The 69,009-nt window shown below is 34.1% G+C and overlaps 2 protein-coding genes across 5 annotated transcripts; both read right to left on the bottom strand.

Annotated features, from left to right (window-relative positions):
- Positions 1 to 18,890: 18,890 nt before the first annotated feature.
- LOC126750175 (major royal jelly protein 1-like) lies at positions 18,891 to 46,873 on the bottom strand. 2 transcript variants are annotated; one of them, XM_050459702.1, is made up of 8 exons: positions 46,808 to 46,873; positions 46,561 to 46,755; positions 46,088 to 46,281; positions 40,792 to 40,887; positions 40,506 to 40,743; positions 40,269 to 40,453; positions 22,151 to 22,336; positions 18,891 to 19,052 (listed from the first exon to the last, which is right to left on the bottom strand). In XM_050459702.1, the coding sequence occupies exons 1-8, from the start codon at positions 46,809 to 46,811 to the stop codon at positions 18,930 to 18,932; spliced, it is 1,221 nt and encodes a 406-aa protein (XP_050315659.1). In that variant the 5' UTR covers positions 46,812 to 46,873; the 3' UTR covers positions 18,891 to 18,929. The 2 variants fall into 2 exon arrangements, with proteins under 2 accessions (XP_050315659.1, XP_050315658.1); XM_050459701.1 differs by lacking the exons at positions 40,269 to 40,453; positions 40,506 to 40,743; positions 40,792 to 40,887; ... (1 more) ...; positions 46,561 to 46,755; positions 46,808 to 46,873 and adding exons at positions 24,203 to 24,387; positions 24,440 to 24,680; positions 24,728 to 24,823; ... (1 more) ...; positions 26,663 to 26,857; positions 26,910 to 27,027.
- On the bottom strand, positions 33,024 to 64,176 carry LOC126750176 (major royal jelly protein 1-like). 3 transcript variants are annotated; one of them, XM_050459706.1, is made up of 8 exons: positions 64,088 to 64,176; positions 63,841 to 64,035; positions 63,570 to 63,763; positions 53,606 to 53,701; positions 53,314 to 53,551; positions 53,077 to 53,261; positions 38,138 to 38,323; positions 33,024 to 33,200 (listed from the first exon to the last, which is right to left on the bottom strand). In XM_050459706.1, the coding sequence occupies exons 1-8, from the start codon at positions 64,089 to 64,091 to the stop codon at positions 33,081 to 33,083; spliced, it is 1,218 nt and encodes a 405-aa protein (XP_050315663.1). In that variant the 5' UTR covers positions 64,092 to 64,176; the 3' UTR covers positions 33,024 to 33,080. The 3 variants fall into 3 exon arrangements, with proteins under 3 accessions (XP_050315663.1, XP_050315662.1, XP_050315661.1); XM_050459705.1 differs by lacking the exon at positions 38,138 to 38,323 and adding an exon at positions 52,833 to 53,018 and having other exon boundaries at positions 64,088 to 64,175; XM_050459704.1 differs by lacking the exons at positions 33,024 to 33,200; positions 38,138 to 38,323 and adding exons at positions 51,182 to 51,345; positions 52,833 to 53,018 and having other exon boundaries at positions 64,088 to 64,175.
- Between the last annotated feature and the right edge of the window lie 4,833 nt (positions 64,177 to 69,009).

The raw sequence follows: 69,009 nt of genomic DNA, 5'->3' as shown, positions 1-69,009 counted from the left end.
GTGGAGAGAATTAAAGAAAATAAACATGTTAAGTAATAAATCTAATAATATACCTAATTTAAAAAACCTTTACATGGCTTTTAAAAATCTTTGCAATGCCTAATCATAAAATAGTGAGTTTTTATCTTAATAAAATAATTATTTGTATGACAGTATATTTTAATTTATTACTGTTACTAACGAGCAGTTTTCCAATTTTATTCTTAAAATATTTAATTATAATCTAAACCTTTTGGAATTGATCACCTTAATATAACCTTGGTAACCCTCTGTAATCCTATTTTCCCACATCGTGGAAAATTGCAAATATGCCTTTGCCGAAAATAAATCATCCCACCGATTATAGTCATTTACTCTCACTATCTATTTTGCCTATTCTTTCAAAAATTATTAGAAAAAATTATGGAATATCAGGAATTAAAAACTGGGTATTCGATTTTCTATTTTTTAAAACAATTTATTAGGCATACAGCCAACATGTAAGTTTACGTATATATAAAAAATACAAAAGCTTAAGCGAAGTTTATCTTAACTCTTGCTAACTGCTTAAATGAAAACAATAATTAAGGTATAAGGCAAAGCAAAACTGATTACAAAGCTAAAATAAAGTGCATGGTTATCAATATATATAGGGTGAAGGGTGTATAACTCAGGTCAACTTACTTTTGAGGGAAAATTATATTCTTTCAACCAAACAATCTGGGTTTAGATCTGGATACAGCGGCAATATGGCCCTACACTAAAGCATTTGATATGATTAATCATTGCTTGCAATCTTACTTCATCATACTAATCATATTAACTTTATTTCATCCTTTTTAATAATAGGATACCAAGGGAAATGATAGATGTACAAGATTTCAGACTTACAAAAGGTTGGAGTTCCTCAGGACTCAGTATTGGGTCCTTTACTTATAGCATATTTAGATACAGAATTAATAAATAATTAAAAAATATTTTTTATTACAAGAAAAACCAGTGGCGTACCTTTTTCTTAAAAAAAATTCAGTTCAAGGCCCGCATGAACGCCAATGGCGAATATAAAAAATTGTGTATAGGAAAAACTCCGTGGATCCTTAAAAACTCCTTACCAATTTTCAATATCTACAGGAGTCTCAAATTTATCGAAAAAAGTAAGTTTTTTTCTTTCAACTTTACCACTCTGTAGTGTAAAATCTAACACGTTTAGGACATATGTTTATAGGAACTTTTTTGCTTGATTTCGTCCAAGGAACACGCCGCTGAATTTTGTCACAATTTTAAAAAAACACCCTGTACAGAACAGACAAATATTTTGTGAATTGGTGATTTTCTTTAAATGTAGGCTTCAATAGTCCTTCTTTATGGAAAGAAAGGAAGCTGAAATTGCTTTTTACTCTTTCATTATATTTCTTATATAGAGTACGAGTCTGTAACTTGGAATAAATTCGATAATAAATAAATGGTAGCGTGTTCGGAAACACGTTCGGACACGTCAATTGAGATACGCATTTTTTACAATAAATTTTTTTTATACAGGGCGTGCCTTGTAGGCTGGGCTAATACCAACTTTCTTATTTTAAGTGTGTTACCCAATATGTTATTATATTTTTGGATTCTGCACAAAATTCCAAATATTTTGATCACATGCCATACCTTTATTAACCTGTTTTTAAGTTTTGAGTTTTTATTTTAAAAATGTTTTAAATCCAAAAAATATGCGTTTCAGTAGGGGAGATACTTATAATATAATAGTATTTTATTCAGTAAACTTTGTCATAGGGGGCAAGTGCGTTTCTAGAAATATGTCGAGCAACCGGCATCATAGCACGACAATGATCAGTGTATCTGTACATGTCTATTAGCTCGTATTGTGTCCTTAAGCATTTATTACATTGTCCTTAAGTATTTATTACAGCTAAAAATTACTAAAATTAAGGTAAATATTAACGGATTTTCCCCAATTTAAAGGCATTTTCTTAATATTGTATGAAGTGCATACCATAACCTTATATTTGCTTAATACCGCGTTATGCTTAGAATGTTGCCACATTTATCTGTCTTTTCTTTTTCAAGATTTAAATTTTTATATTTTAAGAACGATTGGGTAGTATAACACTGTAGTATAAAAAGTTCTTATAAATATATTTTATATATTGCAGAGGAAAAATGGTGCGTAACTACGTGCGCAAAACCCAAAAAGGATCATCCTCAGAAGATGCCATTCGTGGTGCCTTAGAAGCGATTCAAAATAAAGAGATGTCAATTAAAAAAGCTAGTGTGGTTTTTAGTATTCCGAGAACCACCTTACAATCACGATTAAAGCGTCGACAGCTCACTCCACTTGTAAACCACGGCAGGTTCAAACCCGTATTCACTGAAAAAATGGAAAAGGAATTATGTGAACACATAATTTTGTTGGAAAAACTGTTTTATGGACTTTCGACCACAGATCTTCGAAGGATTGCGTTTCAATTTGCTGAAGCCAATCAAATAAATCATCCTTTTAATAAAGATCGAAAACTTGCAGGAAAAGACTGGGTAAGCTCATTTTTAAATCGTCAGAAAATCCTCTCCATTCGAAGACCTAAAGCAACCAGCATTGCAAGAGTAACAGGATTTTCCAAATCTAGGGTTAGTGATTTTTTTCAAAACTTAAAAAAGACCTTGAGTGACCGTGATGAGACGGTTTTTTGAGCGGTTCATTTCCTGGAGCAGTAGGATCTCCTGCTCCATCAGGCTGAATGGATGCTGACCCATTTATCAAATTTTTAAATTATTTTATAGGCTGCACCAAAACAACAATACTTCCAAGTCTACTGATACTAGATGGACATTCAAGTCACAAGTCCATTAATTTAGTAAACCTGGCTAGAAAATCAGAAGTTTCTATTATAACCTTACCCCCTCACACATCAAATAAGTTGCAACCGCTGGACGTAAGTGTCTTTGGACCATTTAAAACCTATCTGGCAGGAGAAATGGATCACTGGCTTACAAATCATCTAGGCTCTAGGATCACAGAATATGATATGGCTCCTATTATTAAAAATGCGCTTATTAAGGCTTTTACACCAATAAATATTAAGGGTTTTGAAAAAACAGGAATCTACCCATATAATCCAGATGTGTTTCAAGGCAGTGACTTTGCGCCAGCCGAGAACATTCTTCAAAAGGAATGTAGGACAGAAAACATTAATCCCGTCGAGGGTCTCGTAATAAGTGATGAAGTCTTGTTGAGAAAAGATGATATCCAGAGTACTTCTAAAGAATTAGTAAACAATTTTGAACAAGAGCAACCATCATGTAGTTATGTTTCAGTTTCAACTTTAAGCCCAGTTCCAAAACCCTCTCAAAAGAAAGAACATGCCAAATCCAAATCTAGGCAAATAGAAGGATCTAAAATAATAACCAGTTCTCCTTACAAAGATCAATTGTAAGAAAAATTAAAACCAGTGAAAGCTAAGCAAGTAAAAAAGAAACTAGACGACAAAGCAGGGACAAGTACTAGTAATGGAAAAAAATTAAAAGAAGGAATTTCTAAGCAAAAGAAGCAAAGTGCCACGTCAAGAGAAACAAGACAACATAAAAACAATGCCGGCCGAAGAGAAAAACACATTATGCATTTACTGTCATGAGACCTACGAAGACACTTGTTATGAAGAATGGATAATGTGCATGCAATGTGGTGCCTGGTTACATGAGGATTGTTCCGATAATGAGCCAGGTACTAATAATTATGTTTGTGACAATTGTCGTTGATTAATTAGGACTCGGACTCACTTGCCCCATGTGGGTGACTTATTTACCCCTATAACTTGGGGCAAGAGAGTCATTTTTCTTTTTTTGTTTTAAGTTTGATATTTTTCCAAAGAGTTAATGTTTAGTTTATTTTTAGGGTTATGTTAGTTTGAAACCAATTAAACTCGTGTTACAAACGATAAAAGTTTATGCTACAAGACGTGCCGTGCCTTTGCTGTCGGATAATCAGATTTAAGTTTCTTTTAATTTTTTTACGAAATGGGATATTTAAGTGAAAAAAAGCACAAGATTGAAATCTTAATGATGATTGGGTACGGAGATAGAACAAGAACCCAAAATGAAGTTTTGCATTTATTCAGACAGAAGAATCCTGATTTACCACCCATATCTCAAAGTACTATAAGCAAGATTGAAAAACAGTTTCGGGAAAATGGTCACGTAAGAACAATAACTAGTTCTCGGCGATCTGCGCTTAATGAAGACACCAAAATTAATGTTTTATTAGCCATTGAAGAAAATCCTAGTAGCGCGCGAATTGGAAGTGAGCCAGTCTTCAGTAGTAAGGGTTCTTGAAGCAGAAAAATTTCATCCCTATAAACAACAATTCTCCAGGAACTCAATGAGGAGGATGCAGGTAGAAGAATTGTATTTTGAGAAACAATTTATGGAATTAATGCAGAATAATAATCTTATTACAAAAAACATTCTCTTTTCCGATGAGTCGACATTCATGCTGAATGGAGAAGTAAATCGTCAAAATTACCATTATTGGGCACAAGAAAATCCATGTTGGATGAGGCAAGGCCACACTCAACACCCAGAAAAAGTAAATGTTTGGGCAGAATTTCTAGGTCAGCAAGTTATACGCCCAATTTTTTTCAAAGAAAATTTAAATGGAGCAAGGTACGTACAGTTTTTATAAGAAGAACTAATTCCAAATCTAGCTGTTCTATTCCCTGATCCAATAGAAGTTGCCTAATAAAAACATCTGGTTTCAGCAAGATGGTGCGCCTCCCCATTTTGCAAGACCTGTTCGAAACTATCTGGATACTATTTTTCCAGGATGGATTGGCAGGAGAGGACCTTTTGAATGGCCACCAAGATCGCCCGATTTGACTCCGCTGGATTTTTTCTTATGGGGATATTTGAAATCCAAAGTTTATGTAACCAAGCCGGCAAATATTGAGGAGTTGAAAACTAGAATAAGGCAAGAGTGTCGAAACATTTCTCCAGAATGCATAAAAGATGTTTAAAATGAATTTGTAGTATGTTTAGGGCATTGCGAAATAGTAAATGGTTTACATTTTGGACAATTATTAAAGAAAAAGATTTAAAAGAACCCTCTTTAAGTTGATGAAATTTGTTTTCTTTAACCCCCGTTACTTAAGAACAATCGAATAAAGATATGGCATATGATACATCAAAATGTTTGGAATTTTGTGGAGAATCCAAAAATACAATAACATATAGGGTGTCCTATTTAAAATAAGAAAGTTGGTATTAGCCTTGCCTACAAAGCACACCCTGTATAAAAACTTTTTATTGTAAAAAATGTGCAAATTACAATCTTAATTGACGTGTCCGAGGGTTTTCCGAAAACGCCTCCATTTATTCCAAGTTACAGGCTCGCACCGTATATTATTATTATAGTAAACTGTTTTTTTTTTTGGATTATTCGGAGTAATAAATGCATTATTATTATTATTATTATTATTATTATTTTCAGAAGGATTGAAGCTCTGATGGAGTCCTTTTCATGTTATCGGACTCTTATTTTTTCCTTTATTTACAAATAATACACCTAAACTAAAATTACATATGTTTCTTAAACTAGTTGACGTTATCTGCGTTTCCGGTGAAGTTTCTGACGATTCGACATGTGGATAATCGAGCGCAGACTTCTGCATTAGCTTATAGATGCTTTCCGTAAAACTGAGCAGTTTTATGTTTTCGACATAGAGAAATGAATATTAAATACATACTTTTAATTACTCTATGGTTTTCGATCAGGCTTTTTGGTATTTGTCCCCACTACTCTCATTTCCCATTGTCTTGGTGTCTGGTGTTCTAAATCCCTGTACTTAATAATCTTTTCATTATGTTTCGCTCTTATGTTGTTATTATTGGGAATAGTTACATCAATAAGGGTTGTCTTCCTAGAAATTTTATCGATTAGTATTAGGTCAGGCTTATTGTTACTTACTCGTTGGTCCGGAGATTACAGTGCGATCCCAAGAGATCGCCAAAATTCCATAGTGAATTCTAAAAAGGAAATTATGTGGTTATCTATTTTGGACAATTTAAGTAGGTATATTGATAAGCCATTTATGTGGAACGCTGCAAAAGCTTTTCGGTGGTCGATGTATGCGGCGAAAAGATTTCTCTTGTTGTTAAATTCCTGGTTGCAAACTACGGAGACGATAACTAGCTGCTCTTTACACCCCATGGCACCTCTGGTACATCCTGTCTGTTGACCTATGATGATCTATGATGCTATTCTGGTCACAATGTCTATAAATACCTACGTTCCACCTATGCAAGATGTAATTAGTTTAGCTACTGACCACTATAGTCACCTTCGCTCTTATCGTGCGGGTTCAAAGGTCACCACGTAATATGAATCAAATTGAAAAATCAGTGGCTGCCAAAATGTTATTTCCTTGAGAGTTTGACAATACATTGAACGCCGTCATGTGACATATTAAAGCCACGTATACACCTTAGATCATAATTATTAACTGACGTGATGCCTTTAACGCCGTAAAAATGTTTGCGGAATACTACGTATCCGAGATTCGACATGTAAAACATACGTTGGTTATTTCCTCTCATGACGTGAAAAAGCCCATAAGGATAAAGCTCGTTGGGTATACGCCTCATCGGTATATGCCTAGAATCCCCGATATTCTGCTAAGTTGCCAGACATAATATTTACTTTTCTTTTTTGAAAAATTGTCCGAAATAGACGGAATTCTCAATAACAATTTTTCTTTACGCAATAATGTTTAAATCTAAGCATTTTATATTTTTTTATGAGAGCAAAAATGCCTCCCTAGCCTTTCATTAAAATTGTACATATTTCATTTAAAAATGTTTGTTACCTAAATTTTTGAGAAATTAGTATACGATTTAGCATGACCCTATGTATGTGCATAACATACTAATTTGTCTTTTATAAAAGGTAAAAAACACGAAATCTACAGCATCACAAATACATTTAATAAAATAACGAAGGTTACATGTTTCGCTCGACTAGAGCATCATCAGACCTAAACAATAATTAAAATTATGTAACCCGAAAAAAGGAGAATTCAACAAAAACTTACCATAACATACACAAAACACCTAATATTTAAGTAAACAAAGATTACAATAAAGTGGCACTATCTATGTACAAAGAACTCAACTAAACAATCAAATCCTTTATACATTTCAGAAATCTAACCATCATTTAGGAGTCTGGAACTACTTGAGGTTATTAAAAACTAGGTGGCCATCAAAATCAAACCTTTCATTAACACAGGACAGATCTGGGCTTTTAAAAGCTTTACTAATCTCCATTGTCTCAAACAAGTCTAGTTTTTTACTTTTGTTGCATTGATGCAGTATTTTTATATTTTGGCTGTCAGGGAAATCATGTTTGGAGTCGAGAAGGTGATTAGCAAAAGCTGATCTGGTCACTGTGATTTCGGTATTTTTAAATTTATTGTATTGGGCCTTGTGTTCACTAATCCTAGCAGAAATCTTCCTACCAGACTGGCCGACGTACACTGCAGGGCACTCTTTACACCTAATCTCATAAACTCCTGGAGAAGATAGCGGGGGTAGTTTATCTTTAGTTTTAATTAGATGTCTATTTAAGGTATTATTGGTTTTAAAAGCTGGGGTTATGCCAAAGGGAGAAAAAAAGCGGGATAATTGTGACGAAATTGGTCCAAAATAAGTAAACGACCTAAAAGTTTTGATATTGTTTGTTTGTTGTCTGATAAAATTAAATGATAATTTATACTTGTTCACATACTGAAAATACATTTTATATATAGGTTTAAGAGGGAAAAAGTTACTGACTGCTAGTTGTTTAATGGTAAGGAATTCTTTTTTAAAAGCTTCACGAGAAAGTGGGATGTTAAAAAGTCTGTAAAATAAAGAATGGAAAGCAGCAAATTTATGTGAGGACGGTGATGTTGAATTATATTGTATAATATTATCTGTTGTTGCTTGTTTACGAAATATTTCAAAGGATATCTTATTTCTTTCCCTCTTAAGTAATAAATCTAAGAATGGTAAGGTGTTGTTCTATTCCCGTTCGATTGTGAACTCAATTTTAGAGTGAAGAGAGTTGACATAATTATGGAAATTTGTAAGCTCTACCTCAGTTCCATTCCAAATCAAACATATATCATCCACATACCGTTTATAAAAGATGATGTTATTTTTAAAATTACTGCTCATTATTTTTGTTTCTAAGTTGCTAAGAAATACTTCACTAAGAAATGGCGATAAACAAGAGCCCATTGCTAGACCTTCTTTTTGTTTGAAAAAACGGTTGTTAAATTGGAAAAAATTTTGATTTAACACAGTAGAAAGAAGCAAAAGTAGATTTTCCACCAAAAGTGAATCAAGTTTCCCCCTGAGAAGATCTTTGACTAAGACCAGACAATCAGCGGGTGGAATGCTTGGAAATAAGTTTTTCACGTCTAGCGTTATAAGCTGGGCTGTATCTGGAACGTGAACATTCTGAATGCTTTTGGCAAAATTCACTGAATTTGTTACAGAATATGGTGCTTTGAAGTTTGAGACATTTCTAAGAACGTTGTTAAGCCAAGATGATAACTGGTAACAAGGGGAACCACAGGTCTAATTGGCATGCTAGTTTTATGGACTTTTGGCAACCCATATAATAGAGGTGTTTTAGGGTTCATGGGATATACTTTTTGTTTTGTGGAATTAAAATATTCTAAGGTTACCAAGGTCATGTCTAAGACTTTTTTTAATTTATTAAAGAATGGACCTGTCGGATCTCTGTCGACCTTTTCAAAGTCTTCTGTGTTTAGAAAATCCATTACTTTATTTATGTAATCGTCTCTTTTTAAGGCAAGTAAGCATGATCCCTTATCGGCTTTTGTGAAAACTATATCGTTGTCCCTCATTTTCTTTTTTATAGATCTTAATATTTTGTTGTTGTTTTGATTTATTCTCTGTTTATTGTTAAGGAAACAATTTTGATTTAAAAAGGAAATTATTCTTGCTCTTAAAAAGCATTCAGAATGTTCACGTTCCAGATACAGCCCAGCTTATATCGCTAGACGTGAAAAACTTATTTCCAAGCATTCCACCCGCTGATTGTCTGGTCTTAGTCAAAGATCTTCTCAGGGGGAAACTTGATTCACTTTTGGTGGAAAATCTACTTTTGCTTCTTTCTACTGTGTTAGATCAACATTTTTTCCAATTTAACAACCGTTTTTTCAAACAAAAAGAAGGTCTAGCAATGGGCTCTTGTTTATCGCCATTTCTTAGTGAAGTATTTCTTAGCAACTTAGAAACAAAAATAATGAGCAGTAATTTTAAAAATAACATCATCTTTTATAAACGGTATGTGGATGATATATGTTTGATTTGGAATGGAAGTGAGGTAGAGCTTACAAATTTCCATAATTATGTCAACTCTCTTCACTCTAAAATTGAGTTCACAATCGAACGGGAACAGAACAACACCTTACCATTCTTAGATTTATTACTTAAGAGGGAAAGAAATAAGATATCCTTTGAAATATTTCGTAAACAAGCAACAACAGATAATATTATACAATATAATTCAACATCACCGTCCTCACATAAATTTGCTGCTTTCCATTCTTTATTTTACAGACTTTTTAACATCCCACTTTCTCGTGAAGCTTTTAAAAAAGAATTCCTTACCATTAAACAACTAGCAGTCAGTAACTTTTTCCCTCTTAAACCTATATATAAAATGTATTTTCAGTATGTGAACAAGTATAAATTATCATTTAATTTTATCAGACAACAAACAAACAATATCAAAACTTTTAGGTCGTTTACTTATTTTGGACCAATTACGTCACAATTATCCCGCTTTTTTTCTCCCTTTGGCATAACCCCAGCTTTTAAAACCAATAATACCTTAAATAGACATCTAATTAAAACTAAAGATAAACTACCCCCGCTATCTTCTCCAGGAGTTTATGAGATTAGGTGTAAAGAGTGCCCTGCAGTGTACGTCGGCCAGTCTGGTAGGAAGATTTCTACTAGGATTAGTGAACACAAGGCCCAATACAATAAATTTAAAAATACCGAAATCACAGTGACCAGATCAGCTTTTGCTAATCACCTTCTCGACTCCAAACATGATTTTCCTGACAGCCAAAATATAAAAATACTGCATCAATGCAACAAAAGTAAAAAACTAGACTTGTTGGAGTCAATGGAGATTAGTAAAGCTTTTAAAAGCCCAGATCTGTCCTGTGTTAATGAAAGGTTTGATCGTTGATTGAATATTTGGGAAGATACGCAACCTTATGGGCTAAAGCGTGACCGCAAATATGCGTGAAAAATAGATGGCGATTCTCTCCAGTATGCGCGAAAATAATTTCGTCCGTCGCTTCTCATTAGTAATCGGCCGATCATCCGAGTCGTGTGGGAGAGTTTTTGCACAGGTTCGTGTTTGCCGTATTGCAATTTGGTAGTTTTTTAGTATTTTTTCTTGGATATCATAATCACAAATAGATAGATATATGTAAATGTGTTTAGTTTGTGAGACGATGGCTCCTTTAGGCAAAATTAATCAGTATGCGTATATTAATTAAGACTTTGATTTATAAGAACCTAATATGGGAATCTCAAAATCTTATTAGAAAATCTTTAAAAAAATCTAATTATAAACCTCACAGAAAATTATCTATTTTATCTACAAAAATCAATCCGAACTCTTAAAAATACTGTCTCTTCATGTCTATGAGAGCCATTTTCTCTTTTTCTTTTTTTTACTTTAAGAAAATTTTAAATCAATATATTATGTTTATGGTCTTTAGTGTTTTAAGTATTTTCAATAATTGTTTTCATGATGAAATTCATTCATGAAAAAGATAAAAATAAAGCCTAAAAAGCCTTTAAAGTTATTGAGAAACTGGTTATAGTACGAATGGTAGCTTTCCTAATAAAAAAAATAACATATTAAATGAATGTCGAGTAATGTTTTCATTCCTGGAGAGATTATATTTGAGCTTGAAGAAGGTCACTTTGCTGCAGCGGTATTCTGCGACTTCTCTAAAGACTTTGACTGTGTCAACCATGGAAATTGCTCGATAAGCTTTCTAGATATGGGTTTAGGGGAGTTGCTCTAGAATGGTTAAAATTTTGTTTTGTTAGACAGAAAAAAGTTTGTTTGGCCAAATGGCAGTTTGTCTGAACTTTGTGTAGTAAGCAGGGTTCGTTTCTCGGTCCTATTTTATTTCTATTGTATATAAATGACCTGGCGTTTCTCCAGATAAGAGGATTCTTCACTATTTTTGCAGATGACACCACTATCTTATGGGCAGACAATAATAAAAGCACATTAACAAAAACAATTTCTAAAGATTTATTAATGATTAAACAGTGATTTGATGCTAATTTGTTGTCTTTAAACATAGATAAGACTAAATTGTTAAGTTTTTATGTTCAGAGCAGTTCATGATTCACAAGAAAGAATTGGAAGTGAATAATTTTAACAGATTTCTTCGAATTGTTATCGATCATAAACGTAAGTTTTATGGAGATATGTCAGGAGGCAAAAACTGGCTAGACGATGTTATGCTGTTAGAGTGGTTTTAAATGAACTGAGATTGATATCTGCAAAAACGGTCTATTTTTTTTTGTCGAAAGTTGGAACTTACTTTCATACAAAAATACCTACAGTATAGAATAACATTTTGGAGTTGCATTAGTAAACGGCTTTTTGACTCGATGTTTGTTTTTAAAAAACGAGCCATTAAATATATGTGTCATAAATCTCCACAGGACATGCAGACCCCTATTTAAAGATACTTTCCTTGTGTTGCTTGTTTATTGTTGAGTCTGCTTGCCTAATATATAAAAAATATAAATTGTATCTTCAAAATAATGGCTCCTTAAAACGTTATAATATCAGAAAAGAATACAATATTCCAATGCCCATCCCGAAAAGTGAACTAAGAATTCTCTTATTTACTTGAGCATAAAAATTTTTAATCATTTTCCAAATGTCATAAAAGTCTCTAGAAGTTCTCCTCGCTTTAAAAAGTTCTTAACGAAACTTCTTAAAAGCAAGTATTTTTATAGCATTAGAATTTTTTTAAGATAGTTAGGAACAGGCCAATCGTATATAATTAGTTTTTAGTAAAGATGTAAAGGTTAGAATTTGTGATGTTACTCTAAAAAATTTTTAAGTCGTCTTGCTTTGAAATTGAAAATACATTTTGTGTTTATACTAGTATGTTGAACCCACTATTGTGTATTGTTTTTAAATTATGTGTTAGTAATATGTCGATTAATGTGCCTATTTTATATCATAGAAGTACCATGTCAAAAAGTAGGTACCATGTATTTATGAATAAAGTATGTTTTGAATTTTTTGAAATTCGAAATTGTATTTAAAAGAGAGAGAGGTATATAATATTTAATAGGGATGATTCCAACTACTCACTAGAAATTACCTCGTTGAAAAAGTAATTCTTGTTGTAAAAGGGTTATTCAAAACTGCAAGTGGCCAACATGGAGTCGACAAGAAGAAAAAAAGTTGATTATGACTCTCTAAAGAAGGATTTAAGAGTTATTAAACGTCGTATTTAAAAGTTAAAGATGTTAACTTGTAAATGAGAGAAAGCGTTTACAACAATGTATAAATGATTTTGTTTTATATTTTCAAATAACGCCAGAAAAAAATAAAAAAACCATTTTGCCAAATTTCACCTTTTTCCTGAATATTAGGAAGTATTTGGCATTTTTCCAATTTTTAGATTGCATTTATTCAATCATTGCATTTATATTGCGCAACTTTCGCCTAATTAAACCATTTATTGCTCATCCTTATTTTGGACATCCTGTATAACCGCGATGAGACCCTTCATACTGTTAAACAAAATATTTGTTTTTTTTTCTTATTAACTTTTTCTAGTTTTAAGAATTAGTAATTAAGTGTTTCCCTGTATTGCAAATTAAAGTGTGGCCTATTTTCGATATTTTATAGTGTTGTTACACCCTTATTCAAAACATTTCAACCCTTATTCAAACATTCATACATTACTTAACCACCACATTTATCTATAACTATCTTTATAGTTATTTATGCGAGATCACAGCGCATTTAAATATCGGCAATAACAAAATAAATAAAAGCGCTGTTATCATCATCGCCCTTGTCTTAAAAAAATAACAAAACGGCCGGGCGGCCAAAGATTCCCGCGTCGTTAAACTGCAAATGGTCAATATAGCGCCGACAAAGAAAAACAAAGTTGATGATGGCTCTTTAAAGACAGAACGTCGTATTTTAAATTTTAAAGGTGTCATCGTATAGGCGAGAAAAAGTGGTCACAATAATTTATTCATTTAATAAATACTTTTGTCATATATTTTGAAATAACGCCAGAAAAAAATAAAATGATTTTGCCAAATTTCAGTTTTTTGCAAAATTTAGGAAGTATTTAGATTTTATTATAAAAGGACACTATATTGCTCAACTTTCCTCTAATTATTCCACCTCTATTGACGTCCTGTAGAACCGCGATGCGGGGTCTTTAAACAAAATGTTTTTTTTTTGTTACTAGGTATCTTTTTATAGTTTTAAGTATAGTTGTAACAACTGGTAATTGAGAATTTTCCTGTGTCGCTTAAAACTTAAAATGTGGCCTATTTTCAATTTCTATTAACATCCTCACTCACAACCCCTTACTTTACAGATGTCACTACGCTGCACATTTTTCAGATATGGAATCACATGACAAAATGGGTTACTTTTTACAAAAAATTATTGATCAAGAAGTTATATTATGATCGGTATTAAGTCTTATGAATTATTTCAATTATTCTTTATAATATTTACGTGAAACCTACTTATATCTTAAAATTTGTTCCACATATTTTTTGCATATTAGTTTTTAGTTAATTAAGTGCAACGGGCTTTTTATTTAAAAACTTGACCCTCTTGAACACAAAATGAAGGAAACAATGTTTGTTGGAATTATAACTTGTATTAAACTTTGTTGGTAATTTTGTAAAAATAGCTTTTTATATATATTTTTGTATTAATTTTTGTCTCAAAAACATATTTTGGTAAGTAATTATTTGTTTATAAAATTTAACTTTTAAGAAATTTCAATATGCCTCCACCCTTAAGTATATCACTTATCACTTGACCACCACATAAATGACACCGTGTTGTATGTTCAAAAAAAATAATAAAAACATAATTGGCAGCATCATCCCATATCTTAAAAAAATATCCAACACGGCCGCGTAACCGGAGATTCCAGCGTCGAAAACCTGACTCAAAGAAGCCAAAAGCCAAGTCCACACAGCTAAAATAAATCGTTCCTAGATATGACGCTTCGCGGCAGCACCACACGGTGCACGAAACTGAACGGCAATCCGATAGTCGACCGGGTACACTTTTCAACACAGGATTGCGTATCTTCCCAAATATTCAATCAACGGTTTGATTTTGATGGCCACCTAGTTTTTAATAACCTCAAGTAGTTTCAGACTCCTAAATGATGGTTAGATTTCTGAAATGTATAAAGGATTTGATTGTTTAGTTGAGTTCTTTGTACATAGATAGTGCCACTTTATTGTAATCTTTGTTTACTTAAATATTAGGTGTTTTGTGTATGTTATGGTAAGTTTTTGTTGAATTCTCCTTTTTTCGGGTTACATAATTTTAATTATTGTTTAGGTCTAATGATGCTCTAGTCTATGTAACCTTCGTTATTTTATTAAATGTATTTGTGATGCTGTAGATTTCGTGTTTTTTAACTTTTATAAAAGTGTATGACCAGCATCTTTGGGATAATGGATGAGTTTTTCGAGTTATACTAATCTGTCGATTTCAGGGCACAGCGTCTAATTTTTAACGATTATTTGATCTTGTCTTCTTCTTTGTTTATGTGTAATTGTGTTTTTTTGTAATAATTATTGGAAAACTATACATTTTGGTATAATGACAAACAATTAATTTGTATTGTGTATGATGCAGTGCAGTCAGAGACCAGAAAACTACTTTCTTTGTTTAAAGGCAAGTTCATGTTACAATCTCACTTTTAAAATGACATTTTAATTTTATGATTTATTATTTCTCGGTCGACCCAATCTATACGTTGATGCACAGAAAATTAAAAAAGTTGTGTTATCTTTTCTTTTATATCAGTTAAAAGTCAAAAAAAGATAAAAAAAAACTGGTGAAAGCGGCGGGCATTTCTATTTCCCAGGGCATTCACCAATTTATTTACTTAGCTTTTTTAAGAAGATAAATACGAGGAGAGCTACGACAGTTCTTTAAAATGTTGTTTTCTTATGAATATTTATTTATTTACACATTACAAGGCAAAAAAAGATTGAAACTAACTATTAAAAAAATGGAGAATGCGCCGGGCATATCTATCTCCCAGTGCATTCACCAATTTATTTACTTAGCTTATTTAAAAAAAAAAATTGTACTTTTTAATCATACCTAAATAATAAACGAAATGCAAAAAGAAAACTAATTATTTTAATAACGAAAAAGAAAATAAGAGATTGCTTAGAATGTACAAGAAGAAGTAGCTAAAGCGCTTGGAATTAGTTTAAGAACGGTGCAAAAGGTTGTATATGAAAACAAGAACAATCTTATTTCCAAGCAGGAAACAAAGTGTAAAAGGAAGAAGCCGAAGACTGAAGATTTAAGTGAATGTGTAAAAATGAAGTAACAAATTTGACTAAAAAAAGAAACTAATTATAACTATCATTATCACTAACAGAGTCGGAAAACTCTTCGTCATTTTCCGAATCTTCTTCAAATGGAGCAATGTTCAATGGTTCAACTTGGATATCAAGTACTTTTTCTCTCTTCCACCAGGTTCTAATAATGTTTTCTGTGTGATCCACTGATTTCCGCCAATACTCCCTTGTGATGTGATTCAATGCCTCATTCCAAACAGCTTCAACCTGGTCAGATCTAAGCCCAGCACCCAAATGCTTCTCATAATAAGATTTTGACCCTGCCCATATAAGCTCAATGGCATTAAACTGACAATGGTATGGTGGCAATCTTAAAACTTCATGGCCATATACGAAATACGTACTATTTCGTCAACAGCATATATTTTTGGTCTTTTCAGCGATTTTGCAATTGAAAGAAGTTCGGATTTTAGCATATATGGCAAGGGATTCTGATTTTCTTTTACTAACCATTCATATATTTCGCTTTTTCTCCAACTTCCATTTGGTTGTTTATTCAAAATTCTTGAATGATACGACGCATTGTCTAATACTATTATTGAAGTCTGTTGAATACCCGGCATATAAAATAATAAATCGTTTTCCCTGGCCACATCCTTTTTTTCTTTTCACGCTTTTCACATATTCATCTTGCCAAGATTTTATTCCACTCGCGTTTGAAAATATCCAAGTTTCATCTAAGAATACCACTTTCCTAAACTTTGATTTTTCATTTTGTGTATATTGTCTTAAAAATCCTATTCGTTGGCTCACAATATTTGGTAGTTCACACAAATATCTTCTATTGCAGTCTTTTTTATAGCGAAAACCTATGCTTTTAATTAATTTTGATAAAGCAGAAAGTCCAATTTCCAAAGTGCCGCGTTGCTTTAAAACATCAGAAATGGCAGCGTTATATTTGTTTTTAGCCTATATAGTTCATAAATCCTATCCCTTACTTCCATTTTTACACATTCATTTAATTCTTCAGTCTTCGGCTTCTTCCTTTTACACTTTTTTTCCTTCTTGGGAATAAGATTGTACTTGGTTTCATATACAACCTTTTGCAGTGGTTTAGAATTTACACCGATTTTAATGATTCCACTTTCAATAGCTTCCCCCACCCCTACTATCGTTCGTACGTCAATAATTCATAAACCAAAATTATAGCAAATTATCTAGGCTTACTAAAAATAATATCAAAAGTATAGGTTTTCGGAGAACAAGACGTTTCGTTTATTTCATTTTTAATTGCGTCCTCTTGCGGTAAAATACGGAACTTAAAAATAATATCCAGAATTTTCTCATGGCCACTTTTATAATAATAAAAAAAATTCCATTGTTGCCAGATGTACAGGTCCTGAGATACAACCGCTTACCTCGCTTATTTGGCCACCCTGTACATTCTTAGGCAACCCTTTATTTTCTTTTTCGTTCTCGAAGTAATTAATAACATTAAGTATCATTTTTTTGGCTTGAGGATTTAGAAATCCACAAAATGGCTTTTTCTTTTCCATAATTTGAAATTTAAATTATCTTGTGACAAATAATGTCATCCGTCAATCGAAACGAGACAGGCATGTTTGTTATGAAAGTAATTGTTTTAGAACCACTGACATTTATCATTTTATCTTCTTTTGATACATTAACGCTGCATATATCTGTTTCGTTTATCTGACGCGTTGTAGTTAAAAAACGTTGTTGCGCAAATTGAAATGAAACGTAACTACAAAAGTTTGTCGTTGATAATCCGATATACCCGCACGATAAGAGCGATTTTGACTATAGCTGCTGACCCTGCATTTTATTATAATAAAACTGTTTCATTGTTTATTATCGAATTAGTCAATTGAAGTCACTAAGACAATTGGCATGTAATTTTGAAATAATTAATTTCCAAATAAAATTATATTTTTTAAAAAGGCGTTTTGGTTGTTAAGTTAGTTAAATCATGTTATTGGTCGATATTTAGCCGGATCATGAGTGTTTTGGCAGTACTTGGATAAAAGGTAAGTAGTACCTTCTGTTAAGAAATAGGGGGAAATTCTGAGGATTCATGAGCACGCCGTTTAAAAGGTCGGTCAGTTGTTGATGTGTTGACCACAATTTCTTAATCCAGTAACTTAAACGTGATCTGGGTCTGAAGCTTTCCAGTTATATGTAGCTTTTTTGAAAATTCATCAGACCCTAAATTCATTCAAAAGTTTATTATCGTTAGAAGCTATAGATACCGACTATTGGGATTATGAGATATGATTTTTGAATATTGAGATTTTTCTACAAACTTTTTATTTTTCAGGTTGTATACATTTGGTAAATATTTCATCGAGGATTTAGTGGAAACTTGATTAGGACTTGAAGAATTACAGCGCTTCGAACACTGCAAATTTTGATATATTTTAGACCCCATATTCTGCAAACAAACGTTTTGGATGGTCTTATTAGAATTAGACATCCAAAAATATAGAAAAACTGTCGGAAATATCAAATCATAATCTTTGCAAATCATTTCGGGTAAAAGCTATGTTTGTTTTCTGTAGGTAAAAGTGGTAATAAAGATTGTATACTCTTTTCATAATGCATTGAGTCAATAATAAGAAAGATACTTTCTTAGTAGAAACTCTTTTCTCCACAAAATAAAATGCCCATCTTGTTTTAAGAGTGTTTTATTTCGATGAAATAACTAATCATCTTAAAAATTTAAAAAAGATAATATTTTTAAAACCGATCAATCTTATGGGATTCCCTTGCTACTAGGATCCGCGAAACTGCCGGTAGACCCCAAATTTATAATAACTAAATTCCTATAACTGTATAATTCCTATAAATTATAACTGTCGCGCGTCAATTAAGAATCTGCTCAACAGCAAGATACTCAGGAGACCCACGGAAGCACTTGTCATTTTACAGGCTTAACCGCAACTAGCTGAAGCACGAAATACTAGCCTAAACTAGTGACGGGTCTTTTATTAACTGGACACTAGTACTTTTAGGCACAGAACACAAATATAGGCTTTTAGGCTTGATACTGTCATCTCCACATCGTAGTTATTGCCGTTGGTATTAGAAATAAACTCAGGACCACGTCATTGGCGAGTGCCCAGTACTAGCGCTAGGTTCAAATATGTAGACAATACTATATGAACCGTAACATAAAATCTCTGAGACAAATTATTTTTTTAAGATTTAAATTAACAATAAAACAATTCTTGAAAAATTGCGTTTATTTTTTCTATAGAAAAAAATTAAAAATCTGCTCGGAACAGTCTAAAATTGACTTCTTTTTCGGCCAGCGGCCTTTTGGATCTGTGGAATTCTGTGCAGAATACCCATATCGTCTCCTTGCCATTGACTTTAAATGGTGGGATCTAATAATAAAAAAATATATTTATTGCGTAATTTTAAAATTTGAATGCGCTCAATTTGATCAAGTTGCTTGATTGATCGATGAATATTTGCAATTTTTATGCGTAAAAGAGTCAAAGATGAAGCATAAGAAAGAGATAATATAAATAGTTCCAATAGATAAGGATAATAATAACTCCAAGATTGTAAGTAAATGCTATTTGCTAGCAAAGGCCAAGAACAGGAAGAATCAAGAATTATGTCTTTTGTCATCGCAAATATTAGAGAGACTAAGTGATGCCAACTTATAGCGTGTCCAAAGTCTGGAAAAATGCCTTTTACAGGTAAATGAATTACCTGGTTGACAAACACTGGGACACGTTATTTTTTTGCATGTTTTCAGATTTCTGATAAATATACAGAGATGTCAACTTTATTATTTTAAATAGAATACCCCAATTTATTAATGCATTTTTAGATTCTATGATAAATTCTAAACACATTTCATGTATAACACCCTATATGAATCTTGAACTGTTTTCGAAATATCAACAATTAAAAATCAAAATTTTTAAAAACTTTACCAGGCTTTAAAATCTAAATTATTTAACTCTCGGTACTTTGTTGTGTCACAGGTCGCAGGTAATTGATTGAATAAAAGAAAATAAATGACAATATTAGGAAGAGGTCGCTAATTTATTTAGTGATTTATTTCGAAATCCAATTACTTTATCAACTGCTTAGAAAATAGTAAAGAGTTTCGACGAAACTGGCAGCATTAAAGAAAGGACTAGATCTGGTCGGCTAACATTCTCAACAAATGATGAAAGAAGTTTGGAATGCTTACAATATTTATACTAAATCATCGGTTGACCTAATTTTAAAACAAAATTAATTCCGTCCTTATAAAATTCACTGGGTGTAAGAACTTTTGGAAAATGATTTTGACAGGAGGATCTAATTTGGTGAAACCATCATGGCAAAACTAGAACAAGACCAGATCCTTGATAAATCATATTGTTTTTCGGATGAAGCTACGTTTATGCTTCATGTCATTTTAAACCGCCAAAATTGAAAGTACAGGAAACCGATAAAAATCCACATTGGATGCGGGAAGTGTGTACCCAGTATCCCCAACAAGTTAATGTATGGGTTGCGATATTTGGTGTCCACATAATTAGCCCGTACTTTATTCAGGGAAATCTCTCACTACACATTGGGGCGTAGGTGTAAAAGATTGAAAGAGAACCCCTCGCTCAATATACATACAGGGTGTTCATTTGAAAACTTCCCACCACGGATTTATCGAAAACCACCGTTTAAAAAAAAACGCCGAAATACGTCAAAAGGTTTGTCAAGGGGGACAACTTTATAATTTAAAATTACTTTACATCCTTTCACCCATTACCCACCAGGATCATCCCCTTAAAAATTTTAAATGGCAAGGGGTATCGAGGAATAGCTTGTTTAAAAGATCTTTCGAAGTCTTTTATTTTGACATTTAATTTTTTTAAATCGGTCGATTCGTTTTCGAGAAAATTAGAAAAACTTTGTTTATCTTAATTTGTTCAGATAGAAAACAAAAACATGAAAATATCAGTTTTTATTTCAATGAGTGGTCAAAATGTTGGCCGTTTTTGGCCAAACAATGATATAGGCGATGTTCAAATTCCTGACGGACATTTTCAAAAACATATTCTGGCGGCTGTCCATGATGCGTTGACGAAGTTCATCCAAACTTTCAGGTTGGGGAGTAAACACAATAGATTTCAAATAACCCCATAGAAAAATGTTTAACGGCGTTATATCAGGAGATCTAGCAGGCCATTCTATAGGCCCCCTTCGCCCTATCCATTTATCTGGAAACTCGTCGTCTAGCCATTGCCGAATGGGAAGGACATAGTGAGGAGGTGCGCCGTCTTCCTGGAAATATATTTCAGCCTCATCAAGTATAGGGTTTCCATCATCATCGATCTGGTTTTCAATGGATTCAGTGATAAGCGGATTGATGGTATTTTCCAATATATCAAAATAAATGTCTCCATTTAAATTTCCGTTAATAAATAATGACCCAATCCCTTTATTTCCTAAAATGCCTGCCCATACATTAATTTTTTTAGGGTACTGGGTATGCCCTTTTACAAATGCATGAGGATTTTCATTGCTCCAAAATCTACAGTTATTAACAAATCCATTTTTTCATCCATATTTTGATTTTCAATGGATGAAATTTATGAAGTTTGGTAACTGTGTGAACAGAGCCTAATGAAATACCAGTGGCAGCAACAATTTTGCATAATGAACTATAAGGATTTATTCCAAAATGACCCAAAACTTCAACTTGAGCGGCTTCATCCAAAATTCGTCGGTGATCACGTTAAAATAATATGGCAGGAATAACCCAATAAATACAGGAGGAAGTATTAACCAAAAACTCCCTGTATTCTAGTCAGAAGACGAATTCTTAACTTCATGTGAATAAGAAGTGACAGAATCGAAAATAAAAGCTATATACATCTTTCTAACAGAATCCAAAATAAAAAATTGAACAATTACAAATTGCAATCATGCATAAGTCTCTACTGGAAAGAAATTCTTTCTAGCCTATCTTAACTCAAACTCAAACTCAAAAATGCTTTATTGTCAATATAAACATAGAAGTTGCAGACAAAGCCAATAGACTGTACATTAAAGGAATAAAAACGAGAAACTAATTTAAAATTAAATAAAATTATAAAAAACTTTGAAAAATACTTAAATGCTAATCATTAAAAAATTCACCTAGACTATAGTACGCTTTACTAGCAAGAAATATTTTCGTCCTTGTACGTAAGCTTAATGTATACCATAAGTTAGTTATTATTCCAGAATTGTCTTTAACGATAATGACAAATTTATTTCAAAAGAAACAAATAGAGATCTTTCACATACCAAGAATTAATTATCTTAAAAAAAATTAGATCAGATATTTTTTCATGCCAATCACTCAATTTTAGTTTCGTTGGATAAATGAGAGTTAATGGTCAAACTCAGAAACACCATTTTGATTTGATCAGATTAGAAGATCCACCTGAAGACAAATATTTCGAAATACCATAAAAATTAATAAAAAGTCTCTTACCTTAAGCCCAGTAGGATCCTGCATAGTCTCATTATTATCGGCGATCACATGAAAATTTTCTCTCTTATATGGGGTGTTTGGATCCCATTTCACGATCAGTATGTCAGTTAGTAATGCGAAATAAATCATTCCTTTAGAATCGATTGCATCTACTGAAATCTGCTGATCTCTTGTTGTTGGATAAGTCTAAATTAAAAAAAACAAATATATTAGTTTGTAGTCATAGGGAAGTCAGCCCACTTGTGGTTAAAATTATTCTTTAATGAAAACTAAATTTTATCATTATTTGTTTTGAAATTGAAACATTGATATCGAAACAAGGTTTCCCTCTCATTTTTGTAGAAATAACAATTCACACTTTTCTCTAAATAACGACGTTTATGCGTATAACAGCATAACTTGCAAGCCTGTATACCTGAAGACCATTTCTAACAGGCTGCAAATCATCCTCTAATAAAACTTATCCAGTTCGCATGCCAGCTTGGAAATTGCTAGGCATCTTAAGTCCTCGACTGGCAACTTCTTCTCTAGAGAACACAAAGCATTTCAAACATCCTCATGTATATGACTTCTGATGTGACTCCGTTTTGGAAACCAGGTAGATAAACCTTTCTACCACTCTCTTATCAGTTATCTCGAGTGCTTCCCTAACTGGGGTTAGACCGATACAGCTCTTGAATTTTTCCTGAATTTTTTGCGGAAAGCCTCAGATATTCCACCAGATATTAAGTCCTTAGGCACGTAATGTGCCAGAGTATAGTCAGATGGAGCAGTAAACAAGTCTTGCTGCACATCACGCCGCACCGCCTCTTTCGGCCATTAGATTGATGAGCCACGAATTCATCGAATGTGAAATCCGACTCTGATTGGAGCTCCAGCTCAGCGTCTTCGTGGTTTCCATAATAAGAAGCCAGTCGGTTAAAGTGAATACTTCCAGAACTTTATATGACCCATTCCAAGACGTTTGAAGTTTTTATGGCAGACCCTTTTGTCTCTTAGGGTCGTAAAGCCAAACTACGTCACCGTTGTTGTACCGCTAGTCTTTGGCATTAACATCATATGCGTCGGTCATTCGATCGCTGGCATCTTTAAAGGAAATGCGAAATTGACATCATTCATACCGTTACGCCGTTAACTGACGAGATCCTACCCGTCAACATCAACTCCTGGCGGGCCACCAAACTTCAGATCGCGTGGGAGATGGACTTCTCTTCTCATCACTTCAAGCCGGAGATTGTCCTCTGCATTCATGGATGACCGATCGATAAGTCAGCAAGAACAAATAAAGAAAGCCATAGTTTCTTTGGTGGCTAGAGAGTACTTTGGCCAAATATCGAATAATGGTTTTATTCATGCGTTCCATGCCATCTGATTTCGGATGTAATGCAGAGGTCCTTGTTTTCTTGATTCCAACCGTCTTATAGATGTATTATAAATAGGACACCAAATCGGCATATTCCTTCTTTTACTAAAGCGTCGGTGACTGTAGAGGCTTCCTGGTTTGATGAGTGATATGCGTCAACCCATTTGCTGAATCGGTCCCCTGCTTCTGATCCGGGAGACGGTCCGACAACGTCAAAAGTAATCCTTTTAAAGAAGGTTCCCTTGTTATAGTAACACATCAAAGTATTCCGTTTTCTCTGCGGCCCATTACTTGCCACACATACAATGCATTTCCTACACCAGTCTCTTACGTCTATATTGTTATTGATCCAGTAAAATCACCTACTTTTCCCAGAGTAAAGTGGATTTACGATGGATTCCTCAATTGTCCAGATATTTTATAGCAGATAAAATGTAATGTTCACCATCCAATCACAGTTCTTTTCTTATTAATTTCCACAGAACAACCTATGGCATACACAACCCATTAGATAGGTCCATGGGACTATTAAATAGTTACAATTTTGATAAATTTAATATTACTTTAACCAGTTTTAAAAGATCTCTTGCTTTATAATATATTTCACAAATATGGGCCCCAACAATGTTGTATAACGCATATTTTGATTTGCATTTACATCCCCCTTTTATCATGAATACTCTACTTACATAAAACAACTGAGGGGATCCATACGGTTTCTTAAAATTATCAGGATTTTTCAGATAATTCACATACACAAAAGATTCTTTTATGCTTGCGAATGAATGGTAAAATAATTTTCTTTCTTGTGGAGGATCGCTTTTGGGGCTAAGAATCAACGAGAGTATACCATCAAAGACTTGCACTGTATCACCTGAAAGATTTACATTATATTAATAAAAAATTACCAATCATCTTTCGCTTACCAGCTATTGTAAGATTAAAATATTTAGGATCTGCTTTGAAACTCTCATCCTGAATAGTCCAGGAAACGTTCCGTTCCAAATTGTACACGAGCAGGTTCGGCCCACCAAGAGGGTCCGCCATATACAGCCAAGTTTTTTTACAATTATCCTCCATACTTTCCACTTCGGCCATTGGTATCACATAAACTGAAGTATTTTGGTATTGGTCGGAAGTCAACTCATATTTATACAGCAAGGAATCCTGGATACTTGTATTAAGTTTTTATATTATGAAATATAATTATTTACCGTTTCCAGATCAAAAGCTAATAGTTGAGGTGGACATAGGAAATTATCACCCTGTTTTCCGGTGTCCATTATCCAAAGTCTTCCACATTCGTCAGCCTATAATTTAAAATCTTAAAATAAAAAAAAACTTATCTAAAGAATAATATAATGTTTGCAGCCCATACACTTGCTTTGCACTCCAGTACTAGCTTGGAGCAAACCTTATCAGCCGTAATAGCCTTAATGGTAGCCCTGCTGCCTGAGAGACAAAACATTGGCGTGGTTTCCCAGCCTTCTGCTGTTTATTCTAAAGCCATCTGTATACCAAATATTATAAATAAATACCCCTGCTTAGCAAAGTAGGCCTATTGGCGTGCTTCCACTCCAGTCTGCCTACGATGTGGGTCACAAAACCCTTATTATCCACTGTCTTAGGTGGCATATAGTATGGCATTAGGAGTCACAGCTCATCAGAAGGAGGGGACCGAATTTTTGCTTTCTCCGTACATGGCCACCAAACGATCTCATAATGCCCCGTATGCGAGAAGAGGTTTGACAATAGATAGTTAGATCCAGTAAAGGATCTTAGGGGACTGACTCCATGTGTTACCGAGAGCCCAAAGTGCACAGATGGCCTATGTTGCATCCTTTCTTCCGGTTATGTTAGACGTAAACTTTAGAAAATAAAAGGGTGGAATGTATTTTTTCCAAAACGAATTTTGAAATTTTCAGATTTGTTTTTATGCAGATTTGTTTTTGAGAATATCCTATAAAGCGTTTTTTTTACAGAATGCACTGGAATGTAGGCAGAATTATGGTCTGAATACTCTAGTATCACGAATAGCGCCAGTGCTACGAAGGTGTCTGAGAATATTTTTGTTAAAGTTATAATGTTCGAAAAAGACGAGATTCGGCAGTTTATCCCACAGACTTGCACTTCGCCATAAAAAGCAATACCGATATAACAACGTTCTAGGGCTCTTAAGGTTATTTTACATTGACTAAGTTTTGTGTTCTTTTTTTGAAATTAGTTGTGAAAACTTTAATAACCCACATGAGAAAGTTTACCATTAATCCCAAATGATCAGATATTCGCGTGAAGTAAATCCAATTCGAATGGTTGCTCCTGTGCGATAAGCCTTAACTTATATTACATGAAATGTAATATAATAAAGTTAATGTTTACTCGAAAGAACCTAAATGTCTACTCTCGTAATTTGTTGAGAGAGGATTGCCGCAAGAAAACTATTTAAGCATTTTGCGGCGTGGAGGTAAATTTAATTTGCTGGATGTCAATTTGTGGCAGTAATGACAAAAGTTATCTTTAATGGGAGATGCAGGAAAAATGCCTGAAAGATTCATTTGAATGGTTCCTCTGTTAAATTTCATAAGAAGAAATTCACAGCGGATTCTAGGTTAATACTAAAATTCTTAAGTTAGATAATGGTCAAATTGTAATGGTAAAATAGTTAGTTAATGGAGTACTATTATTATTATGTATTTTTCCATATTTTCACACTTACCCACAACCTGAACGCAGACACAATCCGATAATAGCTACACATTTCCAAATTAAGATGCCAAGACCATGATGGATAGGGATCAATTACCGGACTACCATTGCGTGTTTCGTTAGTAATCACTGTCAAGGAAGCTGGAGTTCCCGTAGGCAATAGACGGGGTATTGAAATAAAAATCTTTTCTTTACCAGATTTTTCTGTCGAGAAAAAAATCGTTAGATTGGAATAGTAGATTATTGAACTAGGAAGGAAAAGAAAAAAATGCTTAAGATAGAATATACAAGATGATTGAATGAGTCGTAATCTGACGATCTTCCAATTGTGAAGAGCCTTGTCATCAATCATCCCAACTTTAAAAAGTTCTCTTTCAAACGAGTTCGAAAGAGTTCGAACAACTCTTGGAGTAGAAATAACTCTTCAATCGTTTCAAACGTACCATTGTAAGTGTACTGCGCATCTATGGGTCGAACTTGATTGATTTTAAAGCTACCATTTTTGATAGATTCAGTTCGCTCTTCTTCATTTGCAAACTTGAATTCTAGAAATCTCCATTGATAAATTAGTTTGAAATCATAATTATGGGAGTAAATAGGTGCAATCCGTAATAATAAGCATATCAGCAATGGCCAGTCTTGAAACGAATTTGTTAAAGCGGAAATTAAGTGGTAATGCATGTTACTTACTCATGGTGTTTAGCTTAGGCAGACGTTATCGTATTAGTTATTATACTTGTTTATTTCCCTAAATAGCTATTTAAATACTACCTTGGCTAACGTATTGCTATCATCGGTAAAATTAATTAAGAATAGGTTAGAACCTAACTTCGAATATACCAAGGTTTTTTACTAAGTTAATTGAATGTGGAGTCAAAAAAACTCAGGCTTTAAATTTGAATATTGCCGACGTTTCGAGCTATATTAAGCTATTCTCAGCGCGCTACAATATATATTAATAGTACTAATTAAAATTAAAAAAAAATTAGTGTTTTTTTTAACTAGCTGGACTAGTAAACGAAATAAAAGCATAGAGGCTCAGATAGATCGGATTCCTACAGAGATCATCGAATGTTGGTGTTATCAAGGGGGAAGGAGGAAAATACAGTGGGAAAGAGACCTCTGGGAAGGCCAAGGACAATATCCGAGAGGATGTAAAAATCTTAGGAGTACGGAACTGGAAGGAGGTTGTGTTGGGCAGTGTTAGGTAGAGACGAGTCGTAGATGCAGCTAAGATCCACGAAGGATTGTGATGCTACGATAAGAAGAAGATAAAGATGATCTTTTAGATGAAGACAATATCTGTATTATTATGTATTATATATTATGGGCGAAGTGCTCCAATAGTGCCTCTTTTCATTGTTGATTCTTGACTTCTGCTTTCACGCAATGATGAGAAGATCCAAGAGGATTTGAGCAGGGCATTTTCAAAGTTGAATCATTTATTTTAACTGCTTGTAGGACTAGTCAAAAGAAGTTGATATACCAAAAATCACCTATATAAAAGTTGCGTAGTAAAAGAGATAGTAAAATATTAAAAATTTGAAAAAAGAAGAATGTTAACAAACATATATTTTGATATTCTTGGCGAGAGCCGTGAAAATTCTTACCGATTTTGTTTACTGCTTTTACCATTTATCAAAATTTGTGTTATTGTATGGTTTTCAATACGAATGCTTGGTTCGATCATTATTTATTAGTGCGTATTTCATTTGTCTGATTATTTTATTCGGAAAAATGGTCCAGGTTTATGAAAACAATGAACTAGTGGACCTAATACTTATAGAGAGTGCCAGCAGCCGAAGCATGCAGGTTGTATGCTTTAAGATATCATCGGACCCACGTATGTTTGTAAATTTAGTAATGTTAGAGGCCACGCTGGAAAAGCCGTCAACCTACAATGTTTCAAAGACATTTTAGAAATGATCGAAGACCAAATAATGAGTATTAAACCAATAGAAGCTCAAGTTGAACTTTTTCATAGTAAAGAGTGGAAGAAAATATGACAAGAACAGTATTATCCTGATCATTATCAATGTGTATAGGCGTTTCAACCTGAAGATCATCCTAAAAAAGTTGTATTTTGGCCAGTGACTTTTACAACAGTTCGGCAGAAATGAAGATTTCACAAAAATTAGTCTTGTGTACAAACGAGGCCACATTTACATAAGATAGAGTGCAAAATTTCCAAAACAATCATGTTTGAGCAGTAGAAAATCCGCATGCTGTAAAAAGATCTAATTTCTAACATAGATCCTACTTCTTTCCACCTCATCACAATCTGCCAAATATATTAGAACATGTTCCTCTAAAAGTGAGACAGAATATGTGGTTCTTATATGATTTTATACGAGAACATCTAAATAATGAGAATATACGTCCGAATATACATCCTATCCATCCACTATAGATGGATAGGATACAATAGAACCATTTCTTGACCTTCTCGGCCCCCAGATTTAATACCTTGCGATTTTCTTCTGTGGGACTATTTGAAAAAGTTGGTGTTTTATGATGGAGCAGTAAATGCTCCGGAAAAATTTTAAAAGTGCATTGAAAATTCTTGTGATTTAGTTCCTGGACACCAGCATTTTATTTTCGAAGCTTCTGAACAGTCGTGAATTCGCCCAGCAAGATTATGTATGAATCGAACACATAATGGAGGCAATTTTTAACAATTTTTGTAAAAACGGTAACCATTTAACTTAATAAAGATTAAAAAAAATAGTTTTTGATAATGTGAAGTAACTCTCTTATTATGGAACATTTATATAAAACTGATTTTTGATATATTAACTGTTTTTAAGGAGTTCTACAAGATTTAAGATTAAATGACTCAACTTTGAAAATACCCTGTATAATGATGAAGTAGATGATAAGATAATCGGTTTTTAGTCGCTTTTGTCTAGGTCCCCCTCTTATAATCATTTCATGGTTAAGATTTCTTATGATCTCTTAGATAATGTCTGATTTAAACATTACCACCGCATTTGTGAGCATGACGATGTTTCAACTAACTTTGTCTAATCAGTGAAGCAACATCTTGATGATGGATTTCCAGAAACCTGGATTAGATGAAGTGTATCGACGCATTGGGACTTCTTCAAGCTCCGAAACTTCTTTCAAATGAATTTTTCAATTTATTAATTCATTTTTTTTTGTTGAGGCAGAATCCTGCTAGAACAAACAGTTATCCGCCAGGGGCCCACATATCTTTAAGTCAAGGTTACACCGTTTTAGTAATTATGTATCAACTTCTTTGGAAGCATGCCTAAAACTGACTTACGAATACAGTGAACTTTGTAGGAAAAGTAATTTACGTTAAGACCTCGTAGCTTTCCGAACATTGATAAATAGTCGTCGCTCGTTTCACCTTAGTACTGTAGATAATAAAGTAAATGTGCAAAAATAATAAATTTCCCTAGTGAAGATAACGTGTCAGTTATTTATTATATTTTTCCAAATGTATTGTTACAGTTCCTATAATCTAAAAACTAATATAATAATATTTCCAAGTAAAATTATTTTTTGCACCTTTGCAAGACTTAAAACCATCTCTGGGTCATCGTGGGTCGGTGAGACTGGCCGGTGACCCATATAGCGGGCAGGCTCTAGGCCTGCCTTATTAAACAGGAGGACTATTTGGTATACAGATGGTTTCAGAATAAACGACAGAGCTAATCATGAGACAGTTTTACCATTAACCAAATTTGGTTAGATTGTGATGTGACTGTCACACCTAAGGTTCCAACCATAGGATGACAGAGCTAATGTAGGCTTCTCTGGTGGCACTCCATATTCACAGCAGTGCCTAGTCGATGGCGGGTCCATGCTACTTAGCATATCTTCAAAGCTGAGTTTTTGCTGCGTTGAAATACGGACATCGCAACGCGTCGAGTCAAATCAATCTTCTCTCGGACAGCACAGCTATTACGGGTAAAAATGTAAGCTTCAATCTTGTATGGGATCTGGGTACTCAGGTCTGACTGAAATGAATGTATGAAACTGCCGATAGATCACTTATAATAGCCAAATTCGTCAAAAAGAGTGTGCTCAGCAGTAAGCCACTCAGGAAATGGACGGAAGCATCTGTCATACAACAGGCTTAACCACAAATAGCTCGCTCATCTGCTATCTCATCAGGTAATTGCTGTGCCAAAATACTAGCCTAAGCTAGTGACGGCTTTTTTCGGTGGACTTCTAGATCTTGTAGTGCCATCTCCACATCGTAGATATTGAGAGGATAAAGAAACTGCAGACCACGTTATTGGAGAGCGCGCTTGGTTCAAATATCTAAGTAATATTTACATGTCATAAGATATCTCAGACTCAAGCGCCTCACTGGCTTAACTAACTCAAAGGATATGGGCCTCTGGTAACTCTCGATGAGGCCTGACGTGTCCATATAAGGAGTGCTTTTTTTTATGGTAAACACAAGCACAAGAGGAAAGTCCTATGTCACTCTTGGAGTGGTGCTTGCGCGATGATATTTGTGGGCATTTATCTTGAATCGCTGTAGGTTGTATGCGTCGGGAAATATGTGAGGTGGAAGCCCGTTCCACAAAGAAGATGTTCTCCAGATGAATGAGTCCCGATACAGCGACGTCCTTGGGGTAGGCAGGTGGACTCGATGTTGATAAGCCGCAACTGCTAGACGCGTCCTTCTTGCCGGAACAGCCCTGGGTGGAATCAGGCCTGCCAGCTCAGAGGAGCACTTACCGTGATAATAACGGTAGAATAAACAGATATCAGCCTTTCTCCTGTGCTCCAGACTATCCAGACTCTTTGTCAGTTCTGGTTTGTTGATAAGACGAATAGCTCTCTTCTGTACAGAATCCAGCAGGTTTAAACTATGCTTGGGTGCAGAGCTCCAGACATGCGAGCAATACTCGAGGGAAGGGCGTATTTGAGCCTTATAAAGAGTCAGCAGCTGTTCTGGTGTATACAGTTTTTTCGTTTTGAAAAGCACTCCGAGTTTTTTGGAAGCCGCCCTGGCGACCTCGGCAACGTGGTTATGCCAGGACACACTGTTGGTGACCTCGACTCCTAGAAGATGTACAGATGATTTCATTGGCAATGTTTTCCCTGCCATAACCAGCTCCGGGCCACCAAGGTTAGTCTTCATCGTAAATACTGCGTTTTTTTAGCGTTAAAATTGACCAAATTGTTATCGCCCCACTCCAAGATTGTTCTAATATCGTTGTTGGTTGAAGCTACTTGTTGCTGCCTAAGATTCTGAGAACTTGCGGCTGTCGTTGGTTTGGCGGACTTAAATGTGGAAATAAGTGTGCTATCGTCCGCAAAGCTGTAGATTGGATTGACAGTAGTTCCTAGCAAATCGTTGATATATATCAAGAAAAGGGTGGGGGATAGAATGCATCCTTGAGGGATTCCAGCGTTAATATTAAATTTGTCGGAGAGGTAACCATCGACGGCTACTTGGATTGTTCGTTGTTCAAGAAAACTTTTGATCCAATTCAATGTCTCAAAATCCCTCTCTCTCCCTCCGATTTTCGATGGAAGGATGTTGACGCCATTTGCGATATGCTGCGTTTTTAGTGTTTACTGCTTTTTTGCAATTCAGGTTGAATTGCTTGTTGTTTGATCTGCATTTAGTAGAAAAAGGGATAAAAGCTTCCATTCCTGCCAAGATCGTCTCTGTAATTTGGTTTGCACATTCTGAGATGTTATTGGTTCTAAAGCAGACTTCTTTCCAAGGGAATGAGCGATAAAATTCCCGAAGATGGTTCCACTCTGCTGATTTATAGTGCCATACCTTCCGCGGCATCGGAGGATCCTGCGTTTTAATCTCCAACTGGCAAGAGACTGTTATCAATTTGTGGTCCGATGTTTCTAGGGGGGCATGTACTGATACAGTGTACGAGTCAGAGTCTGAAGCCAAGATCAGATCTAGGAGACTCGCGAACTCGCCGTCTCGATCGGGGATTCTGGTAGGTTCCTCCACAAGCTGCGTAAGCCCGCATATGGTGGCAAATAGCTCAGCTTCTCGTCCTTCATCGTCGTTCTTGTTGAAGAAGCGCAGCCAGTTGATATTGTGAACGTTAAAATCACCCATGATGATGATTTCTGCGCTTGGCTAGTCAATTTGCAGATGGTTAATGCAATCAACCAGGTTCAAAAAGAGCCGTCTATATTGGGTTTCGCTTGGTGGTCTGTAGATACAGTAGATAAATTTCGTGGCACCACTGGCTATTATTTTGAACCACATGACGTCGAAGTCCGCAGGTTCAAGCGTTTCCTCCCGCTGGCAACTCAAATCGCTCTTGACAAATACTGCCAATCCAAAGTTTAGTCGAAATCGGGTGTGTAGATCTTATCCAGGATAAATGAGGTGAACATTTGTTGTTGAAGGTTTCACCTTTGTTTCCGCCAATGCCAGAATGTGAGGCTTATTTGATTGCAGGTGTTGGTGTACTGCATTAATATTAGTGTTTAGGCCTCTGATGTTGCAGAAATTGATTTTTAGGCTTTTTGATAGGCCTGATGGACCCCCCCGACCAGCCTCCGCCCGAAGATCGGAATGGGAGGCGAGTTTACCTCCGGAAAGTTTGGTCGTGAGTGTGCCATCATGCATTTACTTTTCTTCTCCATTTCCCCTTTGGAAACCGGACACATCGACATGGCGGCGAAACGTGAGTTCGATGGAACCACTTCACGCCGCCTAAGTCCTATGTGGTGGTATTGAACCGGGCGATGCAAGTGGACAACATCTACCACCAAAAAAACCTATCTGCACGACAGCTATCTAGGTGCCCATTGACGCCCAAATTAATTTTTTCAAGGTTTAAATATACATATATTAAAACAATTCTAAAAGATTTTCTTTATTCTACAAAAAAATTAAAATTCGGCTCGGAAAAGCCTGAAATTGACGTCTTTTTCAGCCAGCGGCTTAGATCTTTGAAATCCTGTGGAGAATGCCCATATGGTCTCTCTGCCATTGACTTTAAATGGTGGGATCTAATAATAAAAAAAATTACTGAATAATTTTAAAATATCATCGGGCACACTTAATCCGATCAAGTTGCTTTATTGGATCGAGAATATTTGCAATTCTTACGCGTAAAAGAAGCAAAGATACAGCATAAGAAAGCAGGCTTTGTCATTGCAAATATAGACATTTCATTGCGCAACACCAAGAATGAAGAATTACTTTATTTTTCTAATGTCTTGAAGTTTTTATGTATGTAGTGGAAAGGCCAAGAAGAGTTAGTAAAATAAAGGAATTTGTGAGTGTATCACTTGCAAAGAATTGGTCAAGAATCTAGAAGATGAAGGAGTCAATTTTTTAGTGTTACTTGTCATCGCAAAAATGTCCAAGCGTTTGCTTCCAAAGGTCAAGAATCGAGAAGATAAATAGGTTTGCAATCTGTCATTGTCACTTGTCATTGAAAAAATATCCAAAGCCATATTTTAGCGAGTAAGCGGTTATAAGCGTCTCATTCAGACATCTCATTCGAGCGATCAAGTCATGACGTCATCGTATAAGGCGCTTTAAGCGTTGCGCAACAAACTTGATATGTCAAAGTCAAAGGGAAACTATATAAGCAATAAATATTGATATCAATTTTTTGATCTTTCGTAGAGTTGAGAAGCATTATATTTCTTAGTATTAATTTTAATTTATTTAATATTAATGTATGTATATGAGACAGTTAAGACATCCAAACCAAATAAAAATGCAGAAAAGAATAAATTATTAAAAGAGCGAATAGATTTGCAAAAAAATACAGTGAAGAACGTAAAGGTGAGGTTGCACGGATATTTTTTTGAATTAATTTTTGATTAGTTTGTGTTTATTTCTGTGGAAAAAAAAATGAGTGAGGTTATGTTTACGCCAGTAACTTTTTCGTTTATTGTATTTCCTCTTGGGCAAATGTCTGGCCTTTATAAATGTTTTCAGGGCGAAATTGTATTTTGTTACGATCTAGATCTGATCCTAAAAATGTATGAGATCGGATTTAGACTCAAAACGTTTTAAAAACTTAAAGACAAATGGGTGTTTTCAGATTACGATCACAGATCACGATTTTTCAGATTACGATTACGATTACAGGTTACGATCTAGATCTGATCCTAAAAATGTATGAGATCGGATTTAGACTCAAAACGTTTTAAAAACTTAAAGACAAATGGGTGTTTTCAGGGTTTAGGTCAAAACGAATTCAATATTTCAATACCGATGAAAGGTATAGCTAATATTGTGACAGCTGTTAGACATGACGTCATTCGAGCGCAACCATATGATGACGTAACGCTTAAGATATCATAAGGCAACCGAGTAAGGCGCTTACTCGCTAAAATATGGCTCAAGCATTGGCTTGAAAAGGTCAAAAACCGATTTTAGGCGGATAACCACAATTTATTGGTAGTTACCGAGGTTATCCTTGGTTTTTACACGCCAAACAACTACATTGACGTCACAACTTGTTTTCGTGTAAACGTTTTGGTTCAACCAGTGTTTATTGATTATAAATAGTAAATAATAAACAAAAACAACTTTATTTTGTATACTGCATTCTCATTTCTTACATAATATTCCTTTATAAATAATCATATTTCCTAATCTCTTGTATTTATTTCTTGTGTTTGTAGTTCCTATAATTTCTGATTTCGTTTATTTGGACATTATTTAGGATCTATGTTTTGTTGTTTTGGAAGTATTTTTGGTTACATTAATTTGATTATCCATGATGACCAACTCTATTTGTAATGTTGATATTGCTAATCCAAGAATAAGACTTATGTGCTTACTGGCTGTCAATTTTTTTTATGAAAATTTCATGGTTTGGTTTTAAAATATTTATGGCAGTCACTTTATTCCGAAACGCAAGAAATAATTCCTGCTTTAAATGAGAAATATATCCCTTCTAATGAAGTGCAATATATCCCTTCTAATGAAGTGCATTCAACAGAACTTCGGCTAATGGAGTACAACGTATATAAATTCAGATATTATTTTTTTAAGGATGTTTTGGCATTTCAAATAACCATTTAACCCAAAATGAAAAACTACCGGGCAGTTGGGTATTTACCGCTAATGTTGGTGACAACTTTGACAGTAGATTGATGACGTCACTTTTTAAAAACCAACAGCACCTAAAACCTAAGGTTTGTTCTCACTGCAAATTTCTTACAAGTTTGAAACTGTTTCCAAACCATTCTTGATGCGCATGTGTAAAATATTACAACTTCTGATCGATTTGAAACCGTCTGTGCGAACCTGCGAACATCAAATACGGGTTGAGTGGAGAAGAAAAATAACCTCACTTTTTTATCCCAGTGGGAAATGGGAAAATAAATAAAACATAAACAAAACAAAAATTATACTACAACCTTGAAATAGCTGTATATTATTAATAGAGTTTAAGATTGTGTGATTATTTGCTACTTCAAGACTTACTCTAAAATGCTCGAGAAATTTGATTCTATTAAATTGGGAGACAGTTTCATGAAAATAGTTTTGACTTTTGGGCTTTATCCGTTCTTCAATTAAATCTTCTTTAAAAGTTTATGTCGGAATCAACATAATTCTGATCAGATTCTTCCGACGATTCAAAAGCACTTGTTTCCTTAATGTTTATTTTTAGACTAATCCAAAAATATAAAATACAATTTTCAAAACGAATATCAAGGACTATACAAAACGACAAAATAGAAACCACAATTTAGAGGTTATGTTCATATTCCGAAGATCGGCGTTGACTGGCTACACGAATTCTCTAACACTTTGCTTGAAATAAATCCGAAAACAAGTCTGACTATCAGATGACGATCAGAAATTTGTGTAAGAACATCAAACTTTTGATTTGAAACCGATCAGAAGTTCCTGTGCGAACGCATTTTACTCTATTGCGCATGTGTATTTATCAAAAACTTGTTTCTTACTGCTGTGAGAACAAACCTCTAAACGTTTTGGTAAATACCAATCGGAAATTGAAAACAAAAACGCTTTGGTTATTCGCCTAAAATCGGTTAAAAATCAAGAACATAAAGAAGTTGTCAATTTGTCATTATCACCTGTTATTACAAATATTTACATGTATTTTAATAGAAATACTAAAAGTCTGTGCAAGACCTGCAGATCTTAGGTTGGAGAACCATCCAGTCATGCCGTGGTAAATGCCAGAAACTTATTTAAAAACTTATATATGATGCCCCTAATTGAAGTATTTGATTTAGTGGTTATTCAAATTGACAAGTTCTACAAGTATACAACACTTCTATGTTATGAATTTGAATCCTCTAGCCAAACCCAATACCGTATGTGAAACATTTTTTATCAAAAGAAGGAAAAAATAGATAGCAGAATTGAGGCTCTATTTTACAGCAAATTTACAAAGTTCATGGTTTAAAAATATACGTTCTATTACTAGAAAATAAAATGGTAACTTTCTAGTATGATAGTGAGATCAGGTCATAATATCCTATGCTCCCACCTATTTAAACTGAAATGGTGCCTAACCCCGTATGTTTCTCGAGAGATCGAAGATGTACATGTACTTTGACACATGTCCTTTAACTCCAGAGTAACATCTTTAAAATTTACCATATGATACCATATGATGAAAGGTGTCAGAATCAATAACAAACACTAAAGATATCTTTCTAAAAAAATCCTAAATAAAAATTTACAAATTGCGATCCAGTTTAATGCATGCATTCCCTACAGTAGAGCAAAACTTTCTAACCTATCATCATCAGAATTGTCTTTAGGGACAATAAAAATAAAAAATAAATAAATTTCCTCATGAAAATCGTAGATCCCGTCAGACCTAACAAACAGATAAGAATATTTTAGCCAGTTGGCCGAAGTAGTACTGGCCAAAATAGAGGTCACTCAAACTGAAAGCAAAAAAAATACTAAAAGTTAAGATTAAGGCAGTTTTTTTTAGAGAAGGAACTATTGCAATGGGGCTCAATTAAGAAAAGCCGTTTTATAAAGTCAGCTTCAGGACACTAAACTTTGGCTTTATTTTTATAACTAAAAAAATTAAGTTTAGTGTCTTGCGGACGACTTCATGAGAAAAGTCGAAACGTCGACATTTGGACATTAAAAAAACTTGTTCTTGGCATTTAAATAACATTTTAACAATTCCTCCTTTAAAAGAAGGAAGTTATCAATCGCTGAATGTTACTTTTCTTTACAAACAACGCAAGTATACAATACAGGTATATTTTTAATACAGGTATATTTCAGATACCAGTTTATTTCCAAGTAGTTACTTGTAAGGACTCCTGTACCCTGCTATGGTAAAAGAATGTATTCGCAAAAATGACGATTTTGAGTTATTTACGTAGCCCGATCCTACTTTAAAAGACCTATCAGTAGCTCTTTCTCCCATTGTTGTATCATTTTTCATTCTCGAGTTAGCACGGTGGCCAAACAGTCTATTATCACTATTTATTAAGTTAAACAGTCCTATCCGCTAATCAAACAAAAAATAATTTAAAAAAAGTTGGTTTTAAATTTTCAATTAGTTTTTTTTTAATATTTTTTTTTCTAGAGTTTGATACTTTTTACAGAATGTAAGTTTCAGTCAGATTAAGTGCACCTATTTTAACTAAAAAATAATTTCTACGGGGAAACACCAAATTTCTTTGGAAAAAGTAGGTCAAAACCTTGACGGAATCAAATAGAGGTCTTCTACTTACTGAGAATATTTATGAACGAATTTTAAGTGTAATTTTTAATATTTTACAAAAATATTTTTTTAATTCCCTCAAAAGAACTAGATCAGATCTATTTTCTAATCATTCAATTTTAGTTTAAATGGACCAATAAAAGGAGATGATCAACGCCAGAAACGCGACTTTGATCTTATCAGATCAGACGTTCTATCTGAAGATATTATTTTAAAATAGCGTCAAAAATAATAAAACGTCTATATAGCTACCTTAAGCCCAGTAGGATTCTGCATAGTCTCATTATCATTGGCGATCACATGAAAATTTTCCCTTTTATAAGGGGTGTTTGGATCCCATTTAACGATCAGCACATCAACCAGTAACGCGAAATAAATCATTCCTTCAGAATCCATTGCATCCACTGAAATCTGCTGATCTCTTGTTGTTGGATAAGTCTAAAAAAAACCACCATATATTATATTGGATTCATAGAGAAGTCAGTCTTCTATTTTCTGATTTATTATACACGTATGTGTACACTACTAGAAACATTTATTTATAGTGTATTTATTTTAATTAGAAGTTGCCAATATTCTGAATCGAACTGGCCTTCTACTAGCGAGGGCTCCTTACATATTAGCTACTTCATTGATCCGGAAGATTGCTAACGTTTTACGTGTTTCCAGAGATGAGGTGCGGTATGTCCGCCGCATGCAGAACCACTGATCTATTCGCATCGGTTAAGACCGTTACACTGCCTGATTGAGAATGATTGCAAAGATATTGAACGTCGATCTTGGCAGAAAGTTTCCCTCTGGCAACAGGACCTTTCGTAGAAATAATGATCACTCTTTTCTCCAGAAAACAACGTTTAGGAGTGTAACACCAGAACTTTCATGCCTGTATACCTGAAGACTACTTCTAACATGCTACAAATCATTCTGCAGTCCAAGTTATCGAGTCCGCTTACTAGCTGGGGAATTGCAGGCTTCTCAGGTACTCGGGAAGTCTTAAGCAATTCCTCCTTTGAAGAACACAAAGTGTTACACATATCCTTATACATATGGATTTTAATGTGACGCCTCTTTGGTAACTAGGTAGAAAATCATTCTACCAGTCTATTCGTCGGTTACCTTGAGTGCTTTCCCGACTCTGCGATTAGACCGATGAAGTTTTTGAATGTTTACGAATTTTTTGCGAAAGCTTCATCTATTTCTCCCGGCATGTGGAAATCCTTAACCACATAGTGTGCCAGAGCACTGCTACTCAGCTGAAGCAGTAGATAGTAGGAGTAGTAGGTCATGCTGCACTTTAAAAGGTTACGCCGTATCAATTCGGCCTTTAGAATGATGGGCGATGAATTCATCGAATATCAAATCTGGTTCTGGTTGGATATGCCGTAGCTTAATGTCTTCGTGGTTTCCATAATAAAAAGCCCATCGGTTAAAGTAAATGACACCATCTTTACCTCGCGATGGCATTTGTATTCTGTAAACGACATCGTTGATGACTTCCCGAACTTTGTATCGACCATCCGAAGATGTTTGAAGTTTCGGTGAGAGACTCTTTCAATTACTGCTTACTTGTATTGGCGCATCAAAGCCTTTCTTTGCGGTCTTTGTTACTCCAAGATGTCCTCCTGACACACGAGCATGAGTTTTCTCTAGCAACTCCGAAATCCGACATTTAGGCACAACGATTTGCCTTCTTTGCTCTTTGACGTCGTGGTCAACTATTTTCTGCCATTTCTTAAGAAATTTGAATGACGATTAACAGCTAAAATATTTGCAGCGGCCACAATATTGGTATAATGTTTGGTTAGAATAGTCTTGGAATAATGTTCAGTTGTATCATTGCCTAATTTCCAAAATCATGTTGATACTTTGGAGAGAATCCATTAAAAATCATGATTATTCTGCTATTGAACAACAACTACCCTTACCGACATTTAAATATTGCCGTTTCGTAGGCGGAATCTTTATTTACAGAATCATAAATGGATTTATCTATTGTCCAGATCTTTTGAGGGTAACTTCTTAATTTCATCTTCTTAGCTAAATTTTTTTTTGTAAATAAGAATTTTGTTGTTAATCTCGTTTTAGTTTTATTTTTGATTTTTGGTCGTATTTATGTTTTGATTTTTAGCTTTTTGTAATGAAGGTAATTCAAGCTGTTAATGACGTTATTCCATGTATTAACTAAATAAATAATAAAAATAAACATTAAATAGGCAGCAACGCAAAATATTTTCTGACATCGTTTAATAATACTCTTAGTGAAAAAGGCATATTATAGTTTTCCATTTTTTTATTTCGAGCTCCAGCCATGTTGTATAAAGCATATTTTGATCTGATTTGGTAATTTGATATTATCCCACCATATTCATGAAAATTCACTTACATAAAACAACTGAGGGGATCCATAAGGTTCCTTAAAATTACCAGGATTTTTCAAGTACTTCACATACACAAAAGATTCTTTTATGTTAGAGAATGAATGGTAAAATAATTTTCTTTGTTGGGGAAGGTCTCTTTTGGGACTAAGAACCAACGAAATTATACCATCATGGTTTTGCATTGTTTCACCTGAAAAGTTTACATTTTATTAATAAAAAATTTTCAATCATTGTTTGCTTACCATTTATTGTAAGATTAAAATAATTAGGATCTGCTTCGAAACTCTCATCCTGAATAGTCCAGGAAACATTCTGTTCCAAATTGTAGACGAGCAGTGTCGGTCCAAGAGGGTCAGCCATATACAGCCAAGTTTTTTTACAATTGTTCTCTATGCTTTCCACTTCGGCCATTGCTGTCGCATAAGCTGAAGTATTTTGATATTGGTCGGAAGTCAGCTCGTATTTATACAACAAGGTATCCTGGATATTTGTATTAAGTTTATGTAGTTTGAAATTTCAATTAATTACCGTTTCCAGATCGAAAGCTAATAGTTGAGGTGGACATAGGTTACTATCACCCTGTTTGCCGGTGTCCATTACCCAAAGTCTTCCACATTCGTCAGCCTGTAATTTAAAAACTTAATAGTAAAAAAGACTCATCTAAAGACATAATAAAGTTTTTACAGCCCGATTTTTCGAATAATATAGTGCTCTCGGACATCATCAACCATGTAATCATTTTCATGTCAGACCAAGACGATTGTATATCCACTATTCAGGAATTTTGACGTATTGTATACGTTGTATAACATTTATTAATATTAACAAATTCTACAATGTCTTATGGAACGAAACCCAACGTATCGATAAAAACTAATTTTGAATGACAAATTTTTCTAAAAAGCGATTTTTTATAATAATGAAATAAATACAATAATCCACTAGCAAAAATCCTTACTGGAGTATATTTGTAGGTGTTCAGCTGTAAAGGTCCGGTTTTTAAAACTTTGATGCCGATTTTTATGTGTCTTCTTCGTCCAATGCATATTCACTAATCGATATGATTTTACGATAACATAACGATATTGTTTGGGATAACAGCTTCTCTCTTTCCTGCGGTGTATATCAGCGACTGACATTCTTCTTAATGATTTCAAAGAGTTCGCGTTTGTTGTTGACGTGTCGATAAGAACTTCCTCATTGGTCAGTTTCACCGTCCAGGGTATCTTAGGTATTCTGCGATACATGACATCTCAAGAGCCTCCAGTTCTTGAGAGAAAGGCTAATGTAGCAGGACCGGATTTCGTTTGTCTAAGGCGTTTGACACGGTTGACCATTCTTTACCACTGGACATCCTGGAACGATATGGCATCAGGGGTGCAGCATCTAAATTACTCAGTTCTTATTTAGAGCAAAGAGAACCAATAGTTTGTGTGACACATTCCGGCTCACCAACGTTTTCCCGCTCCCAAATTATAGGAAGAGGTGTGCCTCAGGGTTCAATCTTGGGATCTGTGCTCTTCCTATTATATGTCAATGGTTTGCCTGAGCTGTTCCCTTCTGATATGATTTGTCAATTCTCCGACGACACATCAGTTATAGTTGCCAGGACAGTGGCAGATCTTTCAAGGGGCTGCTCAACAGCAGTGGAGCGCATGAGGACCTGGTATCTGGACAGTAAGTTGTCTTTGAACTCTGATCGGTCTCAGAATCTCTACATGTGTGGTCTGGTTGGCAGTCAATCCCTGTAGCCAACAGTATTAAATTCTTAGGAATACACATTGACCCCAATTTAAATTGGGAGAAACATAAAAACGTTTAAAACAGATTAGCTAGCTTGTGCGAATTTATTAGAAGATTAAGGGATGTAGTGTCTAAGGTTTCTCTTCGCCTATTTTATTTCGGACAGATACAGTCGATCTTACAATATGGTATCTGTCTCTGGAGATCAGCAAGAGGAGCTCTAGATATATTTAGAATGCAAAAGCGTATCATTCGTTGTTTATTGGGCCTGACCTACAGAACCTCCTGTAGACCTTACTTTAGCAAACTAAAAATACTCACACTTTCCTCCTTATACTTTTCTTTCTTGCTGTTATTCGTGAAAAAACATATTTGTTTGTTGAGAATAGGGCAATGTACACTGAGGATGTGACTATGATTACACGACATAGAAGCGATCTTCGCATTCCATTGTATAATTCAGCTTACTATGAAAGGGCTTCTCATTATATCGCCATCAGGGCTTATAGAATGGTACCTGCTGATATTAGAAGCATTGAATCTACTACAGTCCAATTTAAAAAAGCTGTTTACCACTGGTTGCAAATTAAATGTTTTTATAATTTTACTTTTAGATAATAATTGTAACTTATGTTAGATATTTAGAATATTTATTTTAAATTTTGTTATTTTGTTTATATTGCCTCTATGAATTCTAGATAAGAAAAATTAATGTATTCTATGGTAGATCCTCCTTTGTATGATGTTGCTTTGTCGTTCTGTATACGATTTTGTTGGCAAACAAAGGATATTATTATTATTATTATTATTATAGTTTCTTACTTGCACTTTTCAGTGTACATCTTCAATGTCCAACCAAGCGCCGAGGTAGTTAAATTTCTGCACTTAACTATGCGACTGATAACTCTTCCATTTTGAAACTGTGACGAGATTTAGTAAAAAAATAGATCTGCTTTTGACAAAAACTGTTCAAAATGTCTACCATTCACTTCAATACATTTAACAGTTCTTTTGCTGAAAGATCTCCTAATTTAAAAAAATAATTGTTCGTTTCGTAGCTTTTGTGCAGCATATAAAATTCTCTGCCATAGTTCTTCTCTGGAATTCACTATTTCTTTGTAAACGAGCGACTTCATATAGCCCCATACACAAAAATCCAGCGGGTTAAAATCGGGACTTCGCGCCGGCCATGGCCTCTGGCTCCCACGACCTATCCAGCGATTAGGAAAACGGTTGTTCAGGTACTCTCTGACAGCTCTAGAGAAGTGTGCTGGCGCTCCGTCTTGCATGAAATACATATGTTGCCTTATGTCCAGCGGAATATCATCGAGAAAATCTGGTAAATGTGTTTCTAGGAAGTCAAGGTAGAGTTCCCCGTTTAAATTGGGCGGTAGTTCGAAAGGGTTCAATAAATGATTATCGATTATACTACACCATACATTAATTTTGAATTCTTGTTGGAAATGACGTTCGTGTACTGAATGTGGATTTTGTAATGCCCATGTGTGTTTATTTCTAAAATTGAAAATGCCTTTACGTGTAAACGTTGCTTCATCAGTAAATAGTATCTTATTCAGAAACATGGGGTCGGCATTTATTTGGGCACGGCAAAAACGGGCAAATTCTATCCTGGGCGCAAAATCATTTTCTAATAAATTTTGCACACGAGTGAAATGATACGGATAAAGACCCTCTTCGTGAAATATTTTACAAATGGATGACTTGCCTACTCCAGTTGCCGCAGCAGCATGTCTTGCACTTATTTCCGGATTTTCAGCCACGCGGACCAGAATTTCTTCTTCTTGTTCTGGAGTTATAACCTTCGGGCGCCCTGCGGAATTCCGTTTAGGACGAAATGTACCTGTTTCTCCTAATCGATCGTAAAGATTTTTGAAGATCTTGAAATCAGGTTGTCTTCGATTTGGATAAAGTTCTGAATATCGTCTATAGGCTTCGCGTCCATTAAAATTTGTCTGCGCATATACACACATATCCCTCATTTCGGCATTTGAAAAAAGATTGTGCCTCGGTATTGTTTCTCAACTTACGAAAAATTTAAAAATTCAACAAAACAGTAAACTGGATGCAAAATCATAGAAAACACTAATTAAATAGTTTCTGACAACTTTAAACTAATCAACAAACAACAACAACATGGCGGTTTCCTAACAACTGCGTCTCTAAAGTTGATTTGCTTTCTCATAGTTTACTTTAAAAAAGCGAATTATTTCCCGATTATATTAATTATTCAGCCGGGGTCGAGTGCATGGTGCACTAAATAATTTAACTTTTGTTAAAGTTATTGGGGAAAAACAAAAAAAAAGTTTTAAGTTTAACACCCTGTATCTCAGTTAATATCAACTTTTGGATATAGTTGATATTAGATACTAATTATTATTGGATTAGATACAAATAATATAGTTAAATCGTAATATTTTTACATCAGGAGTCTGTGGTTTTTCCATGTACCATTAATTAGCGGACACCCTGTATAAGCTATATAACAGCATGTATAAAGAGATCCAGTCGAGGTATTTGCAGCCATTTTAAGATTGTTCCTGTTATTCGAAGATATTTCTTTTGGATTTTTATGACACTTGTTTTTATTTGTCCTGGTAACCTATTTGCTTTATTTAATTTTCTGAATATATATAGATTTAATATAATAATAAGGGAAATAAATATTCCAAAAAACTGTAGCTACTACGATACTTTTTGTGGTTCACTCATGATATTGGTTCTCAAGGCTTGATACTCGCGATGATACTTAAGGCTGCAGTTTGTCTAAGGAGCTTCTCAGTTACTCTCTGACTAAAGAAAAACTACGTCTTATAACAGGCATCCTCATTAATCACTGTCAATTAAATTAAAACCTTTGCAAAATAAAACAAAGCAGGAGTCAATTACCTAGGGCATGCAACCATGAAGACGAGACAATGAAAAGCATGCTTTGCGATTAGGAGGCTTAAGTGCAGTTTAAGTGCACCACCCTTTGCGTTTATCTGTTGTCGCTTGAAAAAAGTTTATGTTCTTTCAGATGAAGTTCATGAACCTGTTTATGTCACAACCTACGAATAAAAGGAACTCGCCCGAGCAAGTACTATACTCAACGATAAGTAGACCTGACTAAGAAATAAGGAAGTACACTATCTTAATCAGGTAAAATTAGTTGTCAGGAGTCCAAAAGATTAATGCCAAAATGTGCATAAACGGCCAAAAAGCCAGGTTTGGTGTTTGCGCTGGTGTATAACATGAAAGATTTATCTTAGGGTCTTGTCACATTGACAAGGCTCTACGCGATTATTTCAAATTAATTGTTAAAACCTTAATGGTCTGATAAAATAAATCTTATTCGAATATGCTGCCATATTCGAATTCCTGTGGGCATTAGACTTATATTATATGAAATTAGGTAAATAACTTCCGCATTACTTTTTGCTCCGTCAACACGTGGTTGCTATTTGCCCTTTCCTTTAATCCCAGACCCCTCCTCATTCCTGGCTAATCGTTAGTGGAACCTATTTAAGTCGGTAACCAGGCCGCATGATGAAGGATGTATTATGGGAGAAGCAGACTACCGTGCTTCGAAATTCATATTTGAGAAACCCTAAGATACCAAAGAGAAGAAGTCATACCCTCTACTCCCATACATACAGGATACAGAGAGCAAGGTGACCGGCAGAAAGTGGTTAGAATAGGCAAATTTGCTTAGACTAAAACAGCATTACTGAGAACTAGTTTTGTATGCATGAAAGAGAAGCAGAAGAAAAAATTTATTAAAAACCGATTTTACCCGAAAAAATCTAAATGGCGACCATCATAATTTGTTGAGGGAAGATCGGCGCAAGATAACTATTTAATAGCTGGAGTCCACGAAGGAAATTCTAGTTGCCGGATGTCAATATAGTCAGTAATAATAAAAGTTACCTTTGATAGACGGTGAGAGGCAAGATGCCTAAAAGATTAGTTTAGAGTTTCGAAATTTTCGAAGGTGGTGATAATAAGAATTTTACCGCGAATTCTAGGTTAATGGTTATTACTATTACTATTATTATATATTTTATCATATTATCACACTTACCCATAATCTAAACGCCGACACAATCCGATAATAACCACACATCTCCAAATTAAGATGCCAGGACCACGATGGATAAGGATCAATTACCGAACTACCATTGCGTGTTTCATTGGTAATCATCGCCAAAGAAGCTGGGGTTCCCGTAGACAATAGACGCGGTATTGTAATAAAAATCCTTTCTTTTCCAGATTTTTCTGACAAAAAAAAAAGTTAATAAATTATCGAACTAGGAAGAAATTTTTTTTTTTAAGATTACATGTACAAGCTGAGCTACAATACTTATGTGAAGAGTTAAAGGAAGAAATAAAATCCCAATTTTCTAATTGTGAAGATTCTTCTCTTGTTGAATAATTTCTGGAAAGACGGAACAACTCTTCATCCCTTGAATTTTTGAACCCCAATTTTGAAAAGTTATCTGACGAGTTGGAACGACTCTCGGAAGGGCAATAACTCTTCAATCGTTTCAAACATACCAGTGTAAGTATACTGCGCATCTATGGGGCGAAGTTCATTGATTTTAAAACTACCATTTTTAATGGCTTCAGTTCGGTCTTCTTCACTTGCAAACTTGAATTCTAGGAATCTCCATTGGAAAATCACTTTGAAATCATAATTATGGGAAAAGATAGGTGCAATCCGTAATAATATGCATATCAGCCATGGCCAGTCTTGAAACGAATTTGTTAAAGCGGGAATTAAGTGGTAGTGCATGTGACTTACTCATGATGTTTAGCCTAGGCAGACCTTATCGTATTCGTTATTATATTTGTTTATTCCATGGAATACCTATTTAAATATTACGTCGGTAATGTATTGCTATCTTGTTTAAAATTAAGTTGGAATATGTTAGTATGTTAGAACATAAATTCGAATATACCAGGGTTGTTAACCATAGAAAATGTGTAAGACAAACTACCTTTAATCCTTTGGTTAAAGAGTAAATACCTTCGATAAATAATAAAATTAACAGATCATATGATGGTATAGCTTGGGCGAGAATATAAAATCCCAAATTCTGAAAATTCAAGCATGATCAAAAAGACTCTACGAGATTATCCAGTGAAAATCTGGAAGCAACCAAAGAACGTCGACGTATGAAATAATTTCAAAAAAATAGGCTGTTTATGCGCATTCAACTTTAAGGATGGCAGAATATCTTAGTTGAGCTGAATATCTTAGTTAAGCTTTGGACACTGTATGTTAGGCATCAGATAAAGTGTAAATGTTAAAGTTAAATGTTCAAGGCCTTCATGAAATTGGTACAATTGTGCATATCTATTAGACAACATTCCATTATCCATCGTTCAGCTGTGCCGCATGTATTAAAAGCGTTAACTGTAATTTGGAATACCAGTTAGGGTTAATTTCTGGTCATTGGTGGGAATATTAGCAGCCTTTAACTAAAGTTTTGGTTATTATGAGGCTTGTGTTTGAATGTTGCAGGTTCCTACTACAATCATGTCAGTTCTAAGTATCCAAGGCAAACAACTTGAAACCAAGTTCGGATTTGCAACCAAACTTTGCATCAGTATCGCCATTCGACTAACTAAATTCTTACCTGCACGATCGCTTAGATGACCTGTATATTGTTATTGGACGAAGGTCTCCAATAGAGCCTCTTAACTACTGCAGAAGATGTTTTTTAGTATCGAGTTTTGACTGCAGTTAAGAAATAATAAAAAGATTCATAATTGTTTATATAATGATGAACCAGATGATAAGATAATCGATCCATAGCTACTATCTTAAATGTAAATGCCTTACTTATTACCATTTTTTGGATGATATTTCTCCTAATCTCTCAGTCTCATTCCAATTAACATGCTATTTTACGATTTTGCATGATGTTGTTTCAACCGACTTCGCCCAACCAATGAAGCAACATATTGATTAGACGAAGTACACCGATACATTGACCTTTATAAGCAGATTTTTTAAATTAATTGAGATGATTGCTTGACCTTAATCATGAAACAGAACAGGCCAACGGACTTCCTCAAAAATAACTGGAAAATATCTAGTGAAATAATTACCTGTATACCATTATTCTAATGAGTTACTTAATGATGCTCCCAATAATGCTCCAAAAAGGTGAAGTAAATAGTTGAGCCACTTTCGAGCATTAATAATTAATTAGAGTTTCATCCTTACTACATGACAGAAAGTCTTCCATGAGATGAATTGAAAAAATGAAAAAAAAATTGGTTGAGATGGCATCCTAGTAGTATTTCAAAAATTGATCGCCATGGAAATGCCCTCTTTAGGTTCAGGTTATGGCGTTTTAGTAATGATCTCTATTGTTTAAGTAATTATGTATCCAGTAAATTTTTTAGGAAAAGTAATTAACGTTGTAACCTCGTAGCTTTATGAACATTGATTAATAGCCCTTTCAGTTATTATTATTGTAGATATATAAAACAAAGAAAATGTATAAAAATAATAATTTGCTTAGTGAAGATAAAGTGTCATTTATCTATTATATTTTTGCAACAGCGAGAAATATAAATTAATCTATGAATTGGTTAGAAAAGTTTAATTTAAATTCAAAGGGGCTGGAGTTGAGTTTATACAGAATACCGTAACATGTGGAGATTTATTGTAACTCCACCAAACTGGGTTATAGCTCCTTGTCTAGGTCCGTTTTTTTGATTGTACTCTAAAGGCATGACAGTGGCTCCAGCATGTATCTACTTCGTTCTGCGGTGGTCTTCTAAGCTCTTAAACTTAAGCCTATGCAATGCTTTATAGTGACACCACATAGTGACGGCTTTATAGTGACCTTTCTTACTTCTTATCACCCCTGCAAAGATTATTGTCTGTTATTTCTTTTTTTTCCTGTAAGCGGACTGATCATTATCTCTACTATCTTCTGGTTGTGGGTTGAAAGATTTCTACTAAGTTTTGGCGTGTAGATTTTATCACCCTCAGCTTGGCTTTGTTCTGCTGTCTGAAGCCACCAGCTGCGGGCTTGTCTCTTAACCCATTTTTTGGTCTTAGCCGTAAAGCGTTCTTCTGCAATGCCACAAAGTGAAATCTTTTAATTTGTGACTTAGTGAAGGCTTAATCTTTTCCTGGCTAGCTTGTCTGCTTCTTCATTACCATGGTAGCCTTCATGCCCTGGTACCCATGCTAGAGATAGGTTATTGACCAGGACAGTACTATCTAGAACACTTAAACAGTCTGGAGTTGATCTTTTGGGAGCTGATTGCTTTTATGACTACTTGATTGTTCAAGTATATAACTATATATTTATGTTAAGTGTTACATCCCAGGATATTTATCGAACAGCATTGGATGATTTTAATGTCGCTAACTTCTGCCTAGAATGCTGTGTGTAATTCCCAAAGCTGATAACAATATTTCTCTTTCTCACTATAGATGCCGACCCCTAAACTAGATCTGCTTTTATTGGAGGCCTACCCTCCCAGTCTGTAATTTCTACAACAAAATGTCCGTTGAAATAGAACTGAAGAATCATCTTATGTAAAAGTATGTCATAGAATAACTTAACCTCTTGATCTTCTTTTTTTTCTACCTCACAGCTTTTTTTATTGTTTGAGCCTTTATATTTATTTCTATGAAGATATGGATTAGCAGTAGTTTCGGCAGCACCTTCTTTGATGGTATAGGAGTTGTTCGCATGACTCCGGTGATGTACAAGCATGCTAACCTTTGGATACCTACTGCAATTGCCTAAATGCTGTGGTTTGTGTAACCTTCCTTTCCCAGGCGATTAAACCATATAGCAACATAGCTCTTACTACCATTTTCTGCATACAACTGGAAATTAATTTTTGTGCTTAAACCACCACATCTTCTACAGAGTCTCCTGCATCTGCCTAGAGCAGTTTTACTTTTATTGATAGCTTAAAAGATATGTAGGCCACCCATCAATAGGATCAATTTTTAACTAGGTTATTTTATGATCACATAGAATCCTAGCTATTTAACTTCTTGAAGTGGTATTTATGTTTCGTTTAATTTTGGTTCTTTTAGTCCTTCCAGGTCTCTTTTCTTTGTGCAAAGAGTTCTTGTGGTTTTCAAGGGATTTATTAACTGCAGTTTATTAAGTGTTTTCCTGTTAAATCCTGTTTTCTTCCTAAAACATAGTACATGCGTTTGCCTGCCTCTGACTAGTAAGTACAAGTTGTCCACGAAGCTTAGACAATGCATTCTTTGATATTTTATTGTTGTTAGGGGATTGTCTAAGCGAACTAACCAGCATATTAGAGCAAAAATACCTTCTTGGGTAGAGCTTCGGGCCACTGTCGTTATTACTGTATGTTTCCCCAAGTTTGAACTGATTTTTCTTAGGTTAACCTCAAACCAGTTGTAGAAACTGGATGAAATTCTCTTTTAGACAACTGCACTGAGGAGTGTCGTAGCTAAGCCGTTAATAAATCCTCCTTCTATGTTTAGGAATGTTGTCAGTTTTACCTCTTTATTATCAAGTGACTTTGACTATTTGATTCTTTTTAGGATATCCAAAGCTGTTCCTGCAGACTTTCCTGCCTGTTATGCATATTATCAATCAAGGGGATATTATGTTAGTCTTTGTCCCTTATACGCAGTTTTCATTATGAATAATATTAGGCTGATAGGGTTGTATAAGTTTGCCGTTTAGTTTGAGGTTGTACTTATTTTTGGTAAACAAACACAAACTAAGCAATTTACAAACTTTCTGTTATGCAGTAGGGATGAAAGTCCATGGTATAGCATTCATTGCTGCAAAGTGACTCAAGTGGTTTGTGATTTGGCGGCAAATCATTAATTTGATAATGATTTGTATGTGTTATTTCATTAGATATTTTCTAGTTATTTTTGATGCAATCCTGTTTGGTGATTAAGGTCAAACCTGAAAGTGCAAAGTTTAAAAGTTCTTCCAGGCCTTCTGCTGAATTAAAATGTCGTTTCGTTTTCTTTAGATGATCTGGTTTGTTCCGAGACCCTCTATACCAACGATTCTATGTGCTTTAGCACGGACAGAAGTATCTGTGACTTACTTGCAGAACTGCCCATGAGTATTATAAGGAAATGCTTATTTTTTGTTAAATTCCTATAACTAATATAATGTTTAAATAAAAAAATAACGTATAAAGTTTAACATAGCTTCGCATTTATTTTAAAAGTAAAAATTACAATTCAGCTCGGAACAGTCTAAAATTGACATCCTTTTGGTCCAAAGGTTTATCGTATCTTTGAAACTCTGTGGCAAATGCCCATAGAGTCTCTTTGCCGTTGACTTTAAATGGTGGGATCTAGGAAAACAAAAGACAAGCTTTTAATCTAAGATTATTTATATTACAAGAATTCTCTTTACCATTATCTATAAAATTAATACTGAGAACGTCTCATAAGCAGTAGAAGCACATTTTACGACAGAGTGCAATAGCAAATATAATTTAAATTTGGCGTCTATCTCACAGACAGGATATTACAATATCCTAGCGTCTGATCATACCCATCATCCCAAAGGAAAGATTATCGATCATCGTCACCAAATAAAAAATCTCGCAACTACCCAATGCGTTTAGCTCTCATTGGCTACGGCAATCGGCCATACTACGCATTTCTTACTTCTTTGTTGTTGTCTTTGCCATCTGTTATCAAGATGGATTATGTTCTTATTCAAGATTCACGTCTACAATTCCAAGGATATCATCGATCCCTTAAAGTTATAAAGCAATCAATTTCAATTGGGACCTCTTACACCCAACTTAACCCAACCCACAAATATGGAATTGTCTCTTAGCTCTTAGACGCTTTCTCACATACCTTTTTGATGAACTATGTACTTAAAGAGCGCTTTTAAATATACTAAGAAAACAAACGACTAGAAAACTATACGGTCAAAGCTTAGTTGTTACAGTCGATGTTAGTTGCAGCCACAGTCAATTTGGGCCATTGTCGCCGAGATACAATATGTGAGTAAAGTCGCGAGTCGTAGTCCCGGTTCAAGTGAGAAGTTTCTCACTAGTTACCCCTATTCCCCATTACTCCTACTATAGGTCTCTCCCCAGACTCTTGGTAACCTATTGCATGTCCGAGAGTTGGAGTACGCAATCTTGTTGAATCATTATCGGCGTGTGTCACTTGTATGAGTTGAGTCAGGGTCACAGTGAGAAGTTAGTTGTTCACGAAGTTTTGCCTATTATCTTTAATATTCAAGACGAGTTTCTCTTTATTTATCTCTTTATACCTTTAGCCTCCAAGTTTAGGTCCATAGTCCCTACTAATCCAAAAACAGGTCTGACTTAGTGACTTTACTGTATTGTAATTTTTTGCTTCCACAGCAATAGTATGATGTTAGCTATCAGATGCGTGGATGTCTGCGTAACGACCAATGAGACCTGGCGTCTTTTCCGTGAAAAGTGGAAGTAAACAGTTGCACAATTCAAGAATCAAATCAAGTCAATGTCACTTATAGACAAAGAACTATCAATGCCAAGAAATTGTCAATCTGTCAATGCAATTTATCATTTCAAACATTGTCAAATATTTGTCTACAAGGCAAAGAGTCAACAGCAAAAAGAAATTCTCAATCGGTCAATGTCAGTGTTGAAAAATTGTGGGTTACTGCTTGTTGCCGTAAAAATCGTTGGTTGCTTAAATACGTGGGTTGTGCTCCATAAAAGACATTGGTGTTTGTAGATATTAATATTGCCAAAGTATACAGTGCATAAGCGCCGGACTATTCCGCTCACATTTAAGAAAACAGATGAATGATCGTTGACGGCAACTATACCTTAAGTCCTGTAGGATCCTGCATAGTTTTGTAATCATCGGCGATGACATGAAAATTTTCTCTTATATATGGGGTGTTTGGATCCCATTTAACAATAAGCACGTCAGTGAGTAACCCGAAGTAGAGCATTCCTTTACAATCGATTGCATCCACTGAACTTAGCTGATCTCTTGTTGTTGGATAAGTCTAAACGAAAACCAAGATATTGTTATCCTTTCACAATATTTAAACAAACTGTACTCACATAAAATAACTGAGGGGATCCATAAGGTTTCTTAAAATTATCAGGATTTTTTAGATATTTCACATACACAAAAGATTCCTGTATGTTAGTAAATGCATGGTAAAACAATTTTCTTAGTTCGGGAGGGTCACACTTGGGGCTAAGAGCCAACGAGTTTAAGCCATCATTGACTTGAGTTGTGTCACCTAAAATAAAGTTTAAAATAAATAAAATTTTAATAATTATTGCTTTTTTCACCATCTATGGTAAGATTGATAAAGTTTGGATCTGCTTTGAAACTATCGTCTTGAATAACCCAAGAAACGTTCTTTTCCAAACTGTAGACCAACATTGAGGGTCTAACAGTTTCAGTTACATACAACCAGATTTTTCTACAGTTATCCTTCATACTTTCCACTTCTACCATTGGTGTTATATAAATTGAAACATTTTCGTGTTGGTCATAAGGCAGCTCGTATTTATGCAGTAAGGAATCCTGGAAATTTGAAAAAGTTTGGTGATATGGAATAACAAGTTTCAAGTAATTTACCGTTTCCAGATCAAAAACTAAGATTTGAGGTGGACATAAGAATTTACCACCCTGAATGCCGGCATCTATTACCCAAAGCCTTCCACATTCGTCAGCCTAATTTAAAAATTTATATATTACAGTTAGGATCATATTATCGTATTCAAATGACTTGTAGTACAGGCATACGTATTATTTTTGATGTGACGCACTATCTTTTTAGTAACTACTCATGCAATGTATGCAATGTCCATACGTTATATCTACGTTTGATTGAAATTTAAGCTGCATTAAAGGATCTAACTACGGTGCATTTAAACACTCCATCATAAAAAAGAAGTATTGAAGGACATTTCCTTCAATACTTCTTTTTTATGATGTTTGTACGATTATGATATTTCATTAAATAAAATATATTACATACATTGCAAATTTGTTTGAGGACTTTTTTAATTTGTTTTTTATTCAGACTTCTTGTATCACTGTTTATTCTAGACATTGAGAGGTAGGCAATTTTTAGAAAAGTAAAGTGAAAGAAATTTTGATCGCAATTCGTGTGCAGTTCTGGTTGGTGAAGAAGTCCCTTATACTATACCACCTACCAGAGATTAAAACAAATATACGCCAGAAAGAGTTAAGAGGTTGTTTTTAATAAGGAATGGTGTGCAATATTCTCTAAAACCCATCTCCAGCCAAAATATTTATTTCCTAGCTATGATTTATTCATTAAGTTTTTTATTCTTTTCAGAAGATATATGTCGGATGTTGGAATTTACACAATTGGTCAATATGAAATTTCCATTAATTATTCTATCATTCCAGTTAATTAGATCATGATTAGATTATTATTCCAGGCCTTAATATTCTTTCAGGTGTTTAAAGCCACTTCACTTCGACACAATTACGGTCAGATATTTAAAGTAATTTTTTTTAATATTCAATTTTTTTTTGTAATTTTTAGTCAATTGAAGTCATTTTGTCTAAATTTGTATGTATACTGAAATTCTTTTTGATGAAGCTAACTTCATTGAAATATACAGCTATAGGCGATCAAAACTTGTGGTGTGTACTATATTTCACTAGATTATCTTTATCATTGTCATTCCTGATATTAGTAATAAAGATATGTCTAGTGTTTAGCAAGGAGACCTTATAGTCCTACTTGCTATATACACCTCTATCGTCGGTACTGCTGACCGTCCTCTCTTATTATAATGGTCCTTCCTATTAAAGGAAAGTAACCCTTCCTAGTCTAGGTTTTCTAGTTCCTCACACTGCAACAACAGATAACCTAGCCTATATCTTACACTCACGTCTAAAATGATAGGCTGTCATATCACAGCGTAGGAACAACAGACTGGGAATCACCGTCAAGAGAGGCAGGTGCCTGCAGCCAAGCTGCTTAATAGTAGTTCCTTTGTCAGCAAATATCATTCGTAAATCCTTCTACTCTCATAACTGAATTAAACTTTCCAAGTAACTCTGAAGTACATTGGTTAACTTTATGGTCACGATAGCTATTTACAGCAAATGGTAACAGCAGAACTTTGAATATATGGTCATTCTTTGAATTTATTGTAAGTTCAAACTTCATTTATTTAAATTGAACCACCCTTTTCAAATCAGCATGGAATACTTGAGCCTGTAAAGTATGCAGGAATTTTGCACAATATATTTAAATCAATCATTCATATTTAAAATAATCAGAATGGATCCCTTGTACATTAACTTTACTCTTTGACTACTTAATAAACTTCCCCTCTAGCCCACAATCTAAAATATATTTTTGATAAGTCGTAGAGGTAAATTATATTTGTTTTCTTATTTATATTCTAATAGCCTATTATGATTGGTCCAGTTTAGTAGCCTTAGACAGGCCACAAACATACTTTTTCGCTCCTTCGACGTGAGAATTAATAAAGCTACGTAGTACTAGCTGATACAGATTTTCTATTAAGCATATCAAGAGATACAAAATTAGAAGATATGAGTAATAACAGCGATCAGAGCTTTCCTGAATAAAAATTGATATCCAGAGAAGGAATATCGTATATCCCGAAAAGCGGTAAGGTGTGACGACTAAGTTATGCAGCTGGAGATTATATATTATTGAAAGGCTGAGGTGTGTGATTGAATAGTGATGATAGCATCCCTTTATATTTTATAACAGCATCCGAAAGGGGATTTAGAGCTGAAGCAACCATATGCAGGTCTATTAACTTGAAGCTAAAAAACAGACTAGTAAGCAGTGAATTGCTTATCGAAAAAATCGTAGCTGAGTAACACATGGATGCCGTACGAAGAGGTCTTATCTCGCCTTCTGTGGAACACGCTGACAAACGGGCTGTTCTTAGAACCAAAGGTAGACACACACAGCACTATAGGTTGTGTAGATGATTTGGTTAAAATAACTCGAAGCAACTTTAGTACAACAGTAAGAGACCGACTACTATTGGCCTTAAATGTTAGAAAATGGACAGGTCCTCTTAAATCCACCATAGTGCCATTTACCGACACGTGAAAATTAGAGGTCCTAGAACCTTTAACAACGAGTTATTACCAACCATTAAATCTGCAGATCTGTGAGTTGTGTCTAAAGAGACTGCAGATTACAGCAAAATAGAAGCTGGGTAAGATGGATTAGGTATAACAACAGTCAACTCGATTTGTTAGTACAGCAAAAAATATGGACCATCTGTAGAAACGATGTCGGATCTCATGATTTCATTATATAACTTTTATTTAATTCACCTTTCGATTGACCACATATGGATATACAAGCAGAGAAAAGTGGAACGACAACTGTAGGATTCATGGGGATCTCATATGGTAAATAGATGAGAACTGATGAAAACTGGAACTGGCCACTATTTTTATCTAAGACATCTAATTTTTATTTAATATAATTATCACAAAATTTGCCTTTTTTTCGACCCACCAAAAGTAAAAAAACAAAATATATTTTAGAATACTTTAAAAAATGTGTCTTTACTAATTCTATTCCATATATAGTGTTCCACGGTTAATTATATCAGATCGGCGAAGTTCCTTTACGTCAAAAACATTTTAGGATTTTTGTAATCAGAATCATATCCGACACGTATGTAATGCTGTAGTTACACCAAGAGCTAATTGTCAAGTAGCAAGACTGAACAGTAGGAGCACTTTTACCTTTTATCTTCCACCCTCGAAGGAGAACTTTGGAATGAACAATTTTCAGTTTGCGATTAACAACACAGTTAGTTCTATCTACTGGTGAAACTCCCAGTGAATTAATGTTTAGTTTTAAATCTCGTTGTAATAGCAGAGATTCCATATTATTAGATGAAGTTTAACAAATACCATCGGTTTTAAGTCTGACATCAATTCGACAAGAGGCAGCTGAGAAAAATAAGGTAGTTCAGTTTAAACAAAAGAAGCAATTCGCATACAAAAAAAGAAAGCGCCTCGCGTATACAAGGCTAGTGATTTGGTACTTATTCATTAAAAAAATACCTTCTACTCGTACAAGTCGAAAATAGGAACCTGATTATAGTGGTCCAATGGTAGTTAAGACGGTCCTTCCAAAGATCGATATATTGTGAGGAATACGAAAGGTTCCCATAGAGCATTGCGCTCAGAATATGAGAAGACTGTAGCTGTTGACCGTAACTGTTGCGTCCATGGTGTCCACTGGGAGATGTCTGTGATATTACTGATGATGAAAGTGGTGAATATGGAGTTGTTCTGACATCAAATGATAAGGACCAACTTGAGGAACAATAGCTTTATCTTAGGATGAGATGATTGCATGATGATCGAATGTAAGACATCTATTTTTTATTTAATATAATAATGCCCCTATAGATTTAATATTATGATCGAAACTAAAAACAACAATTAAAGCTGAGACGATTTATTAGCTATGCGGAATCGCACCGAAAAGAAATAGTTAACTTTTAATATTTCAACGGCCTCTTTTAGATATCATGTTGCTTAAACACTACGCTCGTTTCACATTATACGGTTTTGATCATGCGGCAAAAAACCGTCGGGCTGTGGAACTGAAGAATACTAGGATCTTTCACATTATACGGTCACTGTAAAAAAACTCGAGATCTGTACAAAGATGAAATTGCGACAAAAATTTTACGTGTGTACGTATTCTGTCGCTGTAACACATCTTTACTCTTTAGGTTTCCTATGTAATTCGTCACAAAAGATACTTATAGCGAATTCTATTGAGGAAAAAATGTAGCACGAGTGCGGAACCAGGGCAAAATTTACAAACCATTGGTGTAATTAGTGCAGGTTTGTGTAATCCATTGAGGCACCAAGGTGGCACTTTTTGCCCTGAGTGCACCCAATTCCGCACGAGCTATGGGAGGTCGTGCGACTCTAGTTCCTATCCCTTAACTAGAAAACATGGCGGTTATTATTTAGGGAATTTGATAAATAATTGTATATAAGCAAAACTAAATTTTAAGAGAAGATAACGTAAAACATAACCTCAGCTAAGAACAGCCAATTTTTGAATTTTTCCCTCAAGGCTAAATCCAAAAACCATTGGCAATGCAACAGTGTGGTTTTTTACCTGAGCGAACCAGTGTCGGTGCCGCCCTAGTGCCACAATTTTTTTCCAATGGATTTCGCTATTAGATACTCTTCTTAGATTAATTGGATGTACCCAAAAAAGACGATTTAGTTTTGCTCTTTTTCGACGACGGTAAAGCAACCCCAAAGCAATCATTTGTTTACGATTTATCGTGAAACGCACATTAAAGACAGGTACGGGTTTAGTAAATTGAGTCTATATATTCATTAGTAGGCTTCTGGCTTGTAAGTGGTTAGTTGATTCCTGTATTATTTTACAAAAAACTTTGTGTTTTCATAAAATCCATTGATTGGGTGAGTGTTCTCACAGAGTTGCTTTAATGCTTTATTGTATCACTTCTATTCACTCTTCTTTATTGCTACGTTTATTAACTAATTTTATTAGGTAAGTTTATTGCATCCTAATTTGTGATGAAATTTTAAAGTAAAGAGAGGTAAAGCAACCTTTACTTACAATGAAAGAATGTAGTGTACTCTTTTGTGAATTTAATTTTTAGATAATAATTGTTCTGTTATCTAAGAACTGTCGCGTATCCGTCCCTTCAGTGTTTAGTAACTATTTGCGACTATAGTAATATTTGTAGTAATATTTATAGTATTATTTGTGATATTTATATATTAGAAGTTTTTGCGACTTATAGGTATCTTGCGTTGCCACTCCCCTGATACCTATTGCACGTTCGAAATAATTACTGCTAGTCATCGAAGTAGACACTTTGCGGGTCCATCCCTTATAGCGAAATACATTGGAAAAAATACTGTGGCACTAAGGCGCACCGACACTGGTTCGGTTTAGGTAAAAAACCGCACTGTTGCATTGCCAATGGTTTTTGGATTTAGTCTTGAGGGGAAAATTAAAAAATTTGCTGTTAGTTGAAGTTATGTTTTACGTTACCCTCCCTTAAAATTTAGTTTTGCTTATACGCAATTATTATCAAATTCCCTAAATAATAACCGCCATGTTTTCTACCCACGGGATAGGAACTAGAGCCGCATGGATTACACAAACCTGCACTAATTACACCAATGGTTTGTACATTTTGCCCTGGTTCCGCACTCGTGCTACATTTTTTCCCCAATAGATTTCGCTATTGGTGTCATTGCACGACTCAATGCTATCAAAGTCTATATATTTCAACTTTCAATTTATTGAAATATATAGACTTTGATGCTAGCCTAGTTTGTGAGATTGTAAGATAGCCAAGGACAATATCTAACGAGCAAACATCTTGTTCTCCAAAATAATAACTATTTATATAATAACTTAAGTAAATTATTGTTGATGTTGTTATGTTTTGTGCAGATTTGTTTTTTTGTTATTACGTTTTTAAAGGTTTAATCAGTTTAATTGCTGAGTTAATTGTTAACAAGTGTGTTATATCAATTTAAATATAAAAAAATTAAAATGTCGTTTTAAACACTTTAAACATTTGACGTATTTAGATTTTTAGTAATTCCCAATTTTAATTTTTTTTTGAACGCATTACAACCATAACAATGTAAAACTTATGAATGAACCAGAACTGAAAAAGCAGAACTAACTAGAAGAGGAACTGATGGTCTCTTCATTCGACCAGAATATGTTTTGGGGCTACCAAAGAGTACCACACGCAGAGAAATATGAACTTGGATTAAAAGATAATATCAAATTCACTATACAAAAATGCATCAAATTTTCTATAACGAAAAAACTTAAAGGAACAACGTGAGAACTATTATAGAGGTTTGGTTGCTTCCAAACCCGCAACATTGAGGGCATTATTTGTCTCTTTTTTTTAAGGCTACGAAGGACCAGCTGACTAATTTCAATCGGCATTAAAACAAATACGAAAGGTTCTTTAAAACAGTTTAATTAAAAAGCTTCTCACAAAACAACAAATAAATAGGGCTACTTGTGAGAAAATTTGCGTAAGGATTAAAAAGTGCGAGCGAGCTGTGTCCTCTGTAAAGTTAAAATTTATCTAAAAACAAAACGAGCCATTGACTACCAAAAAGAAAAGATAATGCAAGTTTCCGTTAATCGGCGGTAGAAAGGAGCTCATCGGGAATATCAAAAACGGTGAGTAATGCGAATATAGAGATAGTGACAAATATACATTTTTATTTAAAAACTTTATATTATTTATTGTCCAATTATATTTATTTTGCGTGTGGATGGTTTATATGTGTTTGAATATGTCAAAACATACAAGATGACGAATGATGCTTTTTTCACTTAAATTGTCAGAGACTTGACAAAAGGTAATTCACTTGATGCTTTTTTTGAAACGTTTTTTTTTTCGGTTGTGTGTTTATCTGAGCACTGGGCTCTCAAAAATGACATCGAAAACATATTTCTAAATAATTACAAATTAATATCTTACTTTATTAGCAGTCTTAACCATCTAAAGGGAGGCGTAGCGATCTATTCGTCACGTAACCTCGAATTTTGTGAGGAAATCCCGCAGATAAAAAATTTAACAGCGAGTGTATTATAGGATGCACTTGCATTGCGCTGTCTGCAGAGATCTATGTTGTAGTAATTTATAGACTCTCTGGTCATGACTCAAAAGATTATTTTGAGAATTTTCTTATTATTTTTCAAAAAATATTTTTATATGTTAATAGGAACTACAAAAAAATTATAAAATGTGGTGATCTTAACATTCATGCTGAACTTCCAACTAACTTACGCACTCAAGAACTTTTTGACATTTTACAGTCTTATGAACTTAATTCACATATCAATGCACCTACGAGGATTTTCACTTAAATCAATAATTATTTTATATCAAACATATTTAGTGATGAGACTCCAATTACAACGACAGTCGTAGAAATGGGATTATCTGATTATTATGCGCAATTATTCACATGTAAAAAAATAAAACAAAAAATTGACAGTAGTCCTTTCAGTGTCTATAAACGCCTTGCATCAGACTCATACGAATTTATGTTTTTATATAAATGCAAAAAATTATTCTTGCAAAACTATCATAAGGCAGAGAATGCTATTAATATTTTTTGGAATCACCTTGTTTGGTGTCTTGATGCGTCTCATTCAAAAGGCAAAATTCAGGTGAAACAAAAAAAACCATAATAATAAAATCGGAATTTTGGAGAATAACCAGCAAATGATAAGAGATTTACAAAACTTAAACTGGAATAAAAAACAAACAAACGATGAAAATCTTAATATTCAATATAAACAGCTGAAAAAACAAACAAATGATGAAATAAAAAAAGATACACAGAATCATTTTAAGCAAATATTGAAGAATTCGAGCAATAAACAAAAAAAGTTATGGAATTTTGTCAATACTAAGCTAGGTCGATCTAAAAGTTGTTGTGAAGGCATTGAAATTGTCCGGGAATATTTTAGTAAAAAACTAACGAATTAGCTACAATATTTGAATCTCACTTTACAAACAGCGTCACAAAAAAAAGAACAAAAATAATTGGTGTTGTACTACTGATCGGTTTCGGGAGAAAGTAATATTTCTTACTAAAACTACACCCTATGAAATCAATCAAATAATTTTAAAATTAAAAAATAACAAATCGGTTGGCGTTAATAAACTTCCAACTAGATCAATTAAAAAGAGTAGCAATATACTTTCTGAATATCTTGCAATAGTTATTAACAAATTAGTTGCTGAAGAAATTTTCCCATCAGAACTAAAAACTTCCACAGCCGTACCAGTTGGGTGACCGGAAGGTGACCGGAAAGACGTAAAAAAAACTAAATCGCGATATATATTATCAGTCCAATTTCAAAAATAATTATAATTATATATTTTCTAGATAATGAAAAAATACTAACACCCCGTCAGTTTGGTTCCAGACAAGGACTTTCCACCGAGTCCGCTACTTTCGAGCTTACGCAACGCATATTCAGTGATGTTGATCAGGGAAGGTACGATATTTGCATCTTTTTTAATCTAAGCCGAGGGTTTAATATGCTTGACCCCGACATATTGTCAAAAAAAAATTGTCATTGGCATAAGAGTGTGCATAAGCGCGTTTTCCAAATCCTACCTGATCGACAGAAAAATGTCCGTTACTGCATGTATGTTACGCAGGGTGTGGAGATTGATCTGAAGGGCGGAGTGCAAGGTCCTCTACTCTTTGACCTTTATATTAATGACCTTCCCTTGTTCATAACCGGTGGTGAAATCTTTGTATACGCCGACGACACAGTCTGTGAAGTGGCTGGTTTCACCCCAGATGAAGTCAAAACCAAAGCTGATATTTGCATTCAGCAATTTTTTGACTGGTGTCAGCGAAATAAGCTTATTTTAAATATTGAAAACGTGACCAATGTTGAATTTTATAAATTTAGAAAAGAATATCAATATAAACTCCAGTTTGGACTAGAAACATTACTACAGATCGACAATACAAAATATCTCAGCTCGATGATAGATTTCATTCTCTCATGGTCTTTGGAAATAGAAAATGTTACAAAAAAATTAAATAAATCATATTAGCATCCCCCTAAAAAATTATCTTAATGATAAAGGACTAATAGATGTTTATGATGCAACTGCTTATTCAGCATTAAGCTAGAATATATTGGTCTGGGAATAGTGCAATAATGTAGGAAAAGTATGTGTTGCTCAAAAAAGGATTATCAGGCTTTTATTTAACCTTTACTTTCAGGAATCCTGTAGATCGACCTTAAAAAAAATAAATTTTTCCTGAATGCGGAATTGATCTCTATAAATTGTTTAGATACATTTATAATAATAAAGAAAAGTATATAAAATATCAAGCCAGACATACGTAGTTATCCAACTGTACACGGTCAACATATTTATTTACCCAAACCCAAGCACGAATATTACAAAAAATCTCCACTACACACACATATAGCGTAATAATATGTTGCCGGAAATGTATAAAGAATTAACTGTAAAAAGCTTTAGAAAAGAAATTAAACAATTCCTCATCAATTCATGTTTTTATAGCATAAACAAATTTAAAACATGTTTTAATAATCCTTAAAATTCTAAAAATAAATTTTACGAGGACAGTGCCCAGATCATGCATACTTTTTTGTCTGTTTTTCAGATATATTTTTGTTTCTTTTTATCGTTTTTTGCTTTTAATCTAATGTTACTTTTAAATTTAATTTTTTTATGAATGTGACATCTAAAGATTTTGTGCACTTTTTCTTTTTTTTCTTATTGACGAATCTTACAATGTAAAAATTGGCTGTAAAAAGAAGAAATTGTATTTGTATATTTGTAGATTTGTATTTTGTTGTAAATGGTTTTGCATCAGTGGCTAAATAGAATTGGTAACGAAGACTTGATCTGTCTTTTTTGTAAAAAGGAACCACATTATCCGTGCACATAACCTTTGCTTCCGAAAATTATTATTCTATACTAATTCAAGTTCTCGCACTTACCCACAGCCTAAAAGCAGACACAATCCGATAATAATTACAGTTTTCCAGATTAAGATGCCAAGACCATGATGGATAAGGATCAATTATCGAACTACCGTTGCGTGTTTCATTGGTAACGACCGTCAAAGTGGCTGGAGTTCCTCTGGGTAGTAGACGTTGTATGGTAATGAAAACTCTCTCTTTTCCAGATTTTTCTGGTAAAAACAGTCCAAAGTTGATTACTAATTTAGGGAAGAAAATCCACTTGAACTTTACATTGTTTAAAACATACCATTATATGTGTACTGCGCGTCTTCGGGTCGAAGTTGGTTGAAATTGAAACTACCATTGTTGATGGCTTCAGTTCGTTCTTCTTCACTTGCAAACTTAAATTCTAGAAATCTCCATTGAAAAACCAGTTTGAAATCGTAGGTATGGGAGTAGATTGGTGTAAAATGTAATGATAAGCATATAAGCAATGGCCAGTCTTAAAACGAATTTGTTAAAATGGAAATTAAATAGTAATAAATGTGACTTACGCATGGTTTTTAGTTGGTTATGATTATGGTATGACTTAACTGGCTAAATACGTACTTTACTCGGCAAATGCGTTGATAACTTTACTAAAATTAAGTTATATTAAATTTACGAGGGTTGTTTATTTATTTGCTTGGGTATAGAATCAAACACTTATTAACTCTTTGAAATGCGGAATCATAAAACCTCAGAATTTAAAAATGATCAACGAAATAAAGGTCTGGCGTGATATGTTAATTTTATAGAAACCAAGAGCACGTTAAAAGGTCCATGTAAATGGTTAGTTTTTGAGCAGAAACATTTCGAGTATTGTTAAGGTAGATGACTGCTTGAGAATGACTAGATGCGGGCTAACATGTTAAATCCGAATGTTACAAGAACTGAACACATGACGTTTTCTTTAAGAAGATATGAGGACGCTAGTAATCCAGAAAAAAATAGATTAAACAATATGCCAACACCAAATCTAAAGAAATAACATCTGTATTATTTGCTCTGAAAAATCTAGCCAAAATTGTTCATAGAGAGCAATGATAGCTGATTCATTCAATTTGTGTTTATGGCCTAGTACTATGGGGCTCCACCAAATTGATGCAACAGCTTGAAATGACCTTGGAGTTAAGTTATTTCTAAACAATGACCTTACAAACTTTTCTGACTCATTTTGTGATGATCCTTAAAGCTGCATTGTTCTTTTCCATTCAGCTGTCTTCCAACGACGCTTGGATTATCCGAAATTGAAAGGTCTATTAACTGTGCTCTGGAACGATCTTTTTTGAACTAAGAGGCCACTTGCCACTTGAATTAAGATAAAGTTAGCTTCCATTACTCTGGTTCTCTCAATCCTTGTGACGTCAAGAAATATTCTTGGACCATCTGAAGATGACATGAATCTTCAAAGGAAAAAAAGAGGAGATGTTGTGAAAGGATCGCGATGATTTCGGGCGTTTGTCCATTGAAAGACTATTGAGGTTACTCGGACAGTTTACAACTTGTATATATTATCCAGAAAGAGGGGTTATATTTTTTTTCAGATTTATTGGCTCTAAATTGGTTGGTTTGGTGTTAGACTGTGAAAGATTTGTGTGTGTACAAGAAAATTTTACAGCAATCGCACATCCATCACTTATAATGTTAATTTCCTAATTCTATTTTAACAATAATGCAAAATTTATCTACTAACAACAGTCTATGACTTACATACCTGATTTATTTAGTATAATGCTGAAATGCATTTTATGACCTATCCAAGATGTTAGCAAACAGCTCGGAGTCTAACATCTATAGGGAGAATCTTATAAAGTTTAAGACCAATATATGTTACAAATCTTTGATTTCTCATTTTACTCAGGAAAAGGATGTTTACAGAGTTCACAGACGTGCTTCTTGTATGATAGTTTGAAATATTTTATTGTCTTAAGCCAAGATTTTTTTACACTAATGAAAGAACTGATTTAACATATAAATATTGTTTACTCATAACTTGAGCTTCCTGGAACAAGAGTCTCTAGCATTTCTCTTAAATGTGACTTTTAACAGATATCTTTGGGTAATATTAAGAATATTTAAAGTTGTTGAATAACTTACATCCCATATTATCAAACCATATCTTATTATTGATTCAGCCAACGTAAATTATAGCAATTTGAAAATTTTGAATTGGCATACAGTTTCCAATTTAATAAAGTTTATAAATTAATTTTCGGAGTTTTGTGTTTGTCGTTTCTATGTTTATCCCATTTAATATTTTGATCCATTAAAGTTCCTAAATATTTAATACTTTTAGTTGACTGGGTGCATTAACATGGAGATTCTTTTAACAAACAAAAAAGAGTGTACCTTTGAATTTGATCAGCTTCATATTAATGAATGTCAAGAATACTAAAACATACATTTTGATTAATCCCTATTTATTGTTAATTTATTTTCTCCCAGCCATTGATGTAGTTTCGCAAATTCATATATATTGTAGTCGACTGTGTCATTCCATTTATCACCCTATATAAGAACAGTGTCATCTGCGTACAAGATTAGTCTACTTGTTGTTAATAATGCTCTGCTCAGTTATTCGCATTAGAAATAAACTGGGAAACATTTTCAAGTTTGGTAAATTTCCTTTGAAATTTATTTTTTGTGCCATTGTTTTTTCTATATTTATTAAATAATCATTAAAAGTGTTTGCAACTGTTTTTTTATGTTCCTGTATGATATGATTCTGGTCTTTTATTAAGAGATCTTTTACGGCTTTACCAATGTAATTGCCTTGAAGTTCTTCGTTAATTTTTACACATTTTTCTGAATTTTGTTTTATTTCTTCAAATTTGTCAGCTTTCGCTTGTCCATCGGCTTTAGTATCCCTAATAAATTTGTTTAAATTAACCTTTCGGTACTTCTTACATTCATTTATTCATAAGTATTGCGTTATTATTATTTTTTAAGACTTAAATGATCTCTATGTCGGATAAATTTTATCAACCCTCAGGTTTGGTTTAAGTTTTTTGTCTGAATTAGTTTTGACTTTTGTGCTTGCCCTTTGAATAAGTTTGTTTAATTTTAGCATAAAATATTCGAATGCGGGCCCAGGTTGATTATGATTAAAAACATCATGCCAGTAGGTTGCCTTTAATATCTCCTTTAGCCCGTTATAATTCAGTTGCTTATAAAATTTTTTATTTTTAATAAACTAAATAACTAAACTATTTTTAATACAAGATGCTATTTTTAGTATAATGGGAAAATGATATGTGATATTAGATTTTATAATATAAGAATTAAAGTAAAACTTATTAATGCCAATTTGGGGACAGTAAAGAAACACCTGATCTATACATGATTTACATTTCGTTAATACCCTAATACTAATAGGTTTCTTTAGGTGACTAAGAAATCCGTTCTTTATTAGAAAATTTTATTCTGACTTAACCAATCAATGTTTATATTATCACCAAAAATACATAGTAATACATAGTGCATTATTTCTTTATTGTGACAATACCTGGTTTAAGTCAGTAAAAAGAGTATCAAGATGATGGCGATTGCGTTGAAAGATACCAGTAGTGCTTACTCGCTCAGGAAACATGCTGATGTATTGCAAGCTAAAACATTCGGGCGTTAAAAGCCAGGCTATTGATGATACGACACATTAGGTAGCACTATTTCTAGATCTTGTTCTAATCGATTTCTTTCTTTGAGATTACGTCATTTTAAGTTCCGTGATGATAAGGAACCAATCCAGATACAACAAGAAATGCTCAACAGGGAAATCTAGACCAAAGGAGGAGAAAGTATCCTCAAAGTCAAAGTCTCACAAATCAAGCGTCTATTAAAAGGTTACGCGTTTCGCCGCATTAGGGCATCATCAGACCTATCTAAATACAAAAACTACACACTGACTCACACTAACATAAATAAAAATAAAAAAAACTATTAAAAGAATACTAGCTTGTCGGTTACGTCAGATACTTTATAATCGATGAAAGCGCATATTTGCTATATTATTTTATATTTATTTTTCGTTAAAGCCTCGTAGTTGTTTCACACTTTATTTATTAGAAAATTCATTATAGTAGATAATGAAATAAACGTATGAAAGCAATTATTTTTGTTTTTTTAGTTAGTCTTATCTAAAAAAACTATTTTGTTATACATTCTATATTTATCAATATTTTGTAATTAGCTTAATAAATAGGTAGAATTATAATAGATAAATAGAAGGAATTTTTGTAGTTCTTAGAGTGGCCAGGCATCCAGGTGCTATTGAAAGTCCTTTTGTACTATTGAAGACCCAAAGCGTGCAGGTGGTCTTCTTGATATCTGCGGAATTGTGCCAGGACAGTTTGGAATCTAGTGTGATGCTTGGAAGTCATACCTAGTACCACCATACTTAGGACCGTGCTAGAATAGTTCATCTGCATATCGCCAGGATTACATACAATGGCGTGTTTGGCACGCCACGCATTGTAACCAGTCTAGCAGATAACCAGTAACCAGAATAATCAGTCTTTTTATTGCCTCATTTCTCCTATCGGATTCTTTGCAGGACTACCTATTGTGGAATGTGTATCACAAGAAAATGTATTAAGAAAAGAAGAAAATCTTCAGCAATTGTCCAAGTTGCCGTACAAGTACCTATTTCGTGTTTAATACGACAGTACCCAATTAACAATTTTTATACGCGACAACGTTGCAAATTGCAACGCAACGTTGCATTGTTACGTTGTCTTAACCGTAGACACAACCCAGTTTTACACCAATTTGAAAGAGATTTTTTTGGTTGTGTCAACGTTACGCAGTGACTATCCGTTAACTTTCTAAACGCTTTTGCAACGTTTTCAGAGTTGACGTTGACTGATTTTGAGAGACTGATTTTTGGACGGATGGACCCCAATAACGACAGAAAAATTAATTACTCCAAAAATAGAACCTTTTTAATCCATCTTTTGAACATTTATCCTTATTAATATTTATTTTGTATGTAGTTTAATATAGTGAATTATACGGGTAAGATATCCGTTTTGAAAGATTTACAAGCACTTAATTTATAAACGGAATATAGTTTATTGTGAAAATATGTTATTTTAGCCCTAAATAACACGCGCGCTCTGAATTTATAGCGGATTTCGAAAAAAAATTATAATATGTAATTTTTTTTATTGGAAACATAAGAAACATAAGAAACCCACTGTCGTTGTTTCTGGTTGGCCTAAAGCAAGATGAAGAACGGATGGACCTAACCTAAAATTTTAATATTTCAATTATTGTTTGCAGTTTGTTGCGCGTATGCAGCACGTTTTTTTACAAACTTTAATAAACAAAAACTTTAACTTTTACAAAAAAATTCATAAGCTCTTGCTGCTGCTGCTATGTAAATCCTTAAAAATAAAACTTTATAAAATTTATACTTGACCAAAATTACCATACACAT

This window comes from Anthonomus grandis, chromosome 2 (assembly GCF_022605725.1).
Source record: "Anthonomus grandis grandis chromosome 2, icAntGran1.3, whole genome shotgun sequence".
In the NCBI taxonomy this organism is placed as follows: Eukaryota; Metazoa; Arthropoda; class Insecta; order Coleoptera; family Curculionidae; genus Anthonomus; species Anthonomus grandis.
The sequence above is the reverse complement of the archived record's forward strand: the minus strand, read 5'-3'. Positions and strand labels throughout refer to the sequence as shown.

Coding starts and splice junctions, on each gene's coding strand:
- LOC126750175 (XM_050459701.1), bottom strand. Junction 24,824..26,229: donor TGTCTGCGTTCAGGTTGTGG/GTAAGTGTGAAA, acceptor TTTAAATTATAG/GCTGACGAATGTGGAAGACT. Junction 24,681..24,727: donor TAGCTTTTGATCTGGAAACG/GTAAATAATTAT, acceptor ACAAGTATCCAG/GATTCCTTGCTGTATAAATA.
- LOC126750176 (XM_050459704.1), bottom strand. Junction 63,764..63,840: donor CGCGCAGTACACATATAATG/GTATGTTTTAAA, acceptor TGTTTTTACCAG/AAAAATCTGGAAAAGAGAGA. Junction 53,702..63,569: donor TGTCTGCTTTTAGGCTGTGG/GTAAGTGCGAGA, acceptor TTTTTAAATTAG/GCTGACGAATGTGGAAGGCT.